Source organism: Ictalurus punctatus, chromosome 12 (assembly GCF_001660625.3).
Source record: "Ictalurus punctatus breed USDA103 chromosome 12, Coco_2.0, whole genome shotgun sequence".
Classification (NCBI taxonomy): domain Eukaryota; kingdom Metazoa; phylum Chordata; class Actinopteri; order Siluriformes; family Ictaluridae; genus Ictalurus; species Ictalurus punctatus.
In genome coordinates, this window is record NC_030427.2 from 22716625 (window position 1) to 22788713 (window position 72089).

At 39.7% G+C, this 72089-nt stretch overlaps 2 protein-coding genes across 4 annotated transcripts in view; both read right to left on the minus strand.

Annotated features, from left to right (window-relative positions):
* Window positions 1–4167, minus strand: part of trib1 (tribbles pseudokinase 1) — a 7039-nt gene extending 2872 nt beyond the window's left edge. The window contains exons 1-2 of the mRNA XM_017481845.3: window positions 3370–4167; window positions 1994–2286 (exon numbers count right to left, since the gene is read on the minus strand). Of these exons, the coding sequence (XP_017337334.1) occupies window positions 1994–2286; window positions 3370–3666 (590 nt within the window). The 5' untranslated portion in view covers window positions 3667–4167. The remainder of the gene's footprint in view (window positions 1–1993; window positions 2287–3369) is intronic.
* A 20093-nt stretch (window positions 4168–24260) lies between these two features.
* cibar1 (CBY1 interacting BAR domain containing 1) lies at window positions 24261–41253 on the minus strand. 3 transcript variants are annotated; one of them, XR_008397302.1, is made up of 8 exons: window positions 41037–41253; window positions 39940–40174; window positions 39056–39124; window positions 33435–33536; window positions 32932–33222; window positions 31165–31278; window positions 26932–27051; window positions 24261–24775 (listed from the first exon to the last, which is right to left on the minus strand). XR_008397302.1 is itself a non-coding variant. In XM_053684250.1 (4 exons), the coding sequence occupies exons 1-4, from the start codon at window positions 33007–33009 to the stop codon at window positions 24638–24640; spliced, it is 450 nt and encodes a 149-aa protein (XP_053540225.1). In that variant the 5' UTR covers window positions 33010–33176; the 3' UTR covers window positions 24261–24637. The 3 variants fall into 3 exon arrangements, 1 of the variants encoding a protein (XP_053540225.1); XR_008397303.1 differs by lacking the exon at window positions 41037–41253 and adding an exon at window positions 40288–40365; XM_053684250.1 differs by lacking the exons at window positions 33435–33536; window positions 39056–39124; window positions 39940–40174; window positions 41037–41253 and having other exon boundaries at window positions 32932–33176.
* Window positions 41254–72089: the final 30836 nt, after the last annotated feature.

Here is a 72089-nt window from a genome sequence, read left to right on the forward strand (position 1 = left end):
CCCTGGGAGACACACAGTTCTTCCAGCAGCCAGAGAAGCAGAGCAAGTGCAAAGCAAATCATTGTGTAAGAATGGCCTTGTTTTAAACAAAGACATGCACAACAGTTTCCAAAGCACTCATTTACGCATGCAGAGTAAACAGTCCTCTCTCTCTCTCTCTCTCTCTCTCTCTCTCTCTCTCTCTCTCTTTCTCGCACTCTCATCAGTGCTTAACTATGCTCAGACCTATTTCCAGAAGCAGCGGCTGGGTTTGATGATTTGTGTCTGTGTGTAAATGTGTGTGTTTGGTCTCCCCCTCGGTGAAAGCCGAGCCACCGCTCAATGAATTATGTTTCATCACTGACTGTCAGACGTGCAGTCTGAGGGGTTTGCAGATGACACAACAGCATAGCGCCAGAGAGGTGGAGAGAGTGACTCATAGCTCTCTGTGTGTGTGTGTGTGTGTGTGTGTGTGTGTGTGTGTGGAGAGAACTCACTGTACAGAACTAACACTAAGGGAGAGAACTCACTGTACAAAACTAACACTGCTGTGTCCTTGGTGCTTGCTGCAGCTGGGGCTGTGCTCTCAGCATACGTCTGCCCGTGTTTAATTACCTGAAAATATCTGCTGCCAGATCAGTGACGCAGGAACAGCTGGTGTCTTGCTAAAACACATTCCAAGATGGTGTGTGTGTGTGTGATGGGTCATTTCTATCATCACACATTTCAACCTTTCTTGCCTGTTTCTTATCATGTCTATTTGCTGAGCTATTTGAGGCATGTGCATCAGGCACATGCAGACTGCACACAATACACCTCCATGTGACCACCCCCCCCCCCCCCCCCCCAGGAATCCATTATCAGCAGAATAATCATTGTTGCATGCTGTTTTTTTTTTTTTTTTCTCTTCTCGAAATAAAATGCTGCCAACAGGAACAAACGACACCCAAATGTCAGTGTGCCCTGTCTGGGTGAATGCTCAAAAGCTGGAAGCAAAGTGTTGCAATGTTATTTCGAATCTAGCTGGTATATGCACCTTCAGCAAAAGAACCATGATGCATGACCAGGTTCTTGAGGTGCAGGTTCTCACCCTCCCTCTCGGAACAATGCTATGACCTATGAATCATCTATCCAAACTGACTGACTATGGCATGCATGCCCATTTCTGATTTTTGACTAAAAGGTCATACTCGAAAATGTTGCGTCACAGAAATGACAAATGTACCTTACAAAGGAAAGCTGAATTAGTTGTAGCTGCAGGCTTCGTGGAGTGCCCACTGGTGTAAAAGATAGACGTTCTATTTATACGTGATTGAACATTAGAGTACATTACTATTAATGATTTGGCTACTGGAAAAAAGCAAATCATCATTGAGATGGAATTCCCAGAATGCTCTGAACAGAAGGTTCCAGTTATTGGTCTGTTTTGTTAAGGGGTACTTTTTTCTCTTAAATGTGTGTTATTATAATATCAGCTGTTCTGTTTTTCTCCTTTTATGTGTTGTGCGTGTTGTGCATTCCATTTGACCTTTTGTGGTTGCGGTTTTTGAATGCCCGTTAGTCTTTTTGGAATTGTTCGAATAGCATTTGAGCATTATTCCTTGCTCCCCAGACAAAATTCAAAGCAGAGCGATGTGTTTGGATTTGTTGCAATTAATCTCAACTATGTTTCAGCAGAATTCGGATGAATTTACAGGTGAAATGTGAGGCCTTGTCGGGTGTTTTGCATGCCGACTTGCTATTCGAAGTAATCACATTCCCGGACTGATTTACAGTTCCGATTTGTTATGTACTTCCTCTTCTGTAGAAATATGACGAAGCAAGTGGAGTGATATGGGCTACATCTGCTGAGAGACTCTGCAGAAGCACCTGTGCTGTGTGACAGAGGCAAAAGGAAGTGAGAGCTGAGTGAAAACAGAACTGACACCTCTCTGAATAACAGATCCCACCTGTCCTTGCATGTCTCCTCAACACACACATATACACACAAACACAGAACTCTCAGACTGCTCACCTCTTCTCATCTGCAAACACGAACTTGCGGAGCTTTAAGTCTCCCAGCACTATGCCATTCTGGTGGCAATGAGCCACTGCGGAGGCTATCTGATAAAAAAGCTTTGAGGCTTGCTCTTCAGGCAGACGCTTGCAGCTCTTCACGAAAGTGTGCATGTCGCCGTAGTCCTTCTCTTGGAACACATAGGCCTTGCGTTCCCCGAGGATAATGTCTTTGATCTGGCCGATATTCCTGTGTCTTGGCAGCACGCTGTAAGCTCTGATCTTCTCTTGGTACTGGCCCATATCAAACACCTGCAGGATACAGAGTCGTTTCTAAATGTGCTGCTGTTCTGCTGTACATCACAATAACAAGCAATACATTTCGAATTTGTGAAAGGCTGATTAAAGGGACAATTTGGCAAAAGAACACACATGGTATGTTAATAAAGTTCGTTTCGCATAATTAACTAATGCGAAATAAATGCATGTATGCATCATCATTGTGGTATTATCCGGTATTGATACTACTGATATCATAGAAGGCTGCTGTATAACCCAATTCAGTAGTAATAAGAAAGGAAACTACTACACTACTGACAGTGCAATGTCGTGAATTATGGTGGGAGAATTCAGAAATAATAAGAAGAATAATGTTACAATGAATTCTGATCATCACACCACGTTTCATTTCACAAAATCTAGGACAACTCATGCCTCTAGGAATATTGGCTAGATCGTATAGGCTTGGAATCTGGAAAAGAAATGCTGTCATTGAATAGCCTACAGATCACACTTTCATTCAGTCTGACCATCTGACTCACTGACTCAATGCCCTGAAGAGCCTATGCGCTCTTATTCAGCTTAATACAATACTTATTCATCCACTTGGAGTGCTGCAGCCATTATAGTGCTATTATCCTGTATTGATTCTGCTGATACTCTACAAGGCTCCTGTATGCAGATGAGCATGAATAAACGCCGAGATATTGTCCGGTGACCGTCTTGCTCAATATCAGACGCTCCAGATGAATGTTTCCGTGGTTGCCATGATGACTCACAATATTCACATGACATGACAAACGGAAACAGAGCAATTTCTTTGTATATTTAAATAGCGTTCATAATGCCGAGGTTAAATATTGTTTTTCCTTGGTGCAGATTCTTTGGGATGATGCATATGCAAAATTTTGTCAAATTAAAACTGGTTTGAATTGAATCCTCTACATCATTTGCATCAATGAACATGTCTATTGTACTAATGATGGTAATGATTAATATTCTAGGCTATATGAAATTAATTAATTATTTATATTAGTGTAAGCTACTTTGTGTTTTTTTTTTTTGCAGCAACAGCTGACCCGTGGGTAAAACCGGACCGGCGTTGAGGTCGCATACCTTGCACACGAGCTCCTCACCGGTGTCCATGTCCCACGCGCTGTGTGCGGCGGCCGGGTCCACCGAGGGCAGGAGCAGGTACTGGCCGATGCGGGACGGCCCCGCGGCCGCGCACACCGACACTGCGCTCCCGCTGTGCGGAGACACCGGTGAGGCGGCCAGGAAAAGAGCCGTGTCTCCCCCGACACACTCGCTCAGTCTCGGTTTTTTGGCCGCGATCTCCTCACTGTCCACGCGCTTGTGTCCGCGCCTTGGAGCGCGAGCGCACGCCACCGGACCGCTACGGCGCACAAGCATTGCGAGGACGACACACAAAAATAAACAAAAACAAACAAAAAAGCGCCCGAGGGTTTTTACACCAGCACTCCGTGTTGAACGAGTCTATGGCATGTGTATTCCTAAGCTCATCCTCTTCCCAGGTCGTTTTCCTGCACTTCACAGGAAATGGTTTTTATTTATTTATTTTTATTTATTTTTTGGAAATTCAGTATCCGCCGTTTAACGCATCCATATGTTGTCAGGCCGGTTGTAAATAGTCGTGTCTTGATGATCTGTGGGAGTCCCGTACGCACTGCCCGGATCAGCGCACTGGCACTGGAAAGGCTGCCTGGCGGAAAAGTCCCGCGGCTTTTTCTCCGAGCTTGCGCTTTGAAGCGCGCGACAAGCCGGGAACTCCGCCCGCCCGGTGACAGAGCGCGTGCCCGCCTCCTACCGAGCAATCAGCGCGCGCCACACGTAAACTCTGCTGTTCTCCAGGGCGTCAAAAGCGCTCATTCACTTTGGCAACTTCACAGCATCGACCCCAGAATATAGATCTGTAGCTAATATACACCATGGGAAATTTATTTATTTATTTATTTATTTATTTAAATGTGAAAATCAGCCCTACTGCACATGTGCACGGTTTATCCTCCAAAACCGCTCAAATTGTGCAACCAGGGGAACTTCAAAAAAAAAAAAAAACCCCATTCGTGCATATTTTATATTCCTCTTCGTGGAAGCACGTGTCGTCACCAGGCAATGATTAACTCACTGTATTTCGAAATGTCTGTTTTCCCTCTATTCATCAGCACCGGCGCAAGAGCTCACTCATTCACCAGTCTGATCGGAGACATAACATTGTACTCATGTTTGTGAGGCGTGCCCCAAGTCTTTTCAAACTACATCCGACATGCATGTTGTACTGATTTAACGATGAAATGCTGCAGAAGTATTCAGAAGGATGATCTCCATAAAAGGGAAAGGCTGGGATGTAGTGAAGAAAATGGATGAAATGGTTTACCTTAGAAGATCCAATGGATTAAATAAGAGAGGAGCTGCTGAGGATGCTTTGTGCACAACAGCAGATAATGTCCATATAAATATTTTCTGCAGTTGAGCTGACCAAATATAGGCTACAGTATATTCTTGCCTGAATTACAGGAAGCACACATCAAACACTCTTAGAAATGTGGATACTTTTCATTCCTGCTGGGATGCTACCTTTAGTAGCCTACATTATGTGAGTGTTTTTGTACCTGTGAAGGTGCACGTGGTGTACCTTTTAATTAGTTTCTAGATATAGCTTTAATGGTCAAACAAGTACAGAACTACATGCACTAAAGAAAACTGTAGTGAGTGGTACTGTTATTTCTGAGTGTCTATGGCGTTTTATAATGAATTAATACACTTGTCAGTACAGTCTTTCCCAATCTTGGTCCTGGAGTCTTCCTGACCTGAGCACACTTTGTGTTTCTCCTACTCATCAGTACATATTGTCATATTTCTCTGCAACACACCTGACTCCAGTTATTAACAAATGGGTATGTTAAAGCAATACAAACAATAAAACTGCAGTATTCGTGATGAAGTGCATGAGCAGGATTAGGAAATAATGTTAGAAGTCTTGCAGAAACCAGCATCTCTGTTTTGTTACTAATATAGAAATGATTATCTGAACAAGCACCTGTTTGGCTGGACAGAAAAGATGCTTGTTTTCAGGCCTGGCCTCTGGGGAATGCTGTGCAGGCTCATTATAGCATAAAATCCATCAGAACCTAATTTATTTGAGGTGATGTAGGTTTGCTTTATTGCCTGAAATCACTCCACCTGATTCCACAGCAACTCTGCAGTTCTCACAGGTGGAACCGATAACAGCTTGAGTGTGAAGAATGCATTAACAACAGCTGCAAGCTATTTCTCCATAAAATTCATCAGGAACAGTGACCTTTTGTGATTTCGGTTATACACTAAGAAATGAAAGGGAGGAAGGTTCTAAAATTGGAGCATACAACTGACACCGCCAGGCTTCCAAGAACACTTAACTGCAATCTGAAACAGCTGGTATGGAAATGAGGCGACAAGTTCAGGCATGGTGGGAATATTGGCGTGGAAGACTAGTATATTTTTAGCAAGTATGTTTTTCTTTTCTTATAGATGACTCAGAATTTGACATACATGCTTTAGTCATGCCGTAATGCAGCCACAGGTTTTCCTTTTCTCCCTTCCTCCTTCTGTGTAAATTACATGGGCAGTGATAACTTCCTCATTGCTGTGACATAAAGAAGTTTTATGAAAAAAAACAAAACAAAACTGTTTTGTCGACTAGTTATTGTAGTTTGTGTGCATGTGTGTTTCAGTAAACCTGGCTATTTGAGATCATTTCCATTTGTTCAAGGCTCTATTCCCACTGTAATTAGTTGACTCACTCAGTGCCTCCAGTAATGAGGGCACACTGACCATGCTTTCCACTGAACAGCCAAGGCCTTGGCCATTGGAGCAGGTGTAAGTTATTCTCTGCAGGCAATTGCATGCTGAATGCCAGCTATGACTAATGCTGTAAGAAGCACACTAGAAGAGCCGGCCTTGATGAGGACGATGCATCATAATGATAGTGGTGCATTTTATCATGGGCATTGCATTCAGAGACAATGAAGAAATGGGGAAGTAATTGAAATGTTGAACATTCTTCAATGCATCATGTTTAATGATAAACATGGCTTGATTTCTGTGGGAATGTTATGTGCTTGCCCTAAAACTGTCATGCAGAAGTGTTTTGATGACCATAATATTTTTTTTGCCAGAACTGCCCTAGTAGTATAAGTATAAAATAAAACACTTGAGTTCGTATTTGTACTTGTACATGGGGAATTTGTACTTGGACTTTTCTCAGCCTTGGGCATTAGTCTTGCTATATATGGTCTTGGTCTCTCTCTGTAAAAATAATATTTGTGCTAGCTTTTCATTCTGCATGCTCAAAGTTTGACAAGAATTTATTCCTTCTTCTAGAAAACATAGCTGAATCATTGGCACAATGCACAAATGAAGTCAACTAGCTGAAGTAAAGGCTTGGCCTCGAAAAAGATTACATGGTTTGTGGTCTCAATCTTGACTAGGCCTAGCTTTCATTTGGTCGTGATCTTGACTTGGCCTCAACCCCAATAAAACTTGGTCTTATAAGAAAGAAGACTTGGTCTTTACATGATGCCAGTCATAGTCTTGGACTTGACAATAGCAGTTTTGACTACCTTAGTCATGAAGATTGGCCATTACAAAGAACTGACACCGGAGACTCCTTCCATAAATGTGAAATATACATCTCTTTACAGAAAGCATCACTGGATCAATGATTACATCTTTGTTAAATAAAATAATTCCAATAAAATTGATCAGTTACTTAGTTTATGTAAAGCATCCAGCATACAAATCCCTGTGAATGAGTTGTTACTACAGACACAATAACGCGTTAGAATGAGTGTATTGATATAAAATTGTGATTTGAAATACCAGCTCTATTATCCAAGCTACAGTTATAAAAAATTAATAAACACTTTCTACCCCAGCAGATTTGATAATTAAACAGCTCTATGGTGTAATAATTAGACACATATTGGAAGTTTTGAAGGTAAGCTAGTAGCGCCCCATCCCATCGCCCCCCTCTTACAGACTACAGCAGACATATTCAGGTAGAGTTGTGTTCAGTATTAATCTTTTGCTCACAAAGAATTTTCTATACCAGGCATTCTATCTCCATGGCTTATAGGATATACAGTCTGTCACGCTGTAATGTCAAAGCTGAATAACTAGTCTTGCTGAATTTCAAGCAATGATTAAGACTATGGACTTCTTTTCTACAGCGACCAAGACCATCGCTGTTTTCCTTTACCTATAGTTTCTGTGAGCTCAGTTAACTCGGACCAGACCGAACAGTTTATTTTCCTGAGAGATGCCAATACAATCTTCAGGCATTGAGCCACGACTGAGAGCTTGTTATGTCGGCAAAGGAAATGGTGGCAGATGTGGCAGTTTTAGTGAGTCAATCAACCTCCAGTTATTCAGCAAGCTTGGCCTCTGTTACTCACCAACTTCACCACGTGACACCACTAGAGGAGTGTGGAATGTGGAGCCACTCTCAGAGTGTCAACTTTTGCTTTTGTGAGGTCAAAGTGTAAGCAAATTCCCTGCAGAGTCCTTCTAGTAAGTGGCTTAGATAAGCACCTCCTTTGCACAGGTCTAAACAATGGATAGATAGATAGATAGATAGATAGATAGATATGTATGTATGTGCATCCATCCATCTATGCATGTATGTATGTATGTATGTATGCATGCATGGTTGCATGGCTGCATGCATGATGGATGGGTGGAATGATAGACTTTTGCCATACAGATGGATGGATGGATGAATTGATATACGTTTGGCTATACAGATAGATCAGTGGATGAATGGATGAATTGATGGATAGATGGATGCATGAATGAATAGACATTGGACCAGATGATAGATAGACAAATGACAAGCAGCATGATTGACAGGCAGTCAAAGACATCTCTGGATGTTGGTGGCTGACATCATTATTTTTGTCTCTAGTTAACAGAGTCTGGGGATCCACACACATCACAATTTTTCCTGAGTGTATTATTAACAGTTGCTGGAATGTAAGTGCAATCTGTGGTTATGATGCAGAAAATCACTGATGTCACAGATGTCATGTGATTGGAGAGAGCTAGCAAGTTAGTGGGAATTTGCAAATAACAAAACATTTTTTTCTTTCTAAAATGAAACTAAATTAGAGCTTCTCACATTGCTGAGCTTCAAATACTCAGCTGGAACTGAAACATGTGCCGATCTCTCGGTGTTATTTGTTGCACATAAACATGCTGGTTTGCATTTAAGGCACAATGGCCGAGGTGAGCTCTGAACGGAAGCTGTTGTGCTTGTGTGTAGGCGGTAGTAATTAACAGAGGAGGAAACATACATTATTAATAGTAATGGATTATAATAATGGGTCGCTGCGTGATCTGTCATTCCCACCACCCAAAGCCCTTGGCATGTTGATGTACCCACTGTTGAGCAGTCGAGAGCACACTGCTGAGCTCTGCTCAACTAAGTCGTGATGCTGTCAAACAAAACTCCAGGTTGTACTTAAAGAACATAGGCTTACATTGACCTTGTGTTTTCTTATACCTCACAGTTCATGTTGACCATAAACACAAAAGCACTGAGATAGCATTTAGGCTGGTTTTGCTGACACCCAAAACAAACCTATTATGTAAATACCCTTTGTGATTGCAACATGCTTGAATAGCCAGCCATTTTTCCCACAGTTAGGAGAAAATGTGAAACTGAGAATGTGAACTAGTTATCAGACTTTCTGTGACGGTATCATGCACGCTGGTCAGTGGTCAGATATGAAACTCACGGAACAAGCAAGTAATAAATCCACTTACATGCCTTAACCGCGTTCATTCATTCTTCCTTTTTAACTGCCTGTTCAAGGATGAGGTGGCTTAAATGACTTTTTATATTTTGGGAAACAGAATAAACTCAATTTGTTAGAAAATATGATGGGCATGTACAAACAAAAAAAGTCAAAGAGTCCCTAACATATATCTAGATGAGGTCAGTTATGGACTGGAGTGACGTAACTGAGGTTGAGGAACTGTCAGAGCAAGAATTCCCACACAATGCTGACAGTGCTAGGTTTTTTCCCCCCAGTGTTTTTCAGTATTTCCATGGACATAGTAGTAAGGTTCATATTTAATAACACAACTACTAAAAAAAAAACCTTCCAGTTTAGACCACAAGCACTTTGGGTTTAAATCCAAATCCAGAAACATGTCCGGATATTTGGAGCACTAAACAGATTCACATAGCAGCATTATATTACACCTCTAATGGACACTGAAGTTCTATAGATGTCTCAAGAGTGGAAAAGCAGAACAGAGCTAATGTCTACTGACGTACAATCCAGCGGGCAGCTTTCGCAGGTCTGTTGTCAGCCTCAGGACAGCAGTGCTAGGCAAGCACTTTAACACCTTGCATGAACTCAAAAGACTCACTATTATTATACACATGTTCAGTTTCCTTGCACACAGCAGGACTGTAACTAAAACAGACAAGCAGCTTGTGTGCTGTTTGATGGGTCGCTCTGGATTTCAGAGCTGATTTAGGAGACATTCCTCCAGCCTTCTCTTCTCACTCATACTATTCCCACCTCACACAAGAGCTCTTAACACAAGCCAGATGACTCCACTGGAATAAAGTCAAGGAAGGAAAATTATCCTCTCGGTTTTCAGGAGTAAATATTTTCTCCGGTTGGAAGGTAACTGGAAACAGCCGGAGCTGGATGAGGAGAAGAGAAAATCTCCTGCTGTTTTTCTCACACTTTCTTGGTGAGAGAGAAGTAAGATACAAAACCAGCTTCTGCAATACTCATGATAAAAGAATGAAGGAAGAATAAAGGACCACCATGCTTGTCTTCCTCAATAAGAACGCACCTTTGGATCATAGCTAGGTGGTATAAAGAGAAGGTTTATAGGATTTAGTGTTAGCTTGTTGCATTGAGAGCTGTGTTCTTGAGATTTCACAGTGCAGTACTGAAGTTGGGGCAAAAAAGAGCAGGCTGTCTCTATTGTACATTATTATCAGTGTGATGGCTCATAGTCTATCCCTGCCTTAAAAAAAAAAAAAAATTAGTTTCCTGTTTCAACTCATGCTCACAAAAGGGTCTTAAGAGATTGAGGAGGTCTGCAGCAAACCAGACTGATTCCCTCCAGATGTTCCTTTACATCCTGATTCACCCAAACAAACACTCAGATTATGGACAGGAGAACACTGGAGCAAAGCTGCATGTTCTTCATCAGACTCCTCAACACTCCTCTCATCTCCTTTAGCGCTGGTGCCACCAGATGTCCCTTTACATCCTCTCTTGGCCAAACATGCACTTAGAAGCAATTCTTTCCTTCCGTAAGTCTTGAAGTGTACTACCTGTTGCTTATCTACATCACTGTTTCCGTGGCTATTACTTGAGAAGCCTCCAGAGGTTTGGCTGAAGTCGAATGACAAAATTGTATCCACATGGTAGTGATGTAACCAAATACAAATACAGTATTCAGATATCAGATAGTGTGTTGTAAACAGATACAAATAACAGTTGGACTTTTATGTTTTTATGAAGCTTGCAGTAAAGTTCAACATGGCATCTGGTTGAGACTACAAGATACAACATAAAAAGTCGTGCAAGAGGGTGGGAAGTGAGTGAGTGATCAGATATAAAGCTTGCAGGACAAACACACACCACATTCGTTAACATGAACATGCTATTAACAGCCTAATTTCCTTAGTAACTTCCTAGCCCAGGCTTGTGGCAATTAAAATTAGGCTACTAGTTTATTTATATTTTATTTTGGGAAAGAGAACCAACTAAATTCAGTAGAAAATATCACAAGTGGGTATGCGCAAAAATAATAACTGCATGAATGCGATTAAAAAAAAAAAATCTCTAGTTAAGACTGGTTATGAACTTGAATGATGAAGCTTAGGTTGAGGAACTGTCAGAGACAGAATTCACACCCCATGCTAACAGTGCTGACATTTCTACATCTGGGGTTTCCCCCCAGAATTTCTGGGGGTGTAGGGTTAATATTTATTCAAAATAAATAAATAAATAAATAAATAACATTTAAAAAATGGCCATGCCAACTTTGGATTTAAAACCGATTACAGATAAAAACACGGACATTTGGAGCCCTAGAAAATAGCATTGCGTTATGCCCCTGCCACATGCAGACCTCAGTCAAGGAAATGCTGAAAGTCTAATTAATAAGCTACACTGTTGATTGTCTATTACAGATGGTTGAAAGAAGGGATTTTATATTATTAGGGATATGACCAAGCCTTCTCCAAACACCATTTATTTATTTATTTATTTATTTATTTATTTATTTATTTATTTATTTATCTATTTATCTATTTATCTATTTTTTAGCATTTTATCATGCAGCCAGCAAAGCATGATAGAATGCTGAAAACAACAACAACGACAGCATTGAAACATCATAATCATGGTTTTCCTGCATGTGCATACGTATATCAAATTTGGATATCCTGATAATTACCTAACCTTTATGAAGGTCTACTATGAAATTGCTTTTCTTAAAAAAATACACTTAAATTAAACTTCAGGAAACTCTGGATGATTCCTGATTTCCTCTTTCTCATAATGTAATATTAGCTTAATGATTTTGCAGTGTTTTCCACATAGTTACCATACACCATTTCAGTTGTTTTACATAACCTAGCTATATTTAACCATGGTAAACAAATTAACATAAATATAAGTAGTTAGTGAACATATTACTCAGTCCACCAAAATGGAACATATAGGTATTTATACTGCAATAACTTTTTGCATTTTAAATCTCACAGTCTATCCTATAACAATGAATGAGCACAAGTATAAATACATAAAATGTCAATTAAGTAGAACCCAAAACATTTTAGTTTTAATGAGCTTCATAAGCATGCACGCTTCATAAGCCTTAGTAGCAAAATGGACATTTCAGTAAAACTAGGAAGTTAATTAAGAAGACGGTGGAGGTGTGGGCTTCCTCCAAAATTCAGCTATTGCATTACTCCATAGAAACAATAACAAGCACAAAAAAATTAGCAGATCACAGTACTGTAATTCAAGAAAAGTTAATAAAAGTTCATAATGTACTGGCCACATCTTTGGATGCAACACTTGGTTGGTTGCTATGTAATTTCAGTGGGAACACCAGTGCTCTCTAATCACTGTTATTCACCCACACGCAACTCTCACACACACAAAAAAAATCCCAAACAATTACTCACTGCCGTGAAAATGAAAAGATAATTAGGCACAAGAGGAAACACCTTTCGTCTAAAGTCATTAAACCTGAAAGCTTTACTACCTGCCCACAGCTTTATTTCCATTGAAGATGTGCTTGTGATGCCATCAAACATAAACGTGAATGATATACATTTTCTTTCAGACTTACACACTCATTAAAAGAAAACATTCTTGTTCACCCACAGACTACAGGCACAGAACATTTTTACATTTTAAATTTGCAGCAGTTGAAAGGCTGCTCTGTTTGATGGGAACTTTTAGCTATGTGTTGGTTACAAGACAAAGGCAGAATGGTGGCGTGACTCAGAAAGAAAATCTGTTTACTGGAATTTCCTTCCTAAATGAATAGCTCTCTTCATTTTGCCTCAACAATAAGCCAGAGCATTATTTCATTTTATTACAGACAAGACATTAATAAGCTTGCGGTTGGTGTATGAGTAAAAGATCTTAAAGCATAAACATAATCCAACATTGCTAAGAGCTTAAAGGGTAGAATGTCAGATTAAATTTGAAATGTCCACATTGGGTAATACATGTAGGTGTCATTGCTGTTTCATGCATAGAACTTTTAATGGGGACTTCAGGAGTTCGAAAATCATTGCATGGCTCTGTGGATTCTTTATTTTTTTATTTTTTATTTTTTATTATTATTATATAATATTGACATAAAATGACAGTGATAATGATTATACAATGGATATAAAAAGCCAAGTAAAAGACAAGTAAAAGGCCTGAAAAATGACAAGAATTTAAACAAATACCAAAAGGTAGATTGAATTACAATCTACAATCTCATTAAATACAAATACATTGTACCTTATTGGTAAATTTACAGTGCAGCTTGTAAGAAGTAATAATACTTAGTGTTTTCAGCTTAATATGTCAACAAATTAACAATCTGAAGTTAAATAGTAAGTAAGTACATTTTATTTATAAAGCACAAGTGCTATACAAAGTGCCATACACTCATCATCCGCTTTATTAGCAACCGGCACATTCATGCAATTATCCAATCAGCCAATCCACTAACAAAATCACAATGCATAAAACAATGCAGATGCACGTCAGGAACTCCATTACTCTAATCCTCACAGCAAAATTCAGAATGGGGAAAAATGTGATCTCAATGTCTTTGTGGCATGATTATTGGTCCACCCCCCCTTGAACTGGTCCAAATTCTGTAGTGTTACAATCTGGAACTGAAAAGGACTTAAAAGGGATTATATGTCATGATGATATGTTAAGCACTCTATAATGTACAGTAAATCAATATATTTCCACCTTCCTTTATTTCAGGAAACTTTCAGCATGTGCCAGATAAGTTATCAATGCCCCCATTTGGAGTCTATTTACTGGTTAACGAATCAGGTGACCACTGCTCAGTGGAACTGCTGGACAGTCAGTAAACACGGGATTCCCAGTACTTTCACAATCGGATGCTCTTCCTTATCATGAGCAAGCAAGTCACATCCCCCAGGCCTCTGATATCAGTGTGTGGCACCCACCTATATGTGAATGTGCTTGCCCTCAGACATATTGACAAGGATGCAGTGTCGGTCGCTTTAGCACTAAAGCCTAATGTTTGTTCTCAGTAATGACTGCCGTGTGGAAAGGGTTGCGTTTGCATTTGCTTCCTTTGACAGCTGTTTCCTTTGTCCTTCTGGTCTCCAGACTATCCTCCTGTCTTTGTGCCAGCACAGGTGATCATGCCTTGCAATTATACTCTACCTATATACACAGGTAGAGTTTATACACACACAAGGTCTGAAGAGTGTACCTCCATGAACTGTTTTATTGCATGATTTATGAAACATTAAAGAAATGAAGCCAGGCGACACCATTCTTCACTAAATAAGTGGAAAGAAATGCTGTTATTTACTGAAACAATAATCATGATATCAGATAATGAATGGAGAACTGTACAGACTGAGATATGTACAAAATAAAACATGACGGAGTGCCCTGTTATAGGAAAATAATCAACGATGGCATGGCCCGACATGAAATGAGTCAGTGTTTCCACTCCATCATTGATTATCTTCCTTTAACAGCACATATCATAGTGTTCTATTCCTCTTACAGTATACCACATATAAGAGGAAACAGAAACAATGAAAAATGATGCATTATACTTTTTTTATCCATTTAGTTACATTTAATGTTGAGAAATGTCCATGCAACAAGTTAGTATTAGTAATTCAGTTCGTAATTATAGCAGCTGCAGTACAGTATAAACAGTACTCCACTCACCAGCCTCTCTTTTCTTCCTCTTTAAGTTAATAAGACTATAAATGCAAATTGACATGTTACTGAGAAAACAGAAAGCACAAAGTCCTCTGTCCCGAGAGACTTTACTGTACCATGGTGGAAATCACTGGAGACTCCTCACATAAATGTTAAATAAATGTCTTCTTACAGAACAGTTATAAAAGTCCCAGTTATAATAGGCTATTACTATAGGAATGGTAACATAGAATCCGTTAGAATGTTATAACCATTAAAAGACAGCAACAGTTTACACTATGTTAAGAACATGCATCTATAAATATTGGAACGAATTCCACAGCATCGCAACAATGTTAAAAAATTAAGATACTACTGCATGAACAGGACAATCAGCTACATTTGAATGTTATATAAGAAATTTCTCAAAAAGCTCTGTTGATTCTGAGTTGTGTCAAATTTTGCATTAATTTCTCAACACTGATGGAATAAATACAGTTCCTGGGAATGTACTCTTTGAACTTCCACCAAGCTGCCATGTACCGTAATACACCAAATATGACAAAATCAGAGATGCTTCCTTTTATTAGTGACTTATAACAAAACTATTCTTTTGTCTCCTTCGATTTATTTCTATTGTATGCTGCCCTACAATTGTACTTTGGCTGTGTTCTAACAACACAGGTATGTGTAAATAAATATTGCAGGTCTACACAAGCCAAAAAGCTAGCTGCTCGGCACAACCAGTCATCTCCATATTATATACAAACTCTGCTACAAATGTAGGGACCTTTAAGCTGTGACTTTACGGTATAGAATCGCTCTGAAGGAAGGGGCCGGACCATAAACGGAGCTAAATATTGGTCTTTAGTAACCTCTACGTTGCACAACCAGGCTTTCAAATGAAAGTAAATTGTGCAAGTGAAGGAGATTAAATCCTGTGACATCAGTGGAAAAAAGTGGTGGTTCTATGCATCTACATGCTCCCTCACCCCCTTCTCAGAAGGCTGCTATTTGCTCTGGGCAAATGGGCCAATTGCACAACTGTTCAAACGGCTTCTCACAACAACCTGTGGTAAACAAAGGCACGAATGAAAGCAGTACTGATTTACACATCACTTCCTTAAAACAAATCCTTTTAACTATGCTGTTTTTTTTCACTATGGCACCTAGTATTTAACTCTATCTGTACTGCAAAGAGCAAAGTCCATCAAAATGTCACATATGTGAGGAGTTTGATTAAGAAATTTTATGTTCGGTGCAGCGTTTCTGTGTAAATGGTTGTATTGCATCACACAAATACTTGTTTTTTTTTTTCTGATTGGTATGCTGTACTTAAAGCAGCAGTCCTCTCTTTCTCTTTCTCTCTCTCTCTCTCTCTCTCTGTCTGTCTCTTGTACATGAGAGAGGGTTGTGTAGAACACCCACTAAATCCCCGTGTCCTCTGCATGGCCGCTTGCGAAATTCCTGAAAGTATAAATAGGTGGCCTGTGCATTTCAAATGAGGATCTCGGTCTAAATGTTTCCCAAGCAGAGAGTTATTATTACTCTTGCAGCACGGGTGGCTTGTGGGATCACCGTCTTTGGCCTCATCCATGTGAAAATCTTGAATGATATTAGACCACAAAAGGCTCTTTTATCACTCATCCTGTGTTGACCGAGCGACCCGTCTATAGATGGGAATCACAGAGTGCATAAACATAAATAGTGTCGTGTTCTGGCTGACGAGGCCACCACATAGCCTGTGGCGGGGGAAACAATGTTGTGCAATCAATAGGCTTGGCTAATTACCATGGGATTAAATAAAGGCTCCATGGCAACCACTCTACATTTTCCAAAACAAGACTCCCTTCCCTCCATCCATCGCTGTGACACGGCCACTTCAACTCCGCTACCAACGTGATTAGGCCGTTCTATTTATTCCTGACGGCCCATGTTTGGAGCTAGCAAGCCTGAATGTTGCTTTGCACGCTCCAAGATGTCCCAGTAGAAGCAAACCTCTTGACACTACTAAATGCAGGCATGTACTGAATGCATTGGACAACTTTCTTGAGTGTCTGTCCATCAAGGACTAATGGAGTGGAAATGTTTCCTTGGTGTTTGAAGGGAACCGCAGAAAGCAAACTTGGCTGCATGTGTGGTCGTACGAAGTTGGAACGTGTTTCACAATGTTGGGCAAATCCTGTGGGATTTTCCCAATTAGTGCCCTGTTCTTAGCTAGGAGTGAAACCATAGGGCTGTCACAATAAAGCCAGTAGATTCATGGATACATTTCTCATTGCAAGGCACAGACTTTATGTTTGTAGTCAGATTTAACTCTGTTGTTGTATCTATTCAGGTGCGGGTCCCTGAGGACAGATCCGTGAGAACCTCTAGATGTAAACGCATACTCACACACATTTGAATGAAAACTCTTTAGCATCTTAAAAACTTAAAAAACGTTTATGAATGCTCTAGATCATTGAAATGTCTAGTAGTAAGTCAAAGTGACTGATTATAATATATTATACCACAAGCACTGTTAAAACCGATCGGTCAGTATTAATTTTCTATGGCCGTAGTGCTGGCTGTAATTCAAATCATAGTTTCATATTAAAGCAATTGTTCTATCTAATGCATTATTGTTTCTATAGGAACAACTCATTCATAGTTACTTGCATGGCAGATGATCTACATAATCTAAACCTAATAATAAACTTATAAAAAACAAAAGCTGTCGTTATTGAACAAAGAAAAACGTTGATACAGTGAAATTTTCTGTAAGGACATGTTTATTTAATGATTTTTGAAAGGAGTCTCCAGTGTCAGTGCTTTGTACCAGTGAGGATGTTTTCCACCATTGGGAAAGTCCTCAGGATAGAGCACTCTGTGCTTTCTGTTTTCTGGACGTTACACAATATTAAATGTAACTATAAACTGTTAAAAAGCATGGTAAGTCATTCTTTAATAAAGAATAATTGTAGTTATTGGAAAACTGCAGTGGTTTAAGAGGAATAAAGCACTTCAGATGTACTGTTATTTGAAAAGAATTCTTTTGTGGTGGTAACAACAACTCTGTGTCATGTTGGGCCGTATCCCACCACCCCATGGTGGATTATTTTCCTATATAACAGCATGCTTTATCGAGTTTTATTCCGTACTTAATCATAACACTCTGCTAAGAACATATGTGTATTAATGTTGGAACAAAACCCTTGACATTGCAAAGAATTAAGCTAATGGTGTATGTACAGGAAAATCAGCTACATTTGATTAGAATTAAAGAAATTTCTGAAAATGCAACATTATTTTATTTGGCCAAAATTTATACTCTCAAAACTGATAGGAAAAATATCAGTTTTTGTTTTATGCACTCTTGAATGGAATGGGGTTAGTACTACAATGCACCCAATATTATAATAAAGTATTATGCATCTTTTAAATATTAATATAACAAAACTAATATTTTCTTCCTTTCACTTCTCCATATTGAATGGTGCCCTATAATTGCCCGTTTGCTATACAGATGTTTTAGCAACACAGGTATGCATAAATGAACACTGCAGGTCTACACAAGCCAAGTGTAGCTCAGCATGACTAATTCACTTCAATTATATCTAATCTCAGCTACAAACCTGCTGACTTCATGCTATGACACACCGTGGTCATCTATATGATTGCTCTGAATGAGGGAGTTCGATCATAACCGTGAACATTGTGCGAAATCAATCTTTAGTAACCTTCAACGTCCAAGAAAATCCTTGTGCTTGCAGAAAGGCCAGGTTTCTCCAGGCTGCAGTGTGGTGTGTGTGGACTGTAAGAAGCTGTAAAACACTTGGAAAGCAGGAATTACAGCTACAGCCGTTTTATGGCTACGCATACATGGGTCACCTTGTTTTTACAGCGATATTAAAGCAGGAGCAGAGCAGAAAAAAAAACCAAGGAGAAGAGAAACGACTGTACTTGTGTAAAAGGACTTTAGTGAGATGAAGACTCTGGTTCATTATCAGTGAAATCGGCGCATCAGCACAATACTGATCAAATAAACATGCACACCGATCTTTTAAGTCTAAGTAAATGAAAGTTAAATAGTTTTTCCATAACTCATAACACATGCTGAAAAACCACAATCTTCTGTGAGTTCGGAGCCTTTGAGACGAGCAGTCGGTCAGTTTAGATTCTCTTGAGCTGAGGTAATCTTTTCACAGGTCGTTGTCACCTTTTCGTCCTCTCGCAATTTTTCGAATGTTGTTTACGCTTTAACCTAAATATCCAGATTTTTTTTCTTTCCTTTCTGATTTCATCTTCGTTCTCAGATGTCACATCAGATTTCTTCCTTGTAAAACAGTCTTTTGCTTCCATGGTAGGGAATTTCTGAGACATGCTGAATGTCATGCGTGTCATAATTTGTCCAGAGACTCAGTGAGATTAAGACAAACATGAGGAATCTGTGGGTTAATCAAACATTGACACCTATGTTAAAGAAATCTACTCACAGTTTTTCACACACACACACACACACACACACACACACACACACACACACACACACACACACACACACACACACACACACACACAAGCTCCTGGTGTGGAGCATATGAGGTCACAACCAACACAGGCAGGTGTCTACAATAGTTTGTCTTTTACACTGCCGGTGAGCTTATGACCTCGAAGCCTCTCTGACAGATCATATTAGATAAGCCCTTACGCAACACTCTTTGCTGTAGCCACGATGCCTTTTAGAGGTCGATGTCGAAATCATTAGCGAAAACAGCCTTCGCGTGACAACAGAAACATGAGAAAAACCCTGGGTTACATGTCGAGCGTCTATACAGTCGTTAACAAATGACCAAAAATGAAACTCACAATGAAGTTTTGTAATCAAACTATTCAACCCCCACTGCAAATCAGGTTTATTGTCTAAATTTACAGACTTTCAGCTGTTTGCAAATGAACAAATCAAACAAAAGCAATTGAAATAGTTCAACACAACGAATGCTTCAAGTGGTTTCCCCAAATTCAACTGAAAATGCAACTTATAATGATTTCTCCAGTTTCAAAATTATTCAACCCCCTGAAGAGAATCCCTCACAACAGCACAAATAAGCAAAACAGGTGTTGTCTCAAGCACACCTGATGCTTCTACTCAAGGGCTTCATTAGTTGCACCAGATGTGCTTGAGCTGGAACACATAAAATACCTGAACTGGCTAAGGGTAGAAAATAGATGAAATGCCCACCAAGGTTTGGTTTCAGAAGAAGTCCTGGAAGATTCTACAGGGCCATCACAGTCACCTGACTTGAACCCCATAGAAGAAGGCGGTTGCAGCACACATTGCTCATGAGGAATGTGCTAAGATTCCTCAGGAACGCTGCCAGAAGCTGGTGTCTTGTTTGCAGCAGGCCATAACGGCGAAAGGGTGCTCTACTAAGTACTAAAGATGATTGCCATGAAGGGGTTGAATAATTTTGAAACTGGAGAAGTCATTATAAGTTGCATTTTCAGTTGAATTTGGGGAAACCAAAGCATTCGTTGTGTTGAACTATTGCAGTTGCTTTTGTTTGATTAGTTCATTGCAAACAGCTGAAAGTCTGTAAATTTTGACAATAAACCTGATTTGCAATGGGGGTGGAATAATTTTGATCGGAACTACATTCAAGTCGTAAATGTCATAAAGCACCAAGAAGGAAGAAGTAAACCTTGCCCTCAAAACCAAGCTTTTTGTGACAATAACTCCATTCAGAAATACGATACAATTTGTGGTCATTATGATTGAATAATAATAACTATGATGATAAAAAAACAACCTCTCTCTCCCCTTCTCTCTATATCTGTCTCCACCATTAGCACTGTTAGTGACTCATAAGGACACACCCTACTGATGCCTCCAGTGTTCTTTGAAACCACAAAACTGTTTCCCATTAAGGCTGTAAAGATGAGTCAGAGGGTGAGGAAGGAATCCCAGCCTTGGACTTTATTGACCTAACTGAAAGCCATTGAATGGATGGGAGTCATTCACGCAGGTGCATCTGTCACAAAAGCCTTAAATAAGACCTTGAAAGTCCTTTTAAAGAAAATCATGGAACCTGTATGTATCCATATAGATGTTCAGTCATCCCTGTTACTTTGAATGTCTAGTATAACAAGTTCAGTTGGCTTATTTCTACTAGACAATTGAAAAAAAACAAACAAAACAAAACATGCCATACATTCAGTGCTTTGATAACTACAATCTATTGAGTGATAAAGAAGCCGATGATTGGGAATCGTTTTCAAGAGTATAAGACTTTCGTTCTTAACCCACCAAGAAGCTAATAGTATGATGGCCATGACATTGCATTGATCTCTTTACAGCAGTGGTTCTTAAAAGAAAGAAAGAAACATAGCCTTGATTTTTTAAAATGTAGTTACAGTGGTGGCAATCATAACCCAATGTTAACAGTCATTATATTTATTATTAGGTTCGTCTGTTTGACACTTTGAGTGAGGTTTAATCCAACTCAAAAACAAGCAGCCTATAAATAATGTCAGTTTGACTCTAATGTGTTCTGTCAGTGAAAAGGTCAGGAATTACACGCTCCATGGCTCCAATAAATATCCTGAATATTACTGTACACATTTGAAAATAAGCTTAATATTTAAATAGTTGGATTTGTAATGAGGAGGGTGTCTGTGGAATTTATTTTATAATTAAAGTGGTCCCTGGTTGATCAAACATAATAAGGTTTGGTCTTCATAAGAAGGTCTTCTTCTTGTGTATGACTCAATATTGGTTGAAATATTGACATTTGTCATACATTTTTAGAATCATATTCCAACGATGATTGGTAATTCAAACGTGAACCCAAAAAGAGGCTGATGTTTACCACCTAATGCCTCCTAATGGTAATCATGGGTACACAAATGCTTCAGTGTAGGCAAATATTAAACTTATGGTAATCATAACAATAAATGGATTGATTATGTCTCCAGGACTAAATGCAGAGCACAGAGCTGAGGTGCAATGAAACGTGCTCAGTTTTAGCTAGTAAAACTAACACTAGCAATGATTCTTTCTCGAATCTGATTGGTCAGAAGGTGTTGAGTCATTTTATAGTCTGACTTGAGCTGTGACAGTAATGCTAGTAGTTTTTGTACGTTCTTGTTTCTATAGTAACAGCTCATTTACAGGGACTTATATGGTGGACTCTGCGCATAATCACAGGCTAATTACAAAGGGACTTTTGTGTGTGTGTTATGTAACAAAGGAAAAGGTACAAACATTGATATGATGAAATTTTATGTCAGGAGACATTTATGTATCATTTATGGAAGGAGTCTCCAGTGTAGCAGTGAGTTTTCCGAAACAGGGATGTCTTTTTTGGGTTTCTCTGTAACAGGACAAGCTGAGATTTTTGCCTTATTATTTTCAAGAGAGTGAGAAAAAGGAGAGGCTAGTGAGGGAATTACTGTTTATAGTTGGTATGACAAAAGATAACAGGAAGGAACTTGTCTTATGCACTAAAGATCATTGAGATTACTGTGGATGGTACCACTTAAAAACCATAAAGATGGCTTTGGACCTCAATTCATATGAACAGTTATGCTATGATGGCCAGGACAACAATTGCTATGATAGCTTTAGGACTGCAACTGCCACAAACAGTTTTGTACTCAAGTCTCCATCAGTGAACAGTGGAGAAGTTCTACAAAACAGACTTTTCCTGGTTACACAATTGCACTATTTGATCATAGAGTGTTAGCACATTTGTAGAAGGGATTTAAATATAATCGTAAATATTTATAATCGTACTATACAGTGTCACTCAGATGAGGACGAGTTCCCTTTTGAGTCTGGTTCCTCTCAAGGTTTCATCCTCATATCATCTCATGGAGTTTTTCCTTACCACTCTGAGTTGCCCATGAGAGTGAAATTCATACAATAAAATTTATATCCTGAATTCATATATATTTCTGTAAAGCTGCTTTGGGACAATGTTCATTGTTAAAAGTGCTATGCAAATAAAACTGAATTGAATCGAATTATACAGATTAAAGTATGAGATATTCATTCATTTTTAAAAGAATTGTTGACACTGCTGTGGAATAAGAGGAATAAAACACTTCAGGACATGCTTGCTTTATTGGAAATGAATCAAGTTTGGGGTAGGAACGGTAACTCTGCTTCACATCATCCTGCATCACAGCACGTCTTTGATTATTTTCCCATAACACCATTTCTCCAAGTTGTCCTATCACACAGTAGCCACCATCGTATACACTGTTATTCATGTTCACTACTGCGCATTTTATATCAAATAATGGCTTCTGTTTAGGCAAATGAGGCACTATAGTTTGCACTCCAAATACAGGGAGTATCCAGTCTCATACGTGTATGCTTTTGGAACGATCATCCTATGAGACTCAGTATTAATGAGCAAGAGTTGATAATTTTGCTCTAACAATATTTATTGTAATATGCATCTATGTCTGTCTCTACCAGTGTGTCCACTGACCACCTGTCTCTGACATATATAATGCATCCGGTAAAGCCGGATTGGCTGGGTGAGTTACAGTGAGTCATTCAGTTGATTTCCATCTCTCTCTCTCTCTCTCACACACAGCGTCAATGACTCATCATCAAAGGCTGGCCACTCTTTGTCTCCATTTCCTTCTCTCAAATGAGGCTTTGGACATACATATTTTATTCAAGCTCCTGACTTGAAAAGAGCTTGCAGAAGCACGCTATATCTCTGTATGCTGAATGTCGAAACATTGCATATTAATCGCACATGCAGCCTGCAGTTGTGTGTGAGGGAAGAGGGAAGGGCAGAAGAGAGAGAGCTGATCCTCATTTCACTCTGCCTGACTCATGCGTGACTGACACAAAACCCATAAAGAACGGTGACGCAGAGCTCTGGGTGGGTCAGGCTCCACTGTTATGATACTATATATATATATATATATATACACACACCTGCACCTATAGACCTGCATATTCATGCAATTATCCAACCAGCCAATCATGTTGCAGTAGCACAACATATAAAATCCTTACTGGGCTCGTTTGAGTATTTTACAGTTGTCCAATTTTCGCTGAGCCCGTGCCCGCTGTAACCTCAGATTCCTGTTCTTAGCTGACAGGAGTGGAACCTGGTGTAGTCTTCTGCTGTTGTAACCCATCCGACTCAAAGGCTCGAAGTGTTGTGCATTCCGAGATGCTTTTCTGCTCATCACGGTTGTAAAGAGTGCTTCATTGAATTACTGAGGCCTTCCTGTCAGCTTGAACCAGTCTGATTTCCAACCACCTGCACATCTACCACTAACTGGATATTTTTTTGTTCTGTACACCATTCTGTGTAAACTCTAGAGAATACCGAGTGTGAAAATAATTCCTTTTCATCATGAATTCTTCACTGCATGGATAAATATATTAATGGGTGTCCCTAATAAAGTGGCCAATGAGTGTATATTATAGGACTCTTAGGTACTTTGAGACGTCACTGCTATTCATTTCCGCTCTGCAAGCTTACTGTATTGTGCAAGAATTGATTTTACACCATTAACCAAGTGTTTAGAAATAACACAATTGTGGTTTATTTGGTCACATATTAATTCACCATACCAATTTTAAACTTTAACACTGCACTCAGAAATAAACACTGTTGGCACAAAAAAAACAACAAAAAAAAAAACAAACAAACAAAAAAAAAGTTGAATCAAAAACATTTCATTTCAAATGATCTAAAGTAAAAAAAAAAGAGTCAAATTTTACAGTACATGCTTTATATAAAACAAAACAAAAAAGAATCTTTACAGGCACTAATAATCGAGCTAATAATTACTGCTGGTTGATTAAAAACACATTAGATGGCTGTGCAATAGAGAAATATTAGTTACAACACTGTTTAAAAAAATACTATGGCACAAGAAGCCGTTAAGCAGTTTAGTTATTTGTCATCATCTGTAACGTCCTCCAAATCATCATCATCATCATCATCATCATCGTCGTCATCATCGTCGTCATCACCTTCCTCCTCCTCTTCTTCGTCTTCAACCCCTTTCTTCTGTCCTTTTGTAGTACTTGACTGTTTCAGAAACGAACTGTTTAGCTTTGTTGTTTTAGTGTAATGAGCCTGACACTGAATCATCAAGCAAACATTTGTAAGGTGTTTTTCACATTGTTACTATGATATCATGTAGAAGAAACGTGGCACTCAACACATGCATTGAATTCCCCTTTAAGGAAACTCCCAAGTTTCAAGGAACTCCAGGTTCTACTACAAAATATTGAGCTCATATTTTATTCATACTGCACCTCATTCCATTGGCTCCCTGTTTAATTTGGACTGTGTTCAAGCCTCGTTTTCTTTTTTTGTTGTTGTTGTTGCTTTTGTTGTGATTATATAAGCAGTTTCATACTACTTTTATAATTACAGAACTCACGCTACTACAGCAGATTTAAAACGAGCTGTCAAGCACGGATCATCAGCTTTCTTTTTCTAACTATGTTCATACTTTTACAATGACAACTACAGAAATAAAAAACAAACATCTTAACTACCTTGACTGCCCTCAAACAAAATGTAATAACTGAGCTTTAGTTTTATGTCCCTCCTAACCCACAGGGGAGGTGTGAAACACCTGCACATTGTGGGAGTTCACTTTCAAACAAAGTCACACATGAACACAATATCCACTTGACCACATTCGAAATTACAGGTATCCTTTTTACAGTTTACGTTGATCTCATTTTGGCTTTTCATCCAAAGTGACTTACATCTGGGACAGGAAACAACTGAGCAGTTGCAGCCTAAGGGCCTAGTCTGTGACAGCTTGATGTTACTGGGATTTAAACTCCCGACATTAAGATCAGTAGCAGGGATAGCCTCCTGTCATTTCTCTCTAACTCATTGAGTACACTTTCTTGTTTACTACAAACATTCTTACAATTCTTGCATTATATAGTTCTGTTAGATACTTTAGGGACTGCTAAACAGTGGCAGGTCCCCATTTAAATGCTACAAGTCCCATATACTTTGATTAGGCCCCATTACTCTGAAGCTAAACGTTTCACAGGTTAATGCTGTATGCTGCAATTCTTTGCTGTAGCAATAAGCTCAGGCCAATTGACTCTGGGGTGACCTGGTAAATCAGTCTACTGACTTTGCAGCCTTGCTGTGACCTGTACACTCCCTATGGTATTATATGGACCAGGTGGCAGCCACCCAATCCTCAGACCAATTGTTCAATTGCTAAGGAGCTAAGACACAAGGGCTTCCTTTTCTAAGCAGAAGCTGATCCGCTGGGTGGTGGACATCACCTTGGCCTACACAGACAGGCTGGGCGTTTAACCCCTACAGTGACATGCCATTCTACAAGGAACATCTCTGCCTCATGTGCCTTATTTAGAGGATTGCCATTCCTGGAAGTCTGTGATCCTTCTACCTGAGCATCATCATCCACCTTATGAGGGTTCTTCAAGCTTAACACCACCCTCTGAGTGGTGTGGGTGTAATGGTTATCTCTGAGGACCTTCCAGGGTAGTCATGCTCCTCGAGACATCATTGGCATTACCACCCCTTGGTGTAAGTAAGGGTGAAATAGAACACATGTAACTGTGGTTCTACAAGCCCTTCAGCTTTCTTTTTCATTCTGAGAAGTTTATACAGAAAGATGGTTGCATAATGCCAGTATTTGATGAAAATACTGCATCCCACATGAGTGCATGACTTGGTTGGAGGTCTAGACAGATGTGACCACATGCACAAGAACATAACATGTTTCACACCACCCTCGGTGGTAATCTAGGGTTCAGAAAACCCTAGCTATATTTGTAATTAGCATATAAGTTTGGTAATTTGGTTCTATGCAGCTATCATCTTATTTAATCAATGTGTCTGATCGACAACTATCAGAACAATTGGAGAGCATAAATACTTCACTTGTTTTACATCAGGTAATAAGTAATGATATGATAGTCAGATCACTAACTCAAATTCCATTACATACTGTGCAAAGTTATTTATGTGCATTTGCAGAAACAAAAATGCTAGCAGCTCTAACAGTGCTGTAATTGCTGAATGGAGAAGCAGGAAGCTTCATAGCAAAAAAAAATATATGAGTGGTTTATGAGAAGCAATCCAGTAATTAAGTAGGTGTAATCAACAATAAAGCAATAGAAACTGCTTTTAAAACGTGGAAAACATTTGATGATGGCGATATTTATTTGTATAACACTCACCTGCAAGGACCCTGATTTACTCACAGATGTGCTGGTGTGATTTAAGGATGTTTTGGAATTAGAACGGACGATCTCGATGCGTGACTGATAGTCAGGGGGATGCAGGGTGCTCCTGAAAATCTGCCAAAAGTCAAATCGGGGTTGTATAATTAAAGGTGAAACATTATGAAACTCATCTCATACTCATATAGTTGTGTCAGAAACAAACTTTTATTATCATTTGAAAATTTATTATATCTACAAATCCTGTGAACACAAGTGGTTACAGTACTGTGTTTGATGTTTTCTCTTAGTTATTACTTACCATGCATTCATACAACTAATAGAATATTATGGAAGAGAGATAGCAACTAGAAATATAAATATAATAAATATAACTCTGCAAAATGTTAGTATTAGCAGCAGGTAAATTAATCTATTTTGCAGTAAGGATCAGTAATCATGGGCCTTAAACACATTATGGGGAGAATTTAAAGTGTTTAAGGGAACTCATTTAGTTTATCTGTGGCATGGTTGCTGGTGCCAGATGGGGTGGTTTGGGTATTTCAGGGAAAAAACCAAAATAAAACAAACATCCAGTGAGCAGTAGTAGAGGCAGGAATGCCTTGTTGATGAGAAAGGTCAGAGGAGAGGGGCCAGACTGCTTCAAGCTGACAGGAAGGCTATGGTAACTCAAACAACCACTCTTTACAAGCATGGTGAGCAGAAAAGCATCCCAAAATGCACACCATGTCAAACCTTAAGGCAGACATGCTATAACAGCAGGCTACAAGAGCGTATGGTGAGATTCATTGCGCTGCTGCCACACTGGATTCCACCGACTGGATAACTGCATGAATGTGCAGGTGTACATTCCTAATTCCCAAAGTGGATGATGAATGTATATACGAATCTGCTACTCATCGCTTCATAAAACATCTTGACTCTTTATTAACCTCTGTTAAATATTACTCAGAGAGTCAGATAATGATATGTAGTGTACATGTAACAACCTTGCCACCTTTCACATACTTCATAACACCTTGTCGTACTTAAAACTTGCCCACTTAACCCATTGTGACCTTAGTATTATAAGTTTCTGCTTATCTTTCGTATCATTCTTCACCCAGACAGAACCTTATAATACTAAGGTTATTATGTGTAAATGAAAGATAAGCAACAGCTGGATTACCTTTAAGGACCTGGTGTTTACATTATTATTCATTTATCCGGGATGTTTTGCTTTTCTCTTAAACCACATTCAGGGTTTTATTAACATTATTGTTGCTGCAGACATGCTAAACAACCAGTAGTCCTCTTGTGCATAAATACTGAGCAGACAGTTCACTGTCTGAAATATGAATGGGATAGCTTGTAACCTTAAACATGCTGATTGTATCTTGGTAAGCCCTACGTTTCAGTAAAAAGATAACTGCAACTGTAAGATACGTCTGGTAAAGTTAACCCTTAGCAATACAGGTCTATCCTAATCTTTCACTTTAGCAAGCACTGACTTTGCTTTCTACTGGCATTGCAACAGTGCTGACTGGTTTTGACTCATGTTACAAAAATCCTCATACCAGAGCCATTATTCTTTAGTTTAGTTTCAGTGCTAAAAACAGCCAGACAAACTAGATGCCTACCAATTAGATATGATGAATATAATACAGAGGTTACATGGAAGTATTTGTGAAAACATAGCAGGTTACACAATCTCCTGACTCATAGTCAATTTAAAGGGAAGCTTCTTGGCTGATATGGCTTAGCTTCAGCTTAGAAACGTACATAGAACAATACAGAAGTAGAGAGTAAAAGCTGGAAGGTCAGAAGAAGCGAGCTGCAGAGCAGATCATAAATGGCATCCTATTAAGCATACATTAGGTGTAGAGGGTTAGAGGTAATCATTGTATACCCTGCACATGCATGTATGTCGAGATTAAGAAGTTATTTGGGATTTTGCCCTCTGGTCTGACAAACACCGCAACCATAGAAACAGCCATAAGGAAGTTTGGTGTCTTTAAGCCGTTGGACTCACTGATTTGTTTTGTTATTTGAACCAAGGACATTTAAACACAAATTATTTATTTCACTATTGATTTTAAACAAGTGTTTGGAAAAAAAAAATAAATCAGCTTATAAGAGCCTGGAAAGTACTGCCTGGGGATGTTGCCAAAATGGCCACCATGTAGACAGCCTTGATTATGTTCTATTCAACTCGGTTCACTTCCAAATTCAATTCAGTGTAGTTAAGCTGCCAGTTTCTTTTTCAGTCTAACAAACACAGCATCTTGAGAATTGTAACATTTGACAGCCCAGATCAAGAATACATAAACACAACCATTTACCAATGAAATAAATCCTCTCAAAACAGCCAAGTCAAGCACGTTTATCAAGATGTCTGTCAAACTGTTATATAGCAGAGACTTTATAAAATGTCCTGCAATCCAGAAAGCTGTCATTTATAGAGATATACAGTTCCAATCAAAATTATTCAACCCCCATTGCAAATCAGATTTATTGTAAAAATTTACAGACTTTCAGCTGTTTGCAGTGAACAAATCAAACAAAAGAAATTGAAGTAGTTCAACACAACGAATGCTTCAAGTGGTTTTCTAAATTCAACTGAAAATGCAACTTATAATGACTTCTCCAATCACCAAAATTATTCAACACCCTGAATACAATCCCTCACAACAGCACAATTATGCAAAAAAACAGGTGCTGTCTCAAGCACGCCTGAAATACCTGAACTGGCTAGGGGCATAAAATATATTAAATACCTGGATGGGGCAGAAAAAGGAAGCTATCAATGGCTGCAAGCAGATTTCTGAGAAGGCAGGTTGTGAAAAACCTTTGAGTGACTGCAAAAGCCCTGCAGCAAGACTTATTGGCAACAGGCACTGATGCTACAGTAAGCACAGTCAGGTGCATACAAAATGCAGAAGGTTTCCATGCCAGAACTCCAAGAGGTACACCGCTACTGACTCAAAGCAGAGGAAAATTCGGCTCAAAATCATATAAATAAACCACAGAAGTTTTGGGATTTTGTTCTGTGGAGCGATGAAATAAAACTGGAACATTTCGGCACGATGGCGTTATGTCTGGAGAAAGAAGAATGAAGAAAGATCACTCTGTCCACAGTCAAGCATGGTGGTGGCTCAGTGATGATCTGGGGCTGCTTTGCATCCTCTGGCACTGGAAACCTGCAGCGTGTGGAAGGCAAGATGGATTCATAGAAGTATCAGGAAATCCTTGGAGAAAACATCATGCTGTCTGTGAGGAAACTGAAGCTTGGGCATCATTGGAGCTTCCAACAGGACAATGATCCCAAGCATACCTCAAGTTCCATCAAGGCTTGGTTGCAGAAGTCATCCTGGAAGATTTTACAGGGTCATCATAGTCACCTGACTTGAACCCCATAGACAATCTCTGGTGGGAGTTGAAGAAGGCGGTTGCAGAACACAAACCCAAGAATATTGCTGAACTGGAGGCCATTGCTCATGAGGAATGGGCTAGGATTCCTCAGGAATGCTCCCAGAAGCTGGTGTCTGGCTATGCATCTTGTTTGCAGCAGGTCATAAGAGCAAAAGGGTGCTCTACTAAATACTAAAGATGCTTGCCATGAAGGGGTTGAATAATTTTGAAACTGGAGAAGTCATTATAAGTTGCATTTTCAGTTGAATTTGGGGAAACCACTTGAAGCAGTCGTTGTGTTGAACTATTTCAATTGCTTTTGTTTGATTTGTTCATTGCAAACAGCTGAAAGTCTGTAAATTCTGACAATAAACCTGATTTGTAATGGAGGTTGAATAATTTTGATTGCAACTGTACAACAGTAGAGGACATTCGGAGGTGACCTTAGGTAGACAGGCGTGCTGACACAATGCGGAGACCCTGTATATCAGTGCTGAAACCTGTTCTATTCTATTTACGATCTTAATCTTTTCTCTTGGTTTTGAAAAAGCTTTGTAACTGGCAGCAGTGTGTAGCGTGGTGGACAAGAACAGAGTTCTCTATTATCCAATTAAAATAGACAGGCTTTGTTGGTATACCTTTTAACAAATACAATATTAAGGAAATTTTAAGTTAATTAAAGTCAAGTCAAAAATTAAAGTCAATTCATTTTGTCTCTTGTTCTTAGAAAGGTGTGCAGCATGTGCATTTCTACTACTCGTTATCAAATCAAAGCTTTATCTTAAGACTTTCAAAATAATCCTACAAAACAAAATACAATCACTGAATTAAGAGTAATACCTCTAAATCTGCTTCTTCATCCACATTCTGGATGTGCTGATAGGCAGTAGTGTACACCTCCAACGCTTTGGCATGAAACACCATCTCCACAGTCACAAACTCCCCGAAGATTTTCTGCAAAACAGAAAAAGGCAGTTGTGTTGTCTTTATATTGGCAAAACAATTCTATTCAGAAACATAGCAGAAACAACAATGCAGCACACCTGAGGAAAAGTGTATGGGATTCAGATGCACTGCAAGGCTACAATAATGTACAGTATTACACAGTACAGTATTCAAAAGGTCTGAGCTCAATGTTCAGAACTGTTTTATGAACTTATATATATATATAATTTGATATTTAATGCTATTACATGATAGCTACAGTAGTATGCAACACTTTGGCATCCCTCGCCAAATGACATATTGTTGATTTCTGAAGTGAGAGGAAGTAAACACAACCTTTGCAGCAAATCTATTTTTAAAAAAATATGCAAATGTTAATGCAGTTACTTTATATTTGATAACTTAAAAATAATAGAAAAAATGATTGTGACATTTGCAAAAGTTTGCAGTCTCTACCAAGTCAGTAAAACCCCCTTTTCAGATTCAGCTTGCGTTTGTTGAAGTAGCTCATGGTGGATTTTGAGGTACGTTTTAGATCATAGTCCTGGTGTAAAAGCTAATTACTTTACACCTTCAGTTTCTTGATTGACTGAGTCACATTTTCTGATATTTATTGGAATCCATTCTACCATCTATCTTTGCAGTGTTTCCTGTGCAACTGGCTGACAAACAAACCAAAAGCATAACAGATCCACCCTCATTCTTAACAGTTGCCAAATTTTCTTTTCATCACATGCTACTCCCCCCCTAAACATACTGTTGATTGTTCATTTTTACTTCATCAGTACATAGTACTTGCTTCCAAAATGCCTCTGGGTTACAAAGATTATTTTTTGTATATTTTAGACGTTGACTTTTGTGATGAGGTCGCAGGTAAGGCTTCCTTTTGATGACTCTTCCATGCAGATCATGTTTGTGCTAGCGATGCTGCAGAACAGTGCTCCACCACTCCTATGTCAGCTAAACATTTCTGCAGGTTTAGCACACAGGCAGTTCTATCTGAGAGCTTTCTCGGCCTCAGGTCTTGCTTTGACTTCCACAATTCCCCTTATCTGCCATTTCTAATTGACATTTTAGACAGTGGAAATTGCAAGCAAAAATTGCCTTGATATCTTTTTATAGGCTTGCCTTGCTTTGTAGACATCAATTACATTCATTTGCAGAGACTCAACAGCTGCTAAGAAAAGCCGATAGTTGCTGGGTGTTATCACAAAGTTCGAAAAAGTCAGAGAATTTATTATACTCTCGAATTGTCTTCAGCAGACAATTCTTGACCCAATTATGCTATAATTATTATTAATTATTATTATAATTCTTAATTAATGAATAAAAAATTTTCACTTCAATAATCAACAAATTATGTGATTTGGCCAGAGATGCACAACTGTTTGATCACAACAGTATACCTCTAACAAGACTGTATCAATCTTCAATAAATATATATCCAATAAAAATAACAATATCCAATAAAGGTGCAGCAATGATAATGCATATATTATAAGCATCCATGCATTATAATTAGAATTAGATATATCCCATTTGATCAAAGATAAAATAAACCCAGTTCTTGATGGCAGACCCAGACTTCTGGATCCCGCTGTACAACTCATAATGATGCAACGCTTTTACCCGACAGACAGAAAATTGTGCAATCTCAGTAACCTTTATATCTCGGATCTTCTGCCTTTCAAACAGGTCTATTGTCTCCTCGAGCTGGCGAGTCGTGCGTGTGGCGTCCATCGTGGCTCGCTGCAGCTCGCTCTCAGCCTGTCACGACACAACTGACAGTCACGATGCAGAACTAACTGTTCACACATGCAGTCTGTTCATGTACTGTGGAGTTCATGTCAGGAAATTAGACCAGTGCTGAGCTCACTACCAAGTGCTCTGTAATTTGCCGTAATTCTGCACAACCGGCATATATTCATTTCAAATGTGAAGGCCCACCTGTGACTGTGAAAAGCTGTTAAGGAAATCTCTTTACAGGAATAAAGTTATAATCAGGCTACTGTTATTATTCATAGAAATAAACATAATAAGCCGTTTTTTTTTTTTTTAATGGCTTATTAGATTCATGGCCTGGTGCAATTCAAGCCTGAACCTGCAGCATTTGTTCATGTGTAGTAAGCCAGATTAAAGAAAAAAGGAGCAGGAAGGAAGGATACAATGATCTGTCTGTCAGAGGGGTTCCTCTGTCTCGTTCTCTCCAGCTGCTGTATCTGCTTTGCTTCTCGGTTTCTGGCACTCTGGGTAAGTTTCAGGTCCTCCTGTGGAGGAAAATGTGAGGAACAAACTGTGAAGAAAGATGGTGTTGCTTTACATTCTGCCCCCCCCCCCAAAAAAAATCTATAAATAATTTAGCTAAATCAGGTTGAACTATTTACCCACCTTACACTTAAGTAGCTATTTAACTAATTAAAATAAGTCATAATACTTTTACAAGTGAACAATGGCATGGTCACAAAAAGCTAACACAAACACTATGCAAAGGCAATCAAGAACAGTAAGCAATCTACAAGGTATCAGTAGATATGAGCAATAAACCTCTTAAGAAACCGTATTATTTTTACGGAAAGTATCCTATGCTATAGAAAGCACTCCAAGTATTCTATAATAGAGTTGTGAATGTGGTTCTCGTTTTTGCATTTTCACTCATATTTGGTGTCTGAAGCAATCTGTGAAAGCACACTAAACCATATGGATATTTACAGCAGGGTGAACTCCAACACAGACACAGTAAAGAGAGAGACACCACTGGTGCACTTAGATGAGGCTATTTACTAGCAAATAATAGCAGAAAATGACTAGAAATGAGGAAACAAGAATATCCACTAGAGTGCAGACACCAATACCACAAAAAAATTCCATTTCAGATAAATGACAGGACAAAAAAAAATGACAGGAAAGCTTAAAGTGTGAAGAAAGGAAAGAAAAGCTAATGCACTCTGGATGACACTTAAGATGATATAGGCTAACTGCCTTAAATGTGATATGTGTACAAAAGCATCTAGATTGCTTGTCGATCTACAGGGTAAACACACAAAACACACTATTAAGACAGGGTAGGATTTTAAAAGGCTAAAATCTGTCCGCATATTTGTCAGTATCCAAAGGAATGTTCACTTTTAGGCATTCATGACACTTGAAGAGTGCAGACACCCTTTCAAATGAAACCAAAAATGGTGCAGCAAAGACGCTGTCAGTAAATTTTTTCTACTTTAGCATTAGTTGTCTAAATAGGTATGGTCATTCAGAAATGTTAGTTATTCCAGGCACTGCAGTGTTACAATGCTATAAAGATACAGTTAACGTAGAACTGCAGAAATGAGAAACAAACCACGAATTATGTATGTAACTGTGGTCAGTAGTGAGAACCACCTGGGTGATGCAGCATTTGCAATAAATACTGATTTTGTATAGTCAAATTCCTTTCCCAGGAAATTTCTCACCAAATTATTGCAGGTTTGACATCACTAACAAATGACAAGGAACCCTGGTAGTTATTCAGGATTCATAACCCAGTTGTGTACAATGGAAGATAGAACATAGATAACATATGGCAACAGATATGAGGTCTGAGGTTTAGATTGCTGGGTACAATTCCGGTTAAAAACAAAGGGGGGCACAGCTTTTTCAGTTGCCACCCCTTGTTTATGGAATCAATTGGCACTGGATATCCGCCTTGCACCTTCAATTACCACTTATAAAAAGAGGCTTAAAACATCTCTTCTCCCAGGAGTTTTAATCAGATTTTTACTATTGTCTGTCTTTATTTGGTTTTATTCTGTTTTCTAGTTTACTTTTCTTTACTCTGTTCAGCACTTTGGTCAGCTTCGCTGTATTAAATGTATTTTTATAAATAAAATTTACTTACTTACTTACCAGGCACAGCAAGAAACACTCTACAGTTTTGCATTGGAATGGAAGGTCAATCAATTGATTCACAAAATTTAATGATATGACCTTGGGTTAGGAATTCAAGATTCAACCACAAGGTCACCCCAGAGTTATCTGGCCAACAACGCATGCAATGCAAGCTTATCACCAGCTCAATCACTTGTTGCCAAAGTGATACTAGCAGAAGGGAGTCACCTATTTCCCTTTTGTAGAGCAATTGCTTTGTTGGGGTCTGATATCTACAAGCCCTGAATCTCAAAAGGTTGGGAGTCACCAAGAGAACTGAAGTTGGCTTCCATGCAATATCAGGGCCCCCTGATCTGATATAGCCAACGCCAGATGGGTGATATTTTTGGCCATAAGCCGTCCTGCCCTCGGGGGAACGTGTTCCATGTAGCTCTTTAGTAAAAGGTTTATGGCTTGCCCCATGAAATACTGGGGAGACTCACACATCTGCGAGGTGGCAGGACCCTTGGAACATGGAATGGAGTTGCTGTGGCCTAAAAGTTATGCAATGACAGACATGCTGGTTGTCATGATACTGAAACCTGAACGCTTTAATTTAGGAAATGTTTGGCTGCTGGCCTAAAGAGAATACACAGTGTTCACATGTACAGCATAGAAGATTGTGTTAACGGCACCTGGTGTTATGCATAAACCAGGCTGGTGGAGAGTTGACACATATCCTGGCCTAGGTCCTGGCCCACTGTGAGGAGTGAGGTGTTGATCAACCCCCTCTCAGAGGGATCCGATTCTGTAAACTGGATTCACTGCTCCAAAGCGAACAGTAAGATACATGGTGCAACAGTGCATTAAGTTCTCCACTGAGACCACCTGCAAATGTGATTACTTAGAACAAGCAGCACACTAGGTACTACAGTGCATCCGGAAAGTATTCACAGCGCTTCACTTTTTCCACATTTTGTTATATTACAGCCTTATTCCAAAATGTATTCAATTCATTATTTTCCTCAAAATTCTACAAACAATACCCAATAATGACAACGTGAAAGAAGTTTGTTTGAAATCTTTGCAAATTTATTAAAAATAAAAAACAAAAAAAAGCACATGTACATAAGTATTCACAGCCTTTGTTCCAAACTTTGTTGAAGCACCTTTGGCACCAATTACAGCCTCAAGTCTTTTTGAGAATGATGCTATAAGCTTGGAACACCTATTTTTGGGCAGTTTCTCCCATTCTTCTTTGCAGGACCACTCAAGCTCCATCAGCTTGCATGGGGAGCGTCGGTGCAAAGCCATTTTCAGATCTCTCCAGAGAGGTTTCAAGTCTGAGCTCTGGCTGGGCCACTCAAAGACATTCACAGAGTTGTCCTGTAGGCACTTCTTTGTTATCTTGGCTGTGTGCTTAGGGTCGTTGTCCTGTTGGAAGACGAACCTTCGCCTTAGTCTGAGGTCCAGAGCGCTCTGGAGCAGGTTTTCATCAAGGATGTCTCTGTACATTGTTGCATTCATCTTTCCCTCGATCCTGACTAGTCTCCCAGTTCCTGCCACTGAAAAACATCCCCACAGCATGATGCTTCCACCATCATGCTTCACTGTAGGGATGGTATTGGCCAGGTGATGACTGGTGCCTGGTTTCCTCCAGACATGACGCTTGCCATTCAGGCCAAAGAGTTCAATCTTTGTACAATCTTTGGTCTGAGAGTCCTTCAGGTGCCTTTTGGCAAACTACAGGTGAGCTGTCATGTGCCTTTTACTGAGGAGTGGCTTCCGTCTGGCCACTCTACCATACAGGCCTGATTGGTGAAGTGCTGCAGAGGTGGTTGTTCTTCTGGAAGGTTCTCCTCTCTCCACAGAGACACACTGGAGCAATGTCAGAGTGACCATAGGGTTTTTGGTCACCTCCCCGACTAAGGCCCTTCTCCCCGATCGCTCAGTTTGGCCGGGCGGCCAGCTCTAGGAAGAGTCCTGGTGGTTCCAAACTTCTTCCATTTACAGATGATGGAGGCCACTGTGCTCACTGGGACCTTCAATGCTGCAGAAATATTTCTGTACCCTTCCCCAGATCTGTGCCTCAATACAATCCTGTTTCTGAGGTCTACAGACAGTTCCTTGGACTTCCTGGCTTGGTTTGTGCTCTGACATGCATTGTTAACTGTGGGACTTTATACAGACAGGTGTGTGCCTTTCCAAATCGTGTCCAGTCAACTGAATTTACCACAGGTGGACTCCAATCAAGTTGTAGAAACATCTCAAGGATGATCAGTGGAAACAGGATGCACCTGAGCTCAGTTTTGAGTGTCATGGCTAAGGCTGTGAATACTTATGTACATGTGCTTTTTGTTTTATATTTTTAATAAATTTGCAAAGATTTCAAAAAAACTTTTCTCACGTTGTCATTATGGGGTATTGTTTGTAGAATTTTAAGGAAAATAATGAATTTAATCCATTTTGGAATTAGGCTGTAACATAACAAAATGTGGAAAAAGTGAAGCGCTGTGAATACTTTCCGGATGCACTGTATGGTACTGGTACCATAAAGTTCTATGAAAGAGAAATATGGGTACTATGGTATGTCTAGGACTACTCAATCCAACTCAGGCTGCTACCATACTTAGTAGCTGCCATGGCTAATTTAAAGCCTGTCTGCAGTATCATTGAACTAGCAGAGACAGACCCAGACCCTTTTTCAGACATTGCTGAGGTCAGAGTTCTATAGTTTGACTGCTAAGTCATTGTCAGCCTGAAAGAATCTCCTGGACATAGCAGTAGGACTAGGAGACTAGGAGAAGTATGTAGAGAAGTATGACTAGTTATTGTGCTACTGTTCTCAGCAGTGAACAGTGCGTGGCATGGTGAGGAACAACCACTCAATCATGCTAGCGATAGAAGCCCAGTAGTCTGCTAGATGGGAGACGTGGAATACTTGGAGATGCAACACTGAGGGAGAAGCTGACCAGTGAGGAAAAAGAGAGGTAAATGCCACATACAGAGTGGAGAGGGAAAACTACAAGTTTAAAATCTGAAGACTCTTCTGATGTAAAATTTCTAAATTCACACCTATGCTATCTTTATATGAGGATCAAAACCCTCATTTGAGAAGATATCCAGAGCAGGGCTGTGGGCCCCTGAGGAATGAAGAACAATCATCTATAGTTGTGAAGATTTTAGTTATCCAGGATAAAAATGTCTTGAAGTTGTAAGTGACTTTTATGCTTTACATATATGTATGCATGTATGTACAGTATGTATAATCTTATGTATTAGAAATATGCAAGACTATCAAGTCCAGTCCCTTATGTATACTTAGTCAGCTGATACAAGACAATATTATATAGCCCATATATCATACATACAGCTAATACTTAAGCTTGCCTCTGGGCAAATTTTAAGCATTCTGAATGTAAAAGCCAATTACTAATATAGCCATAAAATACAGATCATATGTGAGTAATTACTTTCTATTTAATCATCTAGTACTTTTCACTCCCAGGTGGAGAAACAAGTAGAAATAATATATTTGGTTGTTAATAATTCAATCATAACCATCAACTTTATTGTGTGTATCTTTTCGTGACCGTTGATTTTGCTCCTGTGTAATACTATTACTGTGTAATAAAAGCATGGCTGGACACATACTCTGTCAATGTTTTTCAAGACAAAAACGTAATTAAAAAAAGGTTTATAAACATACATTGCATAATAATAGATCGATAATGTGATTATCTATTATAAATTTTCTAAAGCAGACTTTCTTTGATGAAGTGTTCTAGGGTTACCTCAGCCGACTGAATAGTCCTGTCCCATATGTTTCATCATTATCAAAATAATGTAATACTGCCCTCATGTGATCATTTTGAGTAAGAGGTGAGGTGTCTAATGTGTTTATGATTTACACTTACAGATGTTTAGATGGAACCAAACTTACCCTTTTCAGTTTCACAATAGTACCATAAGCTTTCAGAGGCTCAACCACTTTGGCATCAAGTCTTTCCACCTGTGAGCAATGATTATACATAAAAATAATAATTCTACAGTGGAAATGGGAGACATATTTTCTAAGGAGCTTTAGCACAATACAACTAAATACATAATTATTGGCACCTTCATAAAAATGACCAAATATTTCATTATATAATGAGTAACATGCAATGACTGATAATTTAGGATCAAACAAGTCCATTTATTCCCCTTAAGTACTGCAATTCTTTAATGTGAACCTTTATAAACAAACGAACCAAAGGTCTACACCACCGTAACTAGCATTTAGTAAGAAATAACACTGAACCTCCTACATACATACATAGATGAACATACTTGTAGAGGTATCTTGGAAACTCTTCAATGCAACACATTTCAAGATGCTTAGTTAATATTCTTAGTTTAGATCATCTGCCTGGTCCTGTTAAATTCTCAGGAAGGATTTACAGTATTTTATGTAACGCTTTCTAAAGGCATGGACCTCTGAAACTGTCATCTTTGAGGTCTCGTTTTTGTCTCCCTCACTGTACTTTTATTTATTTATTTAATTCATTACTTGACTTGTGCAGGTCGACTGGCTGTTTTGCATCAATACTTTTTTTTTTTAATGAAAATTTGTTTGCGTTTCGTTATGTGTGACCACGTTTGTCTAATACTGCTGAGGTTTGGTTGTGTAAGCAGTTTCGCCAATCATCATGTGAATGTTTTTTTTGTCCATGCTCTTGAAGGATGGCAACAATTCTGGACTTGACTATTAGTTCAAGTCCACTAGATACTAGATATTAGATACAAGATAAGATATTTAATGTAATATAATTGTTATGAACACACTTGGGCTTGTCTGTAGTCCTGAAGTGTGGCAAGCTGATCTGCAAAATGCTTCAGTCCATTTTTCAGGTTGGGTGTCTCCATGTCTGCGTAGTGGCCAATCTCTCGGACCAGCAGGTCAGCCTTGTCCCTCAACCGTGCTGTTTTACGCACGTACGCCGCAAAAATCTGGCACAGCTCCCCAAAATGTTTCTCCACATGGGTGATGCTCTCCTGGATCTGCTTGGTCTGGGTGTCTCTTTAATAAACAACATGAGGAAGAAAGGCAGCACTGTGTCAATTGTTGCACAAAGCTTTAAGTCATGCATTATAAATCTTAAGCTATTATGATTCACTGTGAATACTACTAACATGCATGCACAGTTAGATGATGCCATTTTGCAGTAACTTTGACATCTAATAGGACTCAAATAAATAAATAAGTTCTCACTTTGGTAGTTGCTTGTTAATTAGTTATCAACTAAACGAACTGCAATAATATTTCAAAGCGTAAAAAAACATAAACATTACGAAAGCAGCTGGTGTAAAACTAATTAAAGAACCATTTCTGCTTTCTTGTCTTATTATCTAGAAAGCTAGCTAGCTGAAGCGCTAATGCAAATCCTTATTGTATACGCTATATACAAACTGGAGTAAAGTTAGAGTGACGTTGGACGTTCGATATTCGCAGATTTGCGGAAATTAAGGGACCGTCTCTAAAGTTACATACGACATTGTTAAACACGTTTCTAACTTCAATAGCATTGGAAGGGAATGACTTACAGTCATATAACCAACTGCAAAGTGTTCATCTAGGTGTCAGGTATAATGCACACCTCTTAGATTTTTTGATATTTATCAAAATAAGCTATTAGGTCATAAATATACAAATAGTGCCATGTATTTCACTACAGAATGGGCCCATACACAAAACATGCCATTATTTCATACATATTATATCATACAAAACGACATGCTGCCAAATTTAAGTAATGTCTCTAAATTCTGCCGTTTAAAACCAACCCTAAAGCTTATATTTCTCGTATTCACAACTGTAGACTTAGTTTACCTGGCTAACTCGCTAACAGTCATTAGCCACCTAGCAAAACAGCGGTGTTTACCTTGATCTTGCATCCGGGGTACGATTCATGATCATGCAAAACCAACGACTCGCTAATCAGTTAAATTAAAATACTTTTTTTTCTACTGCCTTTCTATTTGGCGCAGATACAGTTAGTGTTTTCGAGGCAGCTAGCATTAGCTAAATGGCTAGGTAGCTAAATATTTGAGAAAGGCGTGCGCCGTCACCATGGAGTTGCGCGCCCACTTCCGGTGGAAGCTGGTTGCCAGGATAAGTGACAAAGTCCAACATCATGACTATGATAGCAAAATGTATTAAATATCAGCTTACAACACATTTTTTCATCATCATCATCATCATCATCAACAACAACGGTTTCCATAAATAGTTCTTTCACAAACATCCTAAAATGGTCTTATATTTTTACAGTTACAATCAAAATTATTCAACCCCCATTGCAAATCAGGTTTATTGTAAAAATTTACAGACTTTCAGCAGTTTGCAAGGAACAAATCAAACAAAAGCGATTGACATAGTTCAACACAACGAATGCTTCAAGTGGTTTCCCAAATTCAACTGAAAATGCAACTTATAATGATTTCTCCAGTTTCAAAATTATTCAACCCTTTCATGGCAATCATCTTTAGTAGTTAGTAGAGCACTCTTTTGCTCTTATGACCTGCTGCAAATAAGATTCATAGAAAGACACCAGCTTCTGGCAACGTTCCTGAGGAATCTTAGCCCATTCCTCATGAACAATGCGTGCTGCAACAGCCTTCTTCTACTCCCACCAGAGATTTTCTATGGGGTTTAAGTCAGGTGACTGTGATGACCCTGTAGAATCTTCCAGGACTTCTTCTTAATCCAAGCCTTGGTGGAATTTGAGGTATGCTTGGGATCATTGTCCTGTTGGAAGGTCCAATGACACCCAAGCTTCAGATTCCTCACAGACAGCATGATGTTTTCCCTAGGATTTCCTGATACTTCAATGAATCCATCTTGCCTTCCACACACTGAAGGTTTCCAGTGCCAGAGGATGCAAAGCAGCCCCAGAGCATCACTGAGCCACCACCATGCTTGACTGTGGACAGATTGTTCTTTTTTCATTCTTCTTCCTCCAGACACAACGCTGAAATGTTCCAGTTTTGTTTAATCGCTCCACAGAACAGAATCCCAAAACTTCTGTGGTTTACTGATATGATTTTACACCGACTTTTCTTGTGCTTTTGGGGCAATAGTGGTGTACGTCTTGGAGTCCTGGCATGGAAACCGTTTAGTACGTGCCTTACTGTGCTCACTGAAACCTCAGTGCCTGCTGCCACCAAGTCTTGCTGCAGGTCATTTGCAGTCACTCGAGGGTTTTTCACAACCTGCCTTCTCAGAAATCTGCTTGCAGCCATTGATAGCTTCCTTTTTCTGCCCCGTCCAGGTATTTCATACATTTTCTACCCCTAGTCAGTTCAGGTATTTCATGTGTTCCAGCTCAAGCACACCTGGTGCAACTAATGAAGCCCTTGAGACAACACCTATTTTGCATATTTGTGCTGTTGTGAGGGATTCTCTTCAGGGGGTTGAATAATTTTGAAACTGGAGAAGTCATTATAAGTTGCATTTACAATTGAATTTGGGGAAACCAATTGAAGCATTCGTTGTGTTGAACTATTTGAATTGCTTTTGTTTGATTTGTTCATTGCAAACAGCTGAACGTCTGTAAATTTTGACAATAAATCTGATTTGCAGTGGGGGTTGAATCATTTTGATTGCAACTATAGATATAGTGCGATAAATGAGGAATAAAACGCACAGTAAAAGCACACCGCTAAGTGTTTTATTCCTCTTATACTGCAGAAATTTGTCAGCAATTAAAGTTTTTGTATTAAAAAAAGACACCTTACATTTTTATTATTTATAGTTAATGTTCAAGAAAATCCACCACAAAACTAGCTCCTACTATCAGTTACGTCTTAGCAACTATAAACACCATCAAAAAATCAAAAAATGTTAATGGTTTTTAACAAAAAAAACATTTTTTTAACAAAAAATGTTAATGACACCATCAAAAAATTTTTATGGTTTCCACTACAAATACAATTACAAACCATCAGCTAACCATTTAAACCATTATCATTACTATTACTGGTCCTTAATGGTATTTCCTAGACATAACATGCCACCAATAGAAGGCAACAAATTACCAGAAGAGACCCACAGGAACCATTACAGTTTCCATTAAAACCAATACAATTCCCATTATAACCATTACAAATTCCATGAGGGTTTTTATTGTCTTTTTTCAGCAGGATAATTGTTCAGTCTTATTCTCATGAAGTTAAAACAATGCAAGAACCAAGAACACCATGCAGTGCATTTGAACTGTTTATAAGGTACATTTATCGTTGCGGAAAATCCATGAGACGAGTCGATTCCTGTTATAATCTATGTTATAGCAGTTATAAACAGTTGTTCCCTCACGAGCCTCTCTTTGTATGTGTTTGTATCTTGTATGTTACTGTAAAACCATGAAACACAAAGTCTGCTGTTCTGTAAACTGTCCTGTGGCTGAAAATGTACTGTTACAAAGCACTGACACTGGAGACTTGTCCATTAAATGCAAAAATAAATGTCTCTTTACAAAATTAACAAAGAGAAATCCTTGTAAATAACCATAGAAATTTAAAGAACACTATCTGACCAATCAGAACTGAGAATTCACAGCACAGCACTGTGGGATAAATAAAGATTAGGTGTCATTGTTAGCAAATTGCTGTGGTCTAAAAGGAATAAAACACTTCAGGATGTGCTGCTATAGGAAAATAATCAATTTCAGGGTGTTAACAATAACAGTCAATCTTGGTCTGTGCCACACCACACACATTTATTGTTTTTCATGATTATCATGTTTAATTGCCTACATAGCTATGAGAATAGAAAGTTTATAGTGGAACATTTTCCATGGAAATGCTTTGTGATGAATGTGAGGCCAGGTTTATATAGGATTTGGTCATAAATAACATCCCTCTATCTGTTATTAGTGCCATCTACATTTCAGTGAACAATTTGTGGCCTAATTTATATTAGCTTGCTAATGTACCCTGTCTGATCAGCTGTCAAAACATAGACTGAGTTGGTCAGGCTGGTTGATCATCTTTGCCATCTGGTAAGTTATTTTCCAGTTTGCTTGTTAGTTTTCTAAACTGACCAAGAAATGTTTGAGATTTTCTACTTGCCTTACAGTTGTGCTATTCTTAAAAAAACAAAAAACAAACAAAACAAAAAAAAACAACAACTTGCCTGCTCTGAAGTAGGTGTGTTAAACACACATGTCTACCAGCATTTACCACACCTACATACACACCACAAATAGATAAAACAAAACAAAACAAAACAATATCTATACATATTCTGAGTCTGTTTTGTGGCTCAGATATGAATTTTCACAGCTCATCCTCCGATGCTGCTCCTCAGCCACTTTTACAGTCTTTGTAACATTGCCAAAACACATTGACATTAATGGGAATTCACTGTGACGCGCTGTTTCAAATGCATGAATGTCACCAGCTGCTCTGTCTGTCTCTGTGGAGGATGTCCAAAAACCTTAATTATCCTGCTTAATCATCCATGGAATTGAAACAGGGGAGATTCCTTTGCAGCAGATTGTGTAAAACACAGCTATTCTACTTTCTGGAATGATATCTATGGCACAAATTTGCACACTTGATAAATACAGATTTATTTTCATAGCTCTTAGTAATAATTTGTAGCATGTTTACTAAAATTACAGAGTGATCAGGGGAATAATGGGAATAATGTAATGTATGAACTCCAAATCCATTTTTGTTATGAATGATGAATATGGCAAGAAGTTCATTTGGGATTACACAAATTGGTTGACATTTTCATGTAGCATAAAAATAAGTAAGTAAGTAAGTAAGTAAGTAAGTAAATAAATAAATAGATAAATAAATATAAAATTTCCAGTGTGTTGTGGAATGAAATGCCACTGGGTGGCAATCTGCCGCTTTCTTTTAGACCTTCAGCTTTACATTCTTCACTGAAGTTATACTATTTTTTGTGTATTATTCGTTTTAAGCATATAAATCAGAAATTACAGTGAATTATTCCAAAAATTTACTGAAATACCTATGGACAAAGTACATAGTTATGAGAGTTAGCAATGTGGTCTTGGGAGTTTAATTGGTTAAAGATTAAAGGAGACCTATTATGACACTTTTTATAAGATGTAATATGAGTCTCAGGTGTCCCCAGAATGTGTGTGAAGTTTCAGCTTAAAATACCCCACGGATCATTTTTTATACAATGCTGTAAATGCTCCTTTTTCGGTGGAAGCAAAAACACGTTATTTTCCTGTGTGTCTCTTAAATGATCTGCTGCTCCCCGTCCCCTTTCCAGAAGAGGGTTGTGCCTTTACAGCTCTTGCTTCAGATACTTCTGAACAACAAATCAGGTGAACCAATATGACTGACATGTAAATACCTGACACTGATCAAGGAGAGACTCCGGCAGAAAAAACTTCAGGCTAAAAATAAAAATGACGACGTCGCTCTGGTCTCCGTGAATACAATCAGACACAAGGTCACTTTAGCTGCATTAGTCATGGAATCTGCTAACAAACATGTCCGGAAAGGCGATTTGCAAACATTCACAAAATATAAAGTGCGATACTTATGTCTTCTGGATATAAAGCCGGATCATGAACAGTTGGTATTGATCCATCCTTGAGAATAAACTTTTCAGCAAATCCTGCTTTGTATTGACCCACGTTCAAAAAGCAGTTTGGTGTAAAATGATTCGCATAAACATACACAAACTTAACTATTTTTTGCTGCACATTTCCTTCAAAAATCAAACTTCTCCACTGTGTCTTCAGTGGCTCTGATGCTGGGAGTATATGAAGACTCTTATGCTCATTTTTACAACCAACAGCAGAAAACTTTCTACGCTTACACAGCTGAGATATTCTTCTAATCACTGTAGCTGCTCCAGCACAGAGAACATGGCAGACTGTGTGCAGCTCGCTAGGGAGGAGCTATTCAAATAGGGCAGAGTCCATCACCAGTCATGGGCGGGGCCTGTTCCAATGTGACGTCACGTTGGATAGAAACGACTCATTTTGAGACACTGTTTTTGTTTTATGGGGAATATAAAAAAAGGAGTGGGTGGATTTTTTTTTTTTTTTTTTTTACCATTGTAGGGTGGTGCCAAAACACATTTATGTTCAAACATCATGTAAAAGTGAATTTTGCATAATAGGTCTCCTTTAAGTATGATGTCTGTTTCAAAAATGAAATGATAAATTTTGTAGTTGATGCAGATTTCACCACTGTTTGTATATTCTATAAATCTCAATACAGATAATGACAAACAGATATGAATATAGACATAGTGTACAAATTAAACAGTGATAATATTTTCCTTTAATTTTTCCTTCATCCTACTGCTGAGGACTGGTGCATTGTTTGTTTGGTGCATAAATTTATTCTGTAAGAGTCTGTCTTCCTGGAGTCTGACTTTCTTAAAGAACAGATGGTGTTATTACAAAAACACCAATTAGCAGGAAGCGCGTTGTATCCACGCGGCTCTTCCGAGCTTTGTGCTGGTGGCCGTCTGCGCCTTGCTGACAGATTTCATCTCTCACAGAACAGATCGGGAGTGACATATGTCAGCAGGTCCAGTGAGAGCTACCAAGGCCTGTGAGCATCTCTCCCCACGCCTGCAGGTGAAAAACCTCATCAGTGTCGCAGCCCACGAGGGCCCTCAGGCCATCTCCTGCTCGGCTGTGGCAACTCAGCGACTAAGGTTCTGCACTTGTGACTGAAAGGTTGTGAGTTTAAATCCCAAACCTGTCAGCCACTGAAGGGGCCTTTAGCAAGGCCATAGACCCTCAACGGTGAAGCTGCATCACTTGTTTAAGCTAGTAGCATCTACTAAATTAGGTATTACAAGTTACACACAGGAGAAGTTTTGAAAATGGCCTTGTTTTGACAGTCCAAATGTCTGGAACTTTGCTTCTTCTTCTTCTTCCTCTTAATATTATTATAATAATTATTATATCTCTTACACTGGTCTGTAATGAAAGTCATCTTAAGTTCAACGTCACTATTTCTGTGCAGAATATTCTCCGTAGTCAGACTTGGCTTGTTCAAGTTCTTAACTTGATTTTCTGAGCATCTAGTTCAGATGATTAAAATAACCCGTGTGCAGTTGATGCCTCTCATGCTGTCATATTTTTTTTTGCAGTGTAGAGCTCTCCTATATATATATAATATTACGTATAACTATTATGTACATATAATATATTAATTCTGATTGACATGGACAAGACATGGACAATCAAACAATCACTGGAAAATTTCTTTAAAATTTAATAATATGGGTTCCACACATCCCGCCTCCACCCTGTGTGCAGAGTTTGCATGTTCTCCTTGGGCTTTGAGGGTTTCCTCCGGGTACTACGGTTTCCTCCCCCAGACCAAAGACATGCATTGTAGGCTGACTGGCACCTCTAAACTGTCTGTAGTATGAGAATGTGTGTGCGATGGAGCCCTGCAATGGGTTGGCACCCTATCCAGGGTGTCCCCGCCTTGTGTCCCGAGTTCCCTGGGATAGGCTCCAGACTCCCTCGTATCCCTGTGTAAGATAAGGGGTACGGAAAATGGATGGATGGATGGATGGGTTTATTGCCTACTAGATTGCTTAGTACAGCTCATCCTAAATATTTTTGAAAAAGAACTATGCTATTATTTTGTATGGTCAGCAACAAAAGGCATGAAAAAACAGACTGAAATGGTCAGAAAATGATTCTTTTAAATAATTTTTTATTCACATGCACAACATTAATTTGAGAATGCCAATTATGGAGCTAAAATCACAATATGTACCCACAATGTAATTGTCATGCTTTCATTGTCATTTTTTTTTCTCATTTTGAGTTTTAATCTGAATGAATTGTTGCCATGTTTCCACAGTTTAATGGAAACTAAGCTTACTTTTGTTACTGTTGTCACATGCCAAGTACAATATCATATTCACTCCTTGAGATGATTATTGTCTCCAATTAAGATGCGTATTCTCTGAACTGTTCCATGATAAACCGATATAAATAAAACTGAGACCCTTACAGGAACAATTCATGCAATGAATCAATGTCATATACATGTATTTAATATTGAATAATGAAGAATAATGAGTACATCAATCAATCAATAAATGAGAAACTCCATGAGAAACTCCATGCTGTTTATTTGTATCGTCTTCCTTAAAACCCTCAAATTCTTTCAATTATTCATCATTATTTTATTATTTATTATTAACCACAGTAACTACTGTACACTTCAGCATTCTCGTTGTCATACTAGTGTATTTACCCTTAATGCATCTCAGAGTGGGAAATGTTGCCAGACAGCTATTATCCAGACACAGATACATCTGAGTACATCTTTAATGCACATTAACCTCACAACATCTATTGCTTCCCCAGAGAGGTTGTTCTGGACCTCATCCAGCATTACACATCACACCGCAGACTGCACATGATTTCAGACTACAGTAGCCAAGCACGTGCTTTATTGTGCTTTATTCTTTTCTGTCAGATTCGGATCCATGATCTGTTTGAAATATTTGAATAAAAGTCTTCATTTTTATGATGAGTACACTGGTCTGTGGTCTTTCTAAACATGAAACACAAAGGCGATTTTAAGGTCTGTTACGTTACCTACATGTCTTTATTTGCATTCACACCTGTGCAGAGACACCTGCCATTGTGCTACTTGGCAAATATTGCTATATGTGTCTATTTTCACAAAATAAAAACAAAATAAGATTTGTAAGAATTCCTTACAACACACTGTAGTTGAGTTCTTGAATCTGATGGGCAGAAGGTGTTGATTCATTTTCTATAACAGCACCGTGTTGACAGTAGTTCCAGCTGCAAGGCAAATTCGAGGTTTGCATTAACGCACTTGTTCTAATATGAAATGGTTTCTATGGTAACAGCTAATTCAGAGAGTTTTATGGCTTGACACTCAACCCAATCTATGCCTAATAATAAATAAAATTAATGTTTTTATTTGACAAAAAAAATCTGAAGATTGATATGATTTTGATGTTTTCTGTAAGGATGTAGGTTTATTTAACATATAGGAAGGAGTCTCCAGTGTCAGCTCTTTGTAATAATCAGTTTTCTTGGTAACTGTCAAGTGTTTTTGTTTTAGTAACTTTAAAAGAGAGAAAAAGGAGATGGAGGGAAGGTGAGGGAATGACTGTTTAGAGCCGTAACTAACTTGTCTTGCGGGATTTTCCACAACTTTAAATGTAACTATAAACGGATAAAAAGTATTGTTTATTTTATAAATTTTAAAAAATGTAATCACTGGCAAAAAAAGGAGAATAAAACACACTATTTTTGAGTTTTATAGAGTTTTTACACAATATTTAGAGTTGTAATTGTAACTCTACAACAGTGTTGTGGATTATTTTTCCTATAATGTCATGCCCCATTGTATTTTATACCTTATATATTAAACTCCTTAAAAAATTATATTTGCATTACTTGAAAAACACAAAAGAGATGGCTGCGCTGATGGAACATCCACTGCTCGTGTGTGTGTGTGTGTGTGTGTGTGTGTGTGTGTGTGTGTGTGTGTGTGTGTGTGGGTGGGTGGGTGGGTGGGTGATGATGCTGGAGAAGCTAAGTAAAACTGCTGAAGGTGTTGAACGTGTTTTTGCGAGTCAAATTTCAAGGCGTAATTTTTCATATATTTCACCATAGCCTTGCAAGAACTGTCCTTATGTCATCAATATGCAAATAAGCAAAATGGTTAAAAGCGCAGCCATGGATCCCCGAAGTGCATTCATTAGAAACTGTTAGCATAATTGATTCCCAGTCTTGCCATAAAACTGTTCACTTTGTGAGTTGCTCAAGTCCTATGAGACTGCACAGAGAGGTCACTAAAAAAACAGAATAAATCACTAAGTAGCTCTATTGGCCAGTGGATGGTGTTTTTTCCCCCCTGAGACACACACACACACACACACACACACACACACACACACACACACGCATGCACGCACAGCAATATTCTGATGTGTGTGTTGTAATGATGTGACAAAAAACCCCTCGCAACCTTGAATCTTTATGCTGCATGAAAAACGTGATTATAGCAATATTACATTTCACATTTTGCTTCCTATATTAACATATTCCACATGTTCAGCAGTCAATTTAAATCTATTGCGTTAATATTTGCAATACATACTGCCTTGTTTGAACATTAATATTTCAGACAGGTAGGCTTGTGGCCTGGTGTAATAAATATATAATATGAGAGACCAATATAACAGTTTTCAGCATATCACAATATCTGTTTACAGCATCATGGTTTTAAAGGCGATAACAATAAATTACATACAAATCTTCACTGGCTGTGCAAGAATTATGTATGTGCATAATTTTTTTAGGGAAACTGTTATAATATTTTTTAAAAATAGTCTATTTAAGAGACTTTTCAGCTGGCATATTAGGGGAATATTTCTGTGCACATGATTATGAGTGGCACTGTTTCATTTTAAAAAAGAAGGCTTTTACGTTAATTTGTATTGATTACCATATACTTTCACATAGTTTTAGACACGTTAGTCACTTATATATCTAGGGTACCTCTGGAGTTGGGGGTTTGAATCCTGTGAAGTAAAAATATATCAAACAAAAGCAATTGAAATAGTTCAACACAACGAATGCTTCAAGAGGTTTCCTCAAATTCAAGTGAAAATGCAACTTATAATGATTTCTTCAGTTTCAAAATTATTCAACCCCTTCATGGCAATCATCTTTAGTACTAAGTAGAGCACCCTTTTGCTGTTATGACCTGTTGCAAACTAGATGCATAGCCAGACACCAGCTTCTGGCAGCGTTCCTGAGGAATCTTAGCCCATTCCTCATGAGCAATGGCCTCCAGTTCAGTAATATTCTTGGGTTTGCATGCTGCAACCTACATACAATCTGATGAATGCATTTTTGAACAATTCTTATAACTAACCAGGTGAGCTATAGCTAACTCGGCCAAATGCTGTTGGGGTTTGAGTAGCTTGCTACGACCTTTAGCTAGCTAGCTAGCTAGCTCATATTAATTCATACATGTTCCTAGCTACATAGTTTGCTATCTATCAAATATCCTGAAAGTTAAGATAATAAGATGTAGCAGCACTTAGATATATTTAACAGGAAATCGCTACCAATATTAGAAGTGACATCTTAAGTTTAATACAGAGCTTTCGTACTGTAAAGTGTCTAAAGATCTGGCTAGCTCACAGAGCCTAGTTAGTCTAGTTCACACAGCTAGATGTTAGATGTTAAGCTGCATGCAAGGGATATATTATCACTCTACTTTCCTTTGAAGCGAAAATAGGTGATAAATTGGGCCAGGGAAGATTGTCTGTCTTCACTGTCTCAGACATTGCTGCTAAGCATTTGCCTGAAGTGTGGACTTTCTACATGAACCTGATTTACTTTGGTTGGAAATCGAATTATTTAAAATTCTCTAATACTGTCTTTTAATTGGCTTAAAATCTTCTGGGGTTAAATGCATTATTATGATTTTTTTGTGACAGTGATCAAAACTAAATGTAATGAAGCGGAATGTTTTATTTTTAAATTAACTCATATACTCAAAAAAATTACCGCTACAGTAAACCATGTACTCAACTACTGTAACATGGTACTTGTAGTCTGTTACTTTCCACCCCATTACCATCAAGCTCTAGAAAATCAATTTCATATTGTGTGAAATAATTAATAAAGCTTTGGGCTGCTGTAGATTCTGAAAGCACTTAAAAAAAATCTATACCCATCCACTCTGCACTCATTAAACACCCATTATATTTAAGAACACATATTTAAAAGAGATGCTTAACTTGTTCATGATGGTTTTCTTGATGTAAGGCTCTCGGTAAAACTCGTATCATTCCGTAGAACCTAATCAAGATCAAGTTACAGCATGGCATAATTGTTTTATTAATACAATTAAGCAGAAAAACAATGTTAATAAATGCCAATTTTTTAAAATAGCTCCAAAAGCACATTGAAGCACATACAATATATCTTTAATAAAGCATGCATAACATTTGCACGTCATCTCATTAACAATTTATCTCACAGTGGAAAAGCTGAGATAAAAGCAGATGTGTGTGCTTTTTTTTGTGCTTTTGTCTATTGAGAGCAAATGAAAGAAGGTGCGTGTGTGTGTGTGTGTGTGTGTGTGTGTGTGGAGGAAAGGGGGCATGGGTGGGTACGGTCCCACTGAAGCCCATCCTTTATTTTCTAATTAATCCTCCAGTTTCTGTGCAGCACCTCTGCGCAGGCCGGAGAGGGAAATTCATGATGTATTACTGCTTCACAAAATAAAAACTGATCCATCAACCTCCACCAGCCATAACCCAGATGGCCAGAAAATTGGCTTTGCGTAGAGCCGTGGATTCAGGCATGAATATTAATAGAAGACAGATGTAAACGCATATTAATGCCCTATTGCTTTTAGCACTGCCTGAAATTATAATGCAGCCACTTAGGAATGAGGTGAGGTTGCACCCGATGAAGCCATTCACCTCTAACGAGATGACAACTTATTGGTTTGTGCGCCCATGAGTGTGAAAGTGTGCATGTGTGTGTGTATGTGTGTGTGTGTGTGTGTGTATGAAGTGTTGAGTGCTCTCAGAGAGCTCCAGCGCTTATCTGCATTCATAGCACAGGTTACATTCATAAAGGTGCAGGCGCAGATAAAAATCTGCATCACTTGCTAGCAGAAGTGGAAAATAGCTGCTGTGTTTTTGTATTACTGAGTTGTATTTTGTATTTGAATCATGGTAACACGTGCTGCTACATGGCGCATGCTTTTGGTTCGAAGCTGGCCTGCCTGCAGTTAATTAACCGACTCAACATGTGTGAAATTGCTTTGAGGCAACCAGTTTCCTCAAGTGATCAACTCAAAAACAGAAGGGAATGACAATACGATATGGAACGAAGTAATCCGCATTGTTCAGGGAGGGAAATAACAGCTAGCTGTTCAGTCATCATAGACGTAGAGTGCTCCACAAGATGGCACTTCAGTTCCCTTTTTGTAAAAGCTCATGCATTTTCTACAAGCACTACTGCAGGAGGATTTTGGTGCATTTTTAGATTGCTTTTGTGAGAAACATATGTTTCAATTTTGCTTTATGGCATGGGATTATCACAGTGATTAAGATCGATCATTTCGTCTAAACATTTGGTTCATATTTGAATAATCTTCAAATGGGACAGTCAGTCAAATGCGTGCACTTTGGTTTGACTGTATTCATCAGCTCTTGTCTACATGCAGTGGTTAACATTCTGCCTTAAGCCCGACTTACGCTGTTCGATTTTTGGCCAGATTTTGCTGGCACAGACAAAAATCATACAGAATTCTTTGGCTGCAAGTTCAGATCAGCGGTCTTTAGTAGCACTGTGACCAAAGACAACCTGTGTCAAAGATCTGGCTTTTCACACTCTCATCTAAAAGCCACCAATAGGAGGACGACATAGGATTATGCAAAACTCACTGGAGAGCTACAAATATGGTAGTGACAATGGCAAAATGTAAACAAAACATTCTAACACACTAGAACATTTCCATTTATTTATTTTCGATACCATTTTCTGCACTATCCCAGACAACACTGATTTCAGAATGTAGTCATTTTATTTAATCACAGGTCTATTGGTAGAGCATCACATAATCTTACATGGAGAACACATATCACCAGACAGTCTGTTATAGAATTCCACCGAGATTTTATTTTGATAATCTTAAACAGTGTGACAAGTAATAATCTTAAAATCCCAGTCCAGTGTAAAACCTTTAAAGCGTTAGTGAAATCCCATGACTGCCCGTAAGTTAGATTTAAAGCACTTGGCCATTTTCTGAGTCACTTATAGGTCACTTTGGATAAAAGTATCTGCCACGTGAATAATTGCGAATGTCTGTATTGGATGTTCTTCATAACCGTTACACTACCATATTATTAAAATGGCTCCGTGATTCCCACAGCAGAGTGTGTGCTTCAGAGCTGCTGAACTGGAACACATCTCCTCTTTGCACTGGTGTGCCAGTATGATGAACTGAAGGCCTTTAATAAAGAAGGGTGCTAAATCAAGCCCCATAAATGTCGGAGGGCTCAGTCATGATGGGCGATGGTGGTGATAGGACTAAATTATCATGTTAATTTAATTCCCACCCTCAAATGAACTAGAAGGCCCAATAAAGGTCAATTAAGCAACTAGCCTCCCATTTCCTTAGCAGTTTTATGACCATATCTACATTACGGCTCTCATGCAATTAATGGGGTTCCAGAAATAATCCTTCCGAGGGGCTCTTTCAGGCTTTCAGTGTGTGAATTAATCATATACAGAGCAGTAACAAATATCTTACATGTGGGACAATCTTGTCCTTATTAAAGCAGACATTTTCAGACCTTTATTATTATTATTATTATCAGTAATAAATAAATAAATAAATAAATGAAAATCAAAAGTGTACTTGAGTACAGAAATGAGTGATAAGTATTTAAAAAAAAATATATATCTTAGTCTGGTTGAAGTGTAATAGAGCTATTTCTTCTTTCTCTATTATGTGACCTTACTACAAATTTTCTAGCCCATTTTCTTAGGTACTGCATTTTACTGAATGTGCCCTTGGGGAGACTAGATCTATATTGATTTTGCATTGTTGTCACTGCTGCTACACTCGTGTATTGACACGGCATGATTCCGGCAGGTTCATGAATAATACATTGGTAGCCGTCAGTGAAATCAAGATAAATTAATTTAATGATTTAATTAGCGCTGACCCTTTGTTCACTGTCAATCTGTATCCTACAATCTCGTTGTTGTTTGAGATCTCATCTTTCGTAATCTGTACCTTGTTGAAATGCTTGCTGTGACATTTGCAAGCGCTCAGTACAATTATCTCAAAGTAGTATTGGCGTATCACTGTAGTTTCAGCTACATGTGTCCATGAGGAGCATTTAAAAATGGAAGATAAAAAAGAGATCGACAGATATCTTGTAGTGGTAATATCTTCCTGGTGTAACTCTTAACCTGACTGGAGCTAGCAACACTCACTGTTGACATCTTTGCTGCACAATTCAGCTTTTATATGATGCAAGATATAACAAACAGTCTAAGTGTATCTCAAAGATATGTGGCTTTTCTTATGCATCGCCTACTAGCAGACAAATAGCTGCGTTGGTGAGATTGCATCCTTGCTCACACTAAAACATGCCACAGCTGGACAATGTCTGGATAAATTACATGACTGAATGGGTCAGTGACCCACATTTTCTCACGACTTCTTTTTTTTCCCAGAAAGCAAAAGTGGAGGAATATGACAGAGCAGATGCTACAGGAACAGATGTTCCAAAGCTGGAATAATTTTAAATGATAGCTGAATTGGAAGCTGACAGCAGAAACACAACACAAACATTATTTATGCTTTCCCAGGCCCTTTGCTACACTTTTATTTTACTCTAGGTATCATTGATACAACACCCACACATTCACATTCACAAAAGGCCTTTGGTCTTTAGGACTCCAGATTGCAGACATTAATGACTGAACGGCCTGCCATGCCACTGGCCAAATACTGGGCATGCACAGTGGAGGTAGCCAGTGACCAGCCTGGCACAGACATCAGCAAAGATGGCTGGCTCATAAAGGCAATCTGTCTCAGGCTCCCATAATGACCATCTGTCATTCCCCAGAATCAATAGAAATGACAAACGAGGAGCAGAAGCCCTGCTGACAGGTGGAGTGTGTAGCCCTGAACCACATTTCCATGGCCAGTGAGTGTGTATGGCAAATACGAATGGAATGGCATGTAAAGTTATTTAGTAGGATAATGGCTATTTATATATGCTTACAACTTAGCATTTTCAAAGCTGGAAACATTTAACGGTATGTGGCATGGTCAAATATTTAAGGCTTATGTAACATAAGTGCAAATCTTTTCAACATATTTTCCTGTACTGAACCCCACCACCACCCCAAACCCCATAAAAAAAACATCAAACATCAGTATGATGCTTTATTTTTGGCATTTGGATTATTTGCTGTTCACAATTGTTTTAAGGTAGATTATTCTGCACTTTTTCTGAAACCAAGTGCAACAGCAGCCCCAGTGTTTGTAAGCAGAATACACATAATATCATGAAGATGCAAGGCTGGGGCTGATTTCCTCCGAGTCCAGACTGTATATTTATGCAGCTTATCATTGACAGCCATGTCAGGTGATTATACAGAGTGAATCACCCCCTAGAGTTGATTTCCATTTACCCTGATATTTTTCATCTCACTTCAATAAGACATCATCAGCAGTGATTGAAAACTCCTGTGAAATACAGTCACAGATATATTGAATGCAAAAATGTAGATTATTTACTCAAATGTCCTGTTTTGTAAAATGAATTTCCTTTTCAAACGGAATTCAACATTGCGTGAGCTTCACGTTGTGGGAAGCGCCCTTGTGCGTGGCTGGTATCTGATGTCCGATACAATCATGCCTGTTTATAGGTATGCTGTGGTCAGGTGATGTGGCATAATGTACATCACATGGTTATAAAACGGTGCCTGTAAACCACATTTTCAGCTCTTTGTGTGTGTGTGTGTGTGTGTGTGTGTGTGTGTGTATATATATATATATATATATATATATATATATATATATATATATATATATATATATATATATATATACACTCTCTTACTTCTCAGCCACAAGGTGATGGGCTCTGGTATGGAAAGTCAACCTACCCTCTCTAACTCCGAGGAGCCAAAGGGGATAGCCAGTGAGAAGGAGAGCGCTCCCTCACACCACAGAAAACTCCCCTTTATTCCTGGATATGCACAATGAGGTGTCAGGCTTCTGGGAAGAGCCATGTTTATAACCCTACATTGTTAGATTATTCAGCCATCGTGGGGATAGACAATATGGCTATTTTGCTATACCAAAGGTGGAGGAGGCACTTTTAATCCATCTCTCTCCATTGACGACAGCAAATGGGGGTGGGAGTGGGGTCGCTTTGCCATCCAGGCTGTGTAAGACCACCTCTGCGTTGGTTGGCAAAGCCTATAAGGCAGCAGATCTTGCTTGTGCATACAATAGCAGTGTTGTATGGGTGGCTGTGGCACAGGTGGTAGAGCGGGTTGTCCACTAATCGTACGGTTGGCGGTTCTATTCCCGGCCTGGATGACTCCACATGCTGAAGTGTCCTTGGGCAAGACACTGAACCCCAAGTTGCTCCCAATGGCAAGTTAGCGCCTTGCATGGCAGCTCTGCTACCATTGGTGTGTGAGTGTGTGTGTGAATGGGTGAATGAGACACAGTGTAAAGCGCTTTGGATAAAAGCACTATATAAGTGCGCAATTGACCATTTACCATTTGTAGACCTGCTGAATTGTGAAAGAGGCACAGAAGGTACCTCGTCCCCCTGCAGAAGGCCAGGGGGACAGGGTGGCCACAGTCGCAGACTGCTAATAGGCCTGATTTAAAAGGTATCAGGGACAAGAGGTTGTTAGGGCAGTTAGCCCCCAGTAGTACTGAAGGGCTCTACCAGTCAATGTTGTCTCAAGTTTTCAGTTTTCTCTGGTCAGCAAGCTGTGACAGGGCAACGAAGTCTGATTCTTTCCTTCTTACAAAATGCGGAAAGTTAACGTCATTGTGGCTACTCAAGCCTGTGATGGGCTGAACACAGACACTCAGGAAGCAGATTTGGTGTAAAAAAAAGAGTGATGTTTTATTATACTATGTGAGGGAAGGGGAATACTGAGGGTGTGAGGACTCTGGGTGAAGGTGATATGTGGTGCTGTCTTCCCAGCGTGGGGAGCAGTGATCTGGCTGGAGATGACTCGAGGCTGGACCAAGGGAGCGTGGCGCTAGCAATGGGTATCGGCCAAGGTTGCAGCTGGACCAGGGAGCATCTTCTTGGGTGCTGGTGTCTTCTATGTCGCCGTCTGTAAAGTAAACGTACAGAAACATCAGTGTAACCATGCGCGCAGATGTATCTCACCTATCTGTGCTGCCACGGCCCTTTTATATCCTCCAGACATCTGCTGGATGGTGAGTAGCTGCCGCTTCACTCACTGGCCGTCAGCCATTAGCGGAGTTTGGGGGGGGGGGGGGGGGGAACGTGAACAACCCTGGGCCCACCTTCTAGGGGGGGCCCCTACTGATCGTGAAGATTTTTTTGTAAATTTATTTTCTTTATTAGTAACGAAACATAGATCGAATGTCCATTCCAAATCATTTTATTACAAAATTGGTTAAAAAATCTTTACATCGCAGGCTACTAAATTGTGTCTATTTATTTACATATGCATAATTTCCCTTTAGAACAGTAACACACAAAGAGGACTTTTAACCATCTAAAACTTACCAAAAGTTACTTGTGGTCAAGCATACATGAGTCACGGCTGTCAAGTTTAGCACTGCTCTACATCGAAAGGGAAATTTCGATTTTGACAAGATTTGCGAAAGAAAAGGTGAGGAAGATGAAGCTTTAAATAGCCTAAATGGTGTTTGTTGTATGGCCTATAACCTGGTTCAGTAATGCATTGTTCTCATTTGAAAAGCTTTCCCCCTTTGGACGTTTTTAATAAGTTCGTTCAGTTGCTTGTTTTTCTTGTAGTTTTTCTTGGTAATACTACAGTGTTGTGTTTTCGTCTAATGTAGGCCTAATCGTTGCTGAACGCCTTTACTGTTTTTTTGTGAATTATTTTGACCCTAAATGGAATGTATTGTTTTTATAAAAAATAAATCTATGATACTGACCGTTTGTGTGTACTACGTGTTTGATGAGGCAGGGGCTGAATCCTGGGGATTGGAGGCTCCATCCACAAGTGGGTGAGTCCATATGGCAGAGCTTCAGCCAAGCAGAAGAAAATATGTTTGCCTCCAAGGAGTTAACATGCTGCTTGTTCGCCCTCACTCCTCCTGCACTAAAAAAGGGTCAGGGCTGGACTCCATGGTACACACATGGCCAAGGTCATGTCTGTACACCTTTTTCCCGATCGCTCTGCTCCCACAGGCTCTAGCAAGAGTTCACCAAGATCGTGCTATGTCTGCTGCTGGTAGCACTGAATTGACCTGATCGACTTTGGTTCTCAGAGATAATATCTCTTCTGGACGGCACTCCCTGGGAGATTCCTGTTCACAGGGGTCTATTGTCTCAAGCCAGAAGGTTGATTTATCACCCTTGGCTGGAACTATGGAAACTATGAGCCTGGCCCCTGAGGGGCACCAGCTCATAGATTCCGTTCCCTCAACCGAGGTTGTAGAGACCATGTGTAATGCTAGGCATGTCAGTGTGACCCAATAAACTGTGCAATGGCTACAGTTCTGGAGTTCATACAGGAACATTTCTTGGCAAGGTTGGCTCCTTGTACAATTAGGGTCTATGTGGCTGCCATTTCAGCCAGCCACGCCCCTACTGATGGAGCCTCTGTGACAGGCCATACCTTCAGTATGATAGAGTGGGTATCCTCTTTCCCACAGTGTGAAGCTCACGTAACATTGAGTTCCCTTTGAAATGGATACAGGGGTGTGCATACAGTATGCCTGTAAATTGCATCTGTGCTTCAGACAAAGAGCAGCTGAGGATGTCGTTTACAGGCACTGTTTCATAGTCACACAATGTGCTTTATGCCATGTCACCTGATGACGGCAAGCCTATAAATAGGCATGATTTTATCACACTTCAGATACTAGCCACGTGCGAGAGTGATTCCTGTAGCATGAAGCTCACGTACCATCTTGTTCCCTTCTCAGGGATGTGTAGCCCCTGCGTTTTTTCACCAGTAAAGTAGACTAAATTAACATTATCTGGCTTAGTGGTTAGCACGTTCACCTCATGCCTCTGGGGTTCGAGTCCTGCCGTGGCCATGTGTGTGCGGAGTTTGCACGTTCTCCCTGTGCTGCAGGGGTTTCCTACGGGTGCTCCGGTTTCCTCCCCCAGTCCAAAGACATGCATGGTAGGCTGATTGGCATGTCCGTAGTGTATGAATGGGTGTGTGTATGTGATTGTGCCCTGCGATGGACTGGCACCCTGTCTGGGGTGTACCCCGCCTTGTGCCCGATGCCCCCTGGGATAGGCTCCAGGTTCCCCTGTGACCCTGAAAAGGTGAAAGCGGTAGAAGATGGATGGATGGATAACTTGTTTTTCTTTAGTTAAACTGAACTTTATGAGTAGACAAATACCAAAACTTTCATTTGAATATAGCTATTTAATTGATTAAATTTGATTATCTTTGCAGAATTGTTACTCTTTCAGTTACACCTGCACTATAAACAAGGACAAAGAACACATCTAACAAGGTTTTATTTGTATTCACAATTCATTTAAATTCACTTTCCAAATTCAGTTTTAAAAGAATGACAGTAAAGACAAAAATGTCTAAAGAACCAACTACCAGTTCTAAATCTTTAAAACAGTTTTTAAAATCTTTGCCAAACATTATACAGGCACAGTATGTATTCTTATACTATTCTTATAGTGCCAAACACTAAACAGGCATAGTTTCCATAACAAAACTGAACAAGAAGCTGAAGACAAATGTTTGTTTTTTTGTCTAAAATGGCAAGCTAATTTGTCAGTGCTAAAACTTTGCCTTTCAACTCCTTCTTACCCAAATATAACATCACCTGCTGAGTAAAATGGAACATGTTGGTCACGGACTTGGGAGAGTCAAGATACAGGGCATAAGTCAACCCAAACACAAGACACATGGCCTGGGGCAGGTTCTCTAAATTATCCATCACAACATTCCCCTCCAAGATGATTCCCTCAGAGGATGAATGGAGGGTGAAGGAAAGTTGCTGTGCCACATCTTCACTTTCTAGACAGAGGATTCCAACTGGCACATGAGTCCTTGTCATCAGAAGCCTGGACTTGAATATAGAGATTCCTCAAACAAATTTTAGCTGTATAGTATTCTTTTAGATGTCAATAAATTTTTATTGAACATGTTTAATTATGTGCATGCATAATGATTAGTGAATTACTTACACAAATATATGCAGGAGTTAAAAAATCAGAAAATATTGTTTGTGTCTGCTTTTGAATAAGAGTAATTGCATATAACATAAACTACTAATTAAATTCAAATTAAATTACTAATTCAAAATGATATGCACAATTATTCAATGAGTCAATGCAATATTTGTGGATTGCATTTGAGTTTTAAATTGTTATGACATGAATTCAATTTAGCAATTTAACTCTGTTAAATTTCATTTAATCCATTTTATTACTAAATTCTGACAAATTTTTACTAACAATATAAGAGAACATCAAGGAAAATAATAGAATAAAAAATATGTCTTGACACTTTTAATTTACATAATCTATAACAGAACTTTTTTATTTATTTATTTATTTTTAAATAACAATACTTACAATGCATGCTTTGAAGAACTCACTTGGGTCATCACCAACAATTACTGGAAGCCCTCTCAACACATCAGGCAACACATCAGTGTCAGCAAAGTCAGAGGTTGGGGTACAGTGGTGGCAGAGGCATCAAACATTATCTTGTCTGTTTTACTTAACAGTCTTGAAGTAATCGTAATAGGCTGAAATCAAAATGATGCTGACACTGGCATCAACTTAAATTTACAAACCTTGGTTTGTTGCAGAAGACCACTCAAAATCTGCCCTGTGAGACTCTCTTTGACCTTAAGATTTGAATCAGTTGTCAATCAAGAGAGCAAAAAAATTATTGTTTAAGGTTCTTCCCAACCACCTGGCTGAATTCTTGGTACACCGAAAATAGTCAAACAAAAAAGCATTTATTAACATCAGGAAATTGTCAAAATTGAACAACTTTTTTAAATATCTAATTGTCATGTGTATTAATGCTCATTTTGTTACACGATAAATGAACATAGGCATTTCACGTCACCTGATTTCTATAAACAGTGCTGGCCAACACTGAAGAATCTTGGTTACAGGAGGCTTGTGGATCACAACTTCCTTTCTTCTTAAAGACACTGGCAGGTCCATTTTTTGATTCAGTATTCAGTATCCTGACAGGGTTCAAGTAAATCACAAAGCTGACCACTAAACTTAACTTGAAACTTTCTCCCACAAAATTTGTAATGCACAAAATGTTAGGCTTTATGTTTAGTGTACTTAATTAATTTGGTTAAAACAAATCCATGCACCACATCATCATTATATGTGATCAGTGAGACCTTGTGATACATCACGTTGGTCAACCGTAATAGCTTCTACTGATGGATATTGCACTGTAGCCCTCTCCCTAATATTATGACCAGCCATCACTGATACAATTTTACAACCATCTTACCTGTTTAGTGTTACACTTTCACAATAAACACAGCCATCTGACACACTTGTGAGAGAATATCTTACCAAACCACTATTTAGGCAGCAATGGATGGAGCTCTCATCAACTCCAATTCCACATGGACATTCTCACTGTAGTCGCTGGGACTACGGTTGCTACTATGGCCCTGGGACTGCAATTACCACATACAGATTTGCACTCGGGTCTCCGTTGAACAGTGGACTAGTTCAACAAACAGACTTCATTTAAAAACAATAATGAACTTTCCTTTGCTTTTACACTATCCATTGTTACCCAGATGAGGATGGGTTCCCTTCTGAGTCTGGTTCCTCTCAAGGTTTCTTCCTCTTAACATTAACAAGTTTTTCCTTGCCACCGTCGCCACCGGCTCGCTCAATTGGAATTAATCCACACACTTAAAATCTGTATCCTGTGTTTATATATTTCTGTTAAGCTGCTTTGAGACAGTGACTGTTGTAAAAAGCGCTATACAAATAAAATGTAATTGAATTGAATAAAAAGGTATTCTGATTGCTAAGGTTTTGTATCAAGGTATCAATGTGCTATCAGATGTAAACTGAGACAATTTCACTGAATGTGTGTACATTCTGTTACGCCACGGCGAACACGCGGCCGCAATACTCAGCCTGCATTGCCACCTACAAACATGGCGGACAAGGACTACACTTCCCGGCCATGCCCGCGCTCAAGTTCGCCGGAATATTGAGTACGAACACCTGTGCGGCATCATAAATTATAAAAAATCTCATTAACCTCCGCGCCTCACGAAGTAAACCTCGTCTCTGTCATGTACCAAGCCTTAGTTATCATATCCGCCAACCTGATCTCGAAATTTGCCTGTTTATTGACTTCGATTCTGTCTAAGCCTCGGATTACCTGTTTGCTGCTACCGCTATACATCCACTTCAGGCCCAGCCCACACCGGCTGCACACATGCCAGTCATGCCAGCTGCGCACATTCAAGCCACGCCGACTGCACACATTCCGGTCACGCCGGCAGCGCATCACCCACCGCTGCCTACACCAGATGCAAGAGTTAGCCTGTCGGGGCGAGCAGATGACCCTCGATGAGCTTATAGAGCTAACAATACGGCTGGACCGTCTCCGCCGCACCAACCTCTACACGCTGAGCAATCCACTGCCACTACAGCCGGTTCCACCAGCCGAACCCATGCAGCTTGGGTGTGCCCAGACCCATGAGGAGGAGAGGGAGAGACATTGGCGTGAATCACGGTGCTTCTATTGTGATGAGAGCACCCACGTCATTCATCAGTGCCCCCACAAGAGGCCTCGAGTGACCGAAGGAAGCAGGGACAGCCAACCTCATTGTGAGTCTAAACCATTCACACTCTGTTCAGATATTTGCCTTACCTATTGTGCTAGAACATTCAGGCCGGTCTTTTGGTCTTTCAGCGCTCGGTGACTCTGGAGCAGCTGAGAACTTCATAGATGAGAAGATTGCGCAGAAGCTCAGCATCCCCATATGTCACCTGCTCTGACCTCGCGAACTGCAATCCATAGATGGGTCCCCCATAGGTGGTATCCCACAGCACGCTGTCCATCAACATCCAAGACAGCGCCCTCCACGATGAAACCATCGTCTTATATCTCACAGTCTCCACCAGACACCCCGTCATTCTTGGCCCACCCTGGCTAGCGCTGCACAACCCCCAAATCTCTTGGATGGATCAGCAACTTACCCACTGGTCCCCGTATCGCTTGCAAAATTGCTTGAGGGGTCCCACTATCCCTGTGGCCACTACAACTGTGGAGAGTCCCCTGTCCCATGTCCCGGTTAAGGTCCCCCCAGAATATCGTGTCCTCCATGAGGTGTTCAGTAAGGAGAGAGCCAGTAGCCTACCACCTCACCGACCCTACAACTGTGCCATCGACATCCTACCTGGGGCCAGTCCACCTCGGGGCCGTGTGTACTCGCTCTCCCAAGCTGAACAGTGAGCAATGGAGGAATACATCCAGGAAGCTCTCCAGCAGGGGTACATCCGACCCTCCACACCTCCCACGTTGGCCGGCTTCTTCTTTGTAGAGAAGAAAGGGGGGGGGCCTTCATCCATGTATTGATTATCGGGGCCTCAACCAATTGACCGTAAAGTACAGGTATCCCCTGCCTCTCATTCCCTCAGCCCTGGAACAGCTACGGGCCGCAACCATATTTACGAAACTGGACCTGCGTAGCGCGTACAACCTGATCCACATTAGGGAGGGGGACGAGTGGAAAACAGCCTTCAGTACCACCTCCAGACACTATGAATACTTGGTCATGCCATGTGGGCTTGCTTACGCCCCCTCAGTGTTCCAGAATTTAATCAATGATGTACTGAGGGACATGCTGGGGAGGTTCATCATCGCGTATATCGACGACATTTTGGTATATTCAACGTCCCTAGAGGAGCACATCGAGCATGTCCGGCAAGTCTTGCATTGCCTATTGCGATACCAGCTCTACATGAATGCTGAGAAGTAGTGTGTTCCACCAACACACAATCTCATTTCTGGGGCATGTCATTAGCCCGAAGGGCGTTGCCATGGACCAGCGCAAAACTCAAGCAGTCATGGAATGGCCCACGCCCCAAACCGTCAGGGAGTTGCAGCGTTTCCTGGGCTTTGCAAACTTTTATCGACGATTTATCTGGGACTTTAGTAAGGTGACACACCCCTTGACATCCCTCCTGAGAGGTAAGCCCTGGTGACTCCTTTGGACCCCAATCGCCCAGGAGACTCTGGAGAAGCTTAAGCAGGTCTTTAACTCAGCCCCATCCTCAGACACCCAGATCCCTCCAGACTGTTCGTCGTAGAGGTTGATGCGTCTGAGGCAGGAGTGGGGGCCGTCCTGTCTCAGAGATTCGGAGACAAACCAAAGTTGCCTCCTGTGGCATTCATTTCTCAAAAGTTGTCGCCAGCTGAACGCAACTATGACATGGGGAACCGAGAACTCCTGGCCATTAAGTTAGCCCTAGAGGAGTGGAGACACTGGTTGGAGGGAGCCGCACAGCCGTTTGTTATACAGACCACAAAAATTTAGAGTATCTGAGAACCGCAAAACGTCTCACGCCCCGCCAGGCTCGCTGGTCCCTGTTCTTCTCTGTCCTATATAAGCCCGGAACAAAGAACACAAAGGCCGATGCCCTATCTCGCATCCACTCCCTGGAAGGTCGGGAGGACCAGGAAGGGTATAACTTGCCCCCTTCCTGTATCGTTGGGGCCATGGAGTGGACCCTAGATCGAGCCCTAGCCCGCATACCCAGGTCACGAATCCCGACAGCCTGTCCTCTCGGGAAACAGTTCGTGCCAAAAAGGTACCGCCAGGAACTCATCACATGGGCCCACACGACACCAGCAACGGGTCACCCAGGAACCCGTCACACTTACCAATTGCTGGCAGAGAAGTATTGGTGTATATGTATATGCCTAGGGAGGTACAGCATATTGTGGCCTCATGCTCCACTTGTGCCCAGTCCAAGGTTCCGTGCGCTCTACCTGCTGGGAGATTGGTACCGCTACTCACACCTGACCACCTGTGGTCCCACTTGGCCCTAGATTTTATAACGGACTTGCTGGAGTCACAAGGTAGTACCGTGATACTGGTGATCGTTGATCGGTTCTCGAAGTCCCTGTGCCTCATCCTACTACCGGCCATCCCATCCGCCTTTATCACAGCCGAACTCCTGTTCCAACATGTGTTTCGATACTTCGGCATCCCAGGGGAGATCTTGAGTGACAGGAGCCCACAGTTCACGTCTTGTGACTGGGCCAGTTTTAAGGAGAAACTGGGGGTCACTGTTAACCTCACATCGGAGTACCACCCCCAGGCTAATGGCCAGATGGAACGAGCTAACCAGGAGGTCATACAGTTCCTCCGAACCTTCTGCGCCACCAATCCAGGGAACTGGAGCCACTTCCTGCTGTGGGCGGAATATGCACAGAATTCGCTGCGGCATTCTGACACCCAGTTAACCCCATTTCAGTGTGTCTTGGGCTACCAGCCTCCATTATTCCCCTGGAATGCCTCCCCCACTGACTCACCAGCGGTAGATGAGTGGTTCCGCCAGAGAGAACAGGTCTGGGAACTTGCCCACCAATGGCTAGTGCAGGCTTCCCACACCGCCAAATGAAAGGCAGACTGGTGCTGGAGGGATCACCCCAATTATCAACCAGGGGATAGGGTATGGCTTTCCACCAGAGATTTAAAGTCACCCCTCCTGGGCAAGAAGCTCCAACCTAAGCATATCGGCCCCTTCTGAGTCCTGACACAAAGTAATGAGGTTACATACCGCCTGGAAATACCGAAGCACAGTCGCATCACCCCGTCGTTTCATGTCTCGTTCCTAAAAACAGTGATACCGGGGCCCTTGGCCATGTCAGTGCCGGAGGATGACCCACCGGAACCACTAGAGATTGACGGCCGCCCAGCCTACCACATCCACGACATCTTGAACTCCAGACGTAGGAGAGGAAAACTCGAATATCTGGTAGACTGGGAGGGGTATGGCCCAGAAGAACAATGCTGGATCCCAGCCCAGGACATTCTGGACACGAATCTGCCCAGAGACTTCCATGCGGCTCATCCAGAGAGACGGCAAACATGTGGCCGCAATACTCAGCCTGCAGCGCCGCCTACAAACATAGCGGACAAGGACTACACTTCCTGGCCATGCCCGCGCTCAAGTTCGCCGGAATATTCAGTATGCACACCTGTGCGGCATCATACATTATAAAAGGCCTCGTTAACCTCCACGCCTCGCGAAGTAAATGCTCAGCAACCTTGTCTCTGTCGTTTACCAAGCCTTAGTTATCATATCCACAAACCTGATCTTGAAATTCGCGTGTTTACTGACTTTGATTCTGTCTAAGCCTCGTATTACCTGTTTGCCCGATCAACCGACCAAGTTTCCGTCTGTACTTCGTCTTTCGTCTGTGCCATGCTTTCTGGATAGTTAGTTCGCGCTTGTCTCCGCCCAGGTATTGTAACACATTCCCTCCTGAAAAGCAGTCCCATCTCTGAAAGGATGAATTAATGCTTCATTTTAAAGCTCCAAATACCTTTGACTGAAGAATTCATCAAAGCACTCTACAAAAGCACAAAGTTTTCCAATAACATTTATTGACTGCACCGTAGACTGTCCATAGACACCCATTGTATGTAATATTTGAGTAAAGAGGATTTCTGTTTTTATTTATTTATTTATTTTTTTATCAGTACAGCAAAATGTGTTAAAATTGCACATATGCTCCAGATGCTGCAGACAGAGATTAGGTTTGAACATGGCTTAATGATTTCTTTAATTATTTGATTCAGGAAACAGCTGGAATATTTACCAGTTTATCAAAACAGTTCAGATATAATGTCTTCTCAGATTTTTCCCTGGAGTGTTTGTTCTTTTCATGTGACGCATGCACCAACAGTGTTTGCCTTTGATGCCAATTATGAAAGGAATAAAACATGAAAGCCCTATGCTGTTATAGGAAAATGATAGGAGTTATCACCAAAAAGTTGATTATTCTCCTATAGCAGCACATCCTGGGTGTTTTATTCCTCTTATACCACAGCAGTTTGCCAATGATTACAATTCTTAATTTATTGATGAATGTTGTGGAACCTCCCTGTGACAAGTTAGTTCCTGTTATCACTTACGTTACAGCAGCTATAAAAAATGTTTCCACTTTTTCCTGTCTTGTGACTGCTGATAGAAGTAGCAGGATGAATTCTGAAGTGTATAGAGCTATACTTTCTGCTCAGATTCAGTAAAATGCTGCAAAACTGATAGGACAGCGCTTCACAGTACAGATGGATAATGACCCAAAACATACCGCGAAAGCAACCCAAGAGCTTCTTAAGGCAAATAAATTGAATGTTCTTAAATGTCCGATGACCTTAACCCAACTGAGCATGCTTTTCTCTTACTGAAGACAAAACTGAAGGCTGAAAGACCCACAAACAAGCAGCAACTGAAGACGGCTACAGTGAAACCCTAGCAAAGCATCTCCAGGGAGGAAACTCAGCATTTGTTGGTGTTTATGAGTTCAAGATTAAAGACTTCCTGGGCCAATGACTGCAAAGCATTTGCACGGAAGTATTAAAAATAATATTATATTTATTAAATTTATGACTGTGTTAGTTTCTCCAATTACTTTTGAATCTGTGAAAATTGAGGGACCAATGTAAAACATGGCTTTAATTCTTTGGTTAATGCAATATAACTCCTTGAATTAAAGCTGAAAGTCTACACTTCAATAACATCTTGATTTCTTCATTTCAAATCCATTGTGGGGGTGTACAGTGGCAAAAATACAAAAATTGTGTCACTGTTCAAACACTTATGGACCTGACTGTATTATTACATTGGTATACCTGTCCTCCAGTTTTAATGAATTCAGGAAGAAGGCGTTTGGGATTTGTTTTTATCTGGGTGATCTGGTATTTATTGACTCTAAATCACTTGCCGCTACTTATTCTTTTGATAAGTAATGATTTCTGTGTTTGTGTGTTTATGTACCATTCACACTGTCAGCATTTGATTGATTATTAAGACATCATTTTATTTACCTGATACTAAAGATAACAGTTTGAATCAATGTGTTTATATATAATATATTATTATTATTTATCTTATTATTTATTTTCCACAGAGATTCATGACTCATGTATGCTATTTCTACCTTATCAGAATTCTCATTCTCATCTTAGTGATGCCGGATTTCAGGCATATTAGCACATGCAGCCTGAATATGTGGAAGAAAAGACTTTTGGTGATCCGTGTAAACTAACAATGCTCATTTGCAGTCATGAGAGGATTTTCAATATGCACCCTCTAAGACTGTGGGATTAGGGTCTGCAGCGTGCTCAAGGATCCTAAACACTGCTGAACGTGCACTGCTGAGAAATGAGGTGTGTTTGCTCAGGTTTGATCATTCATATGCGAATATTATAGTGCTCACAGTTTTAGACACGCCACTTAGTATATTTCACACTTTTTTTTTTTTAACATGTGAACTTTCCACATGTCGTGCATGTGTTTTTATTTTTCACACATGATTGGTTATTCGTATAATTAATTTATTTTCATATCTGAATGTGATTTAAAATTTTGTTTTACTCATTATTCATTTATTTTCATGTGATGTTCATATGATTTGTTTGTTTTCACACACGAGTCATTTATTTTCACGTGAAATTTATAAATTCTTTTTCACATCTGATTTTTTTCCGCCACATCATTTATTTATTGTAATTCTTTTTTATGGGTGATTTTTTATTTATTTGTATTCATTTATTTATTTACATATGATTCATTCATTTTAACATATGATTTGTAAATGTGGTTTTATTTCTCACATATTATTCACACAGTGTCACATGTTTACTGGAAATTGCTTGTGCAATTTCAGGGCTTGTTGAAATTTTCCTATGATCACATATTACTAACATTATAGTCTCTGAACACAGCGTTAATACATATAAATGTAGATACCTTCAACCAAAGACTTATCTTACCTCAGATCCAAACAATATATAACTATTGTTCACCTCCTTTGAAGGACTGCAGATTCACAGAAACACACACATACACACAAACACACCTGTGCGTACCACGAACCCACACTCGTGCAACAGACATCCGGACGAATGCCCCCGCACCTCTGTGCGAAAACACACACGCGGTGGGATTGTGATTGCTTGAAAACAGCACCTGCTCCTCCATTTGAAAACTATTTAGGGAGGCATCAAACTCTATCAGAGCAGGTCTGATTGCGGCCAGCTCTTCACAATCCTCCAATCACTCAGGGAGTCAATTAGCCCCCAGACTGCAGGCCTCCTCAGCTGTGCGCTCGCAGCGCGAAAGGGAATCCATTCAGCACCACCGAGCAACACCTGAGGCCCCCCTGGCCTTCCTCCCCCTCTCCTCCTCATCCTCCCATCCTCCCTAAACAGCTAATGGTGGAGCTCCAAGGGCAAACAGTACTTGAAGGCATTCAATTCACCCCCATTGTCCTCCTTTACTCCAGTCCACCAGGAAAAGCTTCATGAAAAGCCATTTAGTCAAAAAAATACACACCAGCTGAGTGGAAGAGAAGCTTGAGTACTCCTTGTGATATTGTTAATATGTCCCTGGGTTTGTTTGTCTGCTTCTTTTTGTATTGGTGGGATTATGTGTGTGTGTGTGTGTGTTTGTATGTGTGTGTGTGGAGTTAGAGAGAGAGAAAGAGAGAGAGAGAGCCCTGCTACAATTTGCTGTTTCTTTGGGTGAGCCTGTGCGTGCAATCAGTTATTTATTCAGGCCTCTTTTGAAATAATCGAGTTGACACATCTGTCAGACGGCAACAGGAGGAATGCTAAAAGGTCACGGCGAAAGATACCAGCTGCTCCAGACGAACCTTTCCTGCCTCCAAATAGCACAGTCATTACGCCCCAGCAGATGGGGTCCCGGAGCTTTCATTTTGCTTTCCAGGTACGACAAATGCGACCGGGGAGGTCAGCTCAAGTTGTTCGGCTCACCCACAGCCAACTGCCACAATCCCACGACAGCGCAAAAGAGAAAAGGGAACCTGTCGTGCCTGGAGCTCAGCTAATTAGTGTAATGTTTTGCCTCATAAACAGTCAGGTCTAGGACTGAATCCAAGCATCTGGGTGTTTGGTAATTATTTCATTCTGAAAAAAAAAGCATTAGATAAAGTGTTGGGAGATAATGCAGGGAGCAGTGAAGCTGGTGACATATGAAAGACATTTACAAAATGCCTTGGGCTGTGCCTTAGGAAAGGGCTTTAAAGATTGCATGAACATTATAAGACCCGTGGAAAGAAAATCATCTTTGATGTGAATTGGCATGCAGTCATACTCTGTTTTACATCAATGACAGCATATGGCATTCATAATCATGTTGAATCTGCATGCTTGAAATATAGACACTGGGATTTTTTGAGCTTTATGAAAGACTTCATGGAGGCAAATTGCCTTTCAGCTTAAACAAGGCTAAGATATCTATCTTTTTTGCATCCATATGCTTGTAATATATGAATATACAGAAAAACGGCTTCATGTAGTCAACAGAGGCCAATGCGTTTAAAATTAATCGCAGGCTTTGAACTCAGCATTAGTTATTATGGTCTTATGAGCAAAAACCAAGTCAAATGCCAAAACAATCGGCCAATAAAACACAGTGTAATTGTATTTCTATGATGATCATACGAATGAATAACTTGTGCGAATGAATAAAGGCATGTGAATAACTTTATGTCTCCTCTGGAATCTATTTAACACAACACACTATTATGTTTACATCTTTTTCTCTCACAGTATGTGTCTTTAAAAAATTTTCTTCAGCACACTCAAAATTTTCAGAGAACATGGGACATGATAAATGTCCTAAATTCAGTCTTATGTTATTCACCTGAATCTGTTTTCTGTTATCCAAATCTTAACTAGTGTTCCAATCAGAACCAGCATATTCTGTAAACATGCCTGTTTGTTTAGGGCTTTTTTTTATTTTATTTTTTTTTTTTACACTGTGCAAAGAAATTACACCATAGCAAGTGGAAATACCTTGAATATAGTCTATCTATACTTTTATTTATTTATTTATTTATTTATTTATTTATTTATTAGAAATTAGCCATTTGTACTTATTTCAAGCTTGAAATAATCTTGAAATACATCAGCAATTTTGT

Bases quoted from the DNA above. Each gene is read 5' to 3' on its own strand.
- cibar1 (XM_053684250.1), bottom strand. From the start codon at position 33,009: ATGGACGCCACACGCACGACTCGCCAGCTCGAGGAGACAATAGACCTG. The intron at 27,052-31,164 runs GTATTACTCTTA...GACTTTTGGCAG, and splicing joins ATGAAGAAGCAGATTTAGAG to ATTTTCAGGAGCACCCTGCA. The intron at 24,776-26,931 runs GTGAGTGTTATA...TTTCTGAAACAG, and splicing joins GTAAATCAGGGTCCTTGCAG to TCAAGTACTACAAAAGGACA.